This window comes from Trichosurus vulpecula, chromosome 3 (assembly GCF_011100635.1).
Source record: "Trichosurus vulpecula isolate mTriVul1 chromosome 3, mTriVul1.pri, whole genome shotgun sequence".
Taxonomy (NCBI): Eukaryota; Metazoa; Chordata; class Mammalia; order Diprotodontia; family Phalangeridae; genus Trichosurus; species Trichosurus vulpecula.
The window spans coordinates 54,630,892-54,702,980 of record NC_050575.1 but is presented as its reverse complement, the minus strand read 5'-3'; the positions used below and the strand labels follow the sequence as shown (position 1 = coordinate 54,702,980).

Below are 72,089 nucleotides of genomic sequence, written 5' to 3'. Positions count from 1 at the left end.
GAGATAGAGAGAATTACAAAATGCAAAATGGATAACTTTGATTATGTTAAATTGAAAAGTTTTTGTACAAACAAAACCAATGCAAAAAAGATTAGGAGGGAAGCAGAAGGTTGGGAAAAAATCTTTACAACCACTGTCTTTGATAAAGGCCTCATTTCTAAAATAACAAGGAACTGACCCAAATATATAGGAATACAAATCATTCTCAATTGAGAAATGGTCAAAGGATAGGATCAGGCAGTTTTCAGAGGAAGAAATTAAAGATATCTATAGTCATATGAGAAAATGTTCTAAATCCCTATTGATTAGAGAAATGCAAATCAAAACAACTCTTAGATACCATCTCTCTCCTGTCAGATTGGCTAAAATAACAAAACAGGAAAATGATAAATGCTGGAAACCTGCCACATTTGCAAAGGACTGTGTGTATATGAGGGGCATATCTTCTCATATTTCTACTTTGCAGTCAACCTTATTCTTTGTAACTTTGTAACATTCATTTTTGATTGTTTTATGATTGTTCTTCACATTTATATTGTTATAGTTACAGTGAAAATTGTTTTCTTAGCTCTGTTACTTCACTTTAATCATTTTCTTTTCTGATGTCATTCAACATCACTAATCTCTCCTGGGATGATTTTCCCTATGGCACTCTAGTGCATGACATCCAACCTATTTGAAACCTTTGAAGTCTGCTTTCCCAAGATCTAGAGTGAATGTGGTATTATATTGGATTTCATCTCCTCCTCTATCATAAAATCTAGGAGGCAGTGGTCACTTCATTCCAGGGTGAGATAATAGACTCTAAGACCTTGTAGTACATTTAGTCTAACACAGAGTCTATGTTGTATGTTTAATGGAGTACTGTACTTGGGTCAGGAGTATCTAAGTCCGCATATTGCTTCAGTAATTCCTAGCTCTATAATTCTGATACAAGATGTAAGCTCTCTGAGCCTTAATTTCCTTCTTTATGAAATGGGGAATCAAATCATATCTATCTGATAGGATTGTTGTGAAGCTTGGTTGTGAGAAAATATATTTAAGGTACTTTGTAAACTTTAAAGCTGTACATAAACATTAGTTAACACCGATATCCTACAGCTTATATTTACAACATCACTATTCGGTGGTCATCCATCCTCTTCTTGAAGACCTTTAGTTAGGTGATACCCACTACTTCTCATCCAAGCCTATTTCACTTTCAGACATCTCTTGTTGTTAGGAAGATTGTCCTCCTAAAGACTAAATATGTTGTGTTTTTTTTTCAAATTTCATTTCATTACTCCTCATTCAACTTTCTGTGACCAGGGAGAAAAGGTCTGATCACTCTTCCATGTGGTAACTATTCTAATAGTTATACATTACTGTATTCCCCACTACTCACCCTCAAATCTTCTCATCTAAGAAAATAATTTTTGTATTAAGTGCTTATTGTGTGCCTGTCATTGTGCTAAGTATGAGGCCAATTGGGGCAAGGGGAGGAAAGCAAAACACTGCCTTAGTCACATATGGATGAGAGAGAAATCATGTCACTAACTAGATACATGAAAAGCTATAAAGAATAGATGGAAGGGAATCTCAGAGGTGATAAGCTCTTGTGGCAGCAGGAACTGAGAAAGTACCCCTACAGAAGGGGAACTTCAGCTGACTATCAAAGGAAATTAAGGGAGCCAAGAGGTAAACAGGTGAAGGGAGTAAATCCCAGGCATGAGAGACAAGTAGTGCAAAGGCACATAGTTAAGAGACAAAATATAATGTATGAAACAAAACAGAATAAAACAAAACAAAAACCAGCAGGTAAGACAGTGAAGCTGGATTGCAGAGTATGTGGAGAAGTTAAAGTATAAGACTGCTGGACCATCACTAGTCATCTTGACTTTGTCTTTCCATTCCTCCTCCTCCTCCTCTTCCTCTTCCTCTTCCTCCTCCTCCTCCTTCTCCCCCTCCTCCTCCTCCTCCTCCTCCTCCTCCTCCTCCTCCTCCTCCTCCTCCTCCTCTTCCATCCCCTCTTTTTCCTTCTCCTTCTCCTTGTTCTTCTTCTTCTTCTTCTTCTTCTTCTTCTTCTTCTTCTTCTTCTTCTTCTTCTTCTTCTTCTTCTTCCACATGTGGTTCCACTGTTCAAAGGTGAAGTTGTATCCTTACATATAGCTGCTATGTTTAAAAGAATATATTCTTTGTTTGCTTATATTTTGTAAAATATCTTGGGATTTGGAGGTAGATTTTCAAAAATTCCCATTTATTTATTTATTTTTCTAAAACTGGGATAATTAACTTTATGAATTACAAAGTTTTTCATTTATGATTCTTTGAGATATAACTGAAAAAACAGGCTTAGAAAAAGGTCATAAGGATCCAAATGGAGCTACTAGACTATGCCTTTAACCCCAAACCACTCTGGCTTTTACTGAAAGGCAAATAATGGGTCTCAGTCCAAGCCTTTCTTGTCCATTGTTTAGTTTTCGATGGCTCGGAGTGAATGTAAATAGCAATGGTTTATTTCCTGTTCTGGCCAGAAACTCTTAGAGTCTTCTCCTCCAAGACTGATTCTTTTGTGATGGCAAACTAGGACATCTTTTGTCTTAATTCTTACCTAGCCCTTAATAATTGAATGGACATTGCCCCAGACAAACTGAGACCTGGAAAAGACCTTAGTTTAAAAAGGCCAAGGTTACCCATTGCATCCTAGGCCATAGTCAGTCATCTTTTATCTTGTCACTGGACTCTGATGACTCCAGAGAAGAGAGAGAGGTTGATAACTTTGCACATCTCTTCCTCACCTGAATCCAATTCACTCACAAGTCAAGACCTCACCTTCGGGATGTCAGCAGTCCTCTTTGAGAATGAAGGATGAACAACAACCACAAAGGTGTGAAAAGCTTTAAATCTCCAAATAAGCTCTTTATATTGGATTCTGGAGATCATAGGGAGCCAGTGGGGTTTATTGAATTGGTGTGTGTGTGTGTGTGTGTGTGTGTGTGTGTGTAAACTTGAGGAAAAATGATTTTGTCAGTTCAGTGGAGGATAATGTAGACTGCATAGACTTGAGGCAGGGAAACAATTAGGACACAGTTGTAATAATCCAGGTTAGAGGTGATGAGTACCTGTACTAGGTGTGGTGACTGTGTTAATGAAAGGAAAAGGGTATATTCAGATGTGAAAGTAGAAATGGCAAAATATTACAACTGTGTGAATATGTGGGATAAACAAGGAGCCAAGGAGAACACTGAGGTTGTGACCCTAAATAACAGAGAGGCTGATGGTACATTAAAAAGTAATTTGAAAGGTGGGAAGAAGGGAGAGTTTTAGGGGAAATAAATGCCTGCAGCAAAGCAATTTGAGATGTCCAAAAACCAGCTTGTTTTCTTTGCCTGGATCTAAAGAGAAAGACTTGGTTGGAAATAAAGATTTGGGAATCATCTACATAGAGATAATAATTAAACCTTTGAGAACTGATGAGATCGTGAAGTGAAATACTATAGAGAGAATAGAGGGCCCAAGGCAGATGTTTTATGTCTACCCATGATGAAATACCACAAATTCCTTTAATATACTTTGTGTGGTTTGATCTGTAAATGCTTTGCCACCTTTGCCCTCACCTGGATGTTCTCTTAATTAATGTAGTTCCTAAAATGTAGCACAGAGAAATGAACAGAATTCCAGATACGATCTGACAAGAGAAAAGTATGTCATACTTAAAGTACAGTATGCCTATTATTTCCTTAATCTCCTAAAATCAAATTAAGATTTTTTAGTTTGTTTTTGTGTATCTCATCACATTGTTCAAAGAATCAGAAAATCATATAACATCACTGAATCTCAAAATTGGATGGCACCTCAGTGAACATTCTTTTCAACCCATACCTTGAAAAGAATCCTATGATGTATATGACAATTGATTATTCATTCTTTGCTTAAACACCTCTAGAGAGGGAAAACTGACCATCCCACTGAAGCCCATTCTACTTTGGGCTAGTTTTAATTACTAGGAAGTATTTCTTCACATCAAGCTTAAACTTGCTTCTTCACAAATTCTCCCCAGCACTCCGAGTTACGTTTTCTGTAGTGAAGCTGAATGAGTTTATTCTTTCTGCCACATTATTCTCCTTCAAATGCTTAAGAACAGTTATAATTCTCTGTCCTTACATCTTTTCTTTTTTACCCATCTTTTACCCATTTCCTTCAACCATTCTGCAAATAGCATCATCTTGAGCTCATTCATCATCCTGGTTGCCCACTTCTAAATACTCCCTAGCTTATCAATTTCCTTCCTGAAATACAGTGCCCAGAAATGACCAATATGCTCCAGATACAATCTGAACAGGACAGAATACAGCAGGGCTATTACCTCCTGAGGGCTGGATTCTATGTCTCTTTCAAAGCAGCTCAAGATTCCATTAGCTATTTTGACTTTCTTGTCACACTTTTGCCTTATATAGAGCTTGCCATCCCCTAAGCTCCCAAATAGTTTTCAAGTAAATGACTGTAAAGTCACATATCCCTTATGTAGCATTTGAAAAGTTGATTTTTTGATGTTAAAATAAGCCTTTTACATTTATTACCCATTAATGTGTATTTTAGTAGTCTGCTAAGGTCTTTTTGGATCCTCACTCCGTTATCCAATGTGTTAACTATCTCTCTTAGCTTTGTGTTATCTGAAAATATGAGAAAATGCCATCTATGACTTTATTAAAGTCACTGATAAGAATCTTAATCAGAGCAGGGCCAGTTCCTGATATCTAAGGATGTGGAGCTGGAGACCATCTTCCAAGCTGGCATAGAATCATTAATGACTATATTTTGGGTCAGGCTGTTAAGGTAGCAATAAATGATCTGGAAACAGAATGTTGTGAGGTAGTGGGGCCACCTCTCCACTTCCTTAATCCTTGTGTCCTTGTATATAAACCTTGAACTGAGCTAATCATAAAACATCTGGTGGAATAATGTTGCACGGCAAAGAGAACTACTCCCCCTTAACTCTCCTTGAATATTCTTGAATATTATTTTAAAAATATTACTTACTTATTGCAAATAGTTTCTCATTTATAAGTCAGTGAAGGGGACCTAGGATTGTTCCTCCATTTGTGATGGATGAAGCAAGGTGAGGAAGATTAGTTTTCCATCTTTAAAAAAAGCCATGTGGTAGCATGGAGAAGTTGAAACACTGAACTAGGTTGGGGTGAGAAGTTCTGCATTCAAATCCTGTTTTGACACTGTCTTCAAATGTTACATAAGCTCAGCTGTGCTTTGAGAACATCAATGTAATCCTTTCACTCCTCCCTAATTAATTCTATATCTTATTTAATACAGTGGCTATTCCAAACTTTCTTTTCTCTCAAACATTACTCAGCAATTATTTCCCATACCCTCTCATCTAATAATCTCACTTCACACTTCAATAAGGAAGCAGAGGACATTCTCCATGAACTTTGTCTTCTCCTCTCTTCATCCCACATACTTCCAACATCACTTTCCCCTCACCCTATCTCCTTTTTTACTCCAATATCTGAGGAAGAGATAGCCTTTCTACTAGCAAAACTCTATCCCTACGTATTAACATTTGATACCACCTCTTCCATATTCTGTAACAGTTTTCCCCCATTATGGTGTCCCTCTCCCCATCTTTAATCTCTTCTTATTTACTGGTTCCTTCCCAGCTTCTTACATGCCCAAGTCCCCACCATTAACAAATAAACAAAAACATCAAATACTACCCTCACTGGATGCTGCTATTTCTTCTAGGTGTCATCTAATGGCTATTCTTGTCATTGCAGCTAAGTTGCTTGAAAAAAAAGTCTATTCTGAATGCCTTTACTTGCTCTCCTCTCACTTTATAACAAACCCTCTGCTCTCTGGCTTCCAAATCCATTATTCATTTGTAACCACTTTCTCCAAAGTACCTAGTAATGTCTCAATTACTAAATCTAATGGTGATATTTCAGTCCTTATCCTTCCTGATACCTATAGAACAATTCACACTGTCAGCCACCTTCTCCTAAGTTTTGGCAACATTACTTTTTCTTGGTTCTCCAACTACCTGTCAGATCACTCCTTCTTAGTCATCTTTTTGGACTCTTCATCTATGTCAAGCCCAGTAATTGTGACTATACTCCAAGGTTCTTTCTTGGTCCCTCTTCTCTTTTTTCTCTATATTTTTCTCACTTAGCAATCTTATTAGTTTCCATGCTTTCAAGTGCCATATCTATTCAGTTCTATATACTAACAGATCTATATATCCTGCTCCAGTTTCTCTTCTCAGCCCCAGATCCTCCACCATGAATATCGCATAGGCATCTTGAACAACACATTCAAATCAAAATTTGCTGTCTTCCCTATCAAATATTTCCCCCTTTTTAAACTTTCCCATTATTGTGTAGGGCACTTCCATCCTTGTATTTCCTCATCATTGGTATTATCTTCAGCTCCTCACTCTCAATCATCCCATATAGCCAATTAGTTGACAAATCTCTTATCATTCCTATCTCTATAATATCTCTTAATTATGTCTCTTCTCGACTAAAATACCCATCATCCTCATTGTTTCTCATCTGGAGTAGTGCAATAACATCCTTAGTGGTACCTCTGTATCAGGTCTCTACCCACTCTAATCTATTTTATCCACAAACAACCAAGGTGTCTGATTTCAAGCAAAACTCTGGCCATGTGACTGCCCTATTCAGCAAATTGCAATGCCTGTCAATGACTTCCACAATCAAATGCCATCTGCTCCTCTTGACATTCACCTGGTCCCTATCTATATTTCTAGACTCCTTTTATATTAGTGGGCTCCACAAATTACATATTAGCAGCCAGTCATACTGGCTGACTTGGTTCATCATGGGATTCCCAATTTCCCATCTCCACATTCCTTATACCTAGAATGCTCTCACTCTTCAATTCGACTTCTAAGTCTACCTAGCTTGCTTCAAGGATCATATGAGACTTCACCTTCTTGAGGAGTGTTTTCCTTTCTAAAGATTCCTTTCTTGTCTTTGTACATATATGTTGTCTCCACCATTAGAATGCAAGCTCCTGAGGGTGGGAACTGGTTTTGTTTTTTCTCAGTGCTTTGTATGGTTCCTGGAACATAGTCATTACTTCTTAAATGATTGCTGATTAATTATTTGCTTGACCAATGTGTCCTACTGATCTCCCTTCCCACTCTGTCTTTTTCCCTTCCTTAGCTTTCCTTGATTATGGATTATGTATAATAATCACTGACATTTAGTGTATACAATCATTGACGGTTGCAAATCATTAAACATACATTGTCTCATTTAAGTCTCATAACAGCCCTGGGAGATAGATACTGTAGATGTTCTTAGCCCTACCAATTGGTTCTTCTTTATTTGTAGAAACAGAAGTTTATTGCTGGAGGGGGCATTATTGAGTCCAACTTCCTCATTTTACTTATGATTAGTTTTTAAAAAGTGATTTTTTCAAAGTAATGCATGTAGTCTACAGCTTAGCCCAATTTGAATCCACGACCTCTGATTCTGAACTTATCATTCTTTCCTTCACCTTTCATCAAAATCAGCTGTTTTCATTGCTTCTCTTAACTTCTGAAGGACAAATTTATTATTAAACCAAGTCAAGAAATTCTTACCAACTCTCATTTTGAAAGAGCAAGTACAAATAGTAGTGGTTCAGGGTAATGGAAGATAGCCCAAAATGCCATAACATTTCTCTGTGCAAGAGTTCTTATTCATTTTCCAATCTCATTGATTTCCTCTTTGTTTCTGATTGGTCTGATTAAGTATTCTCTAATAGTCCATTTTTTTGTGTCTCCATCATCATCATCATCATCATCGTCAATGTCAAGATGCTAAAAGCACTTAATATTTATTGTCTTATCTGAGCCTCATAAGAGGATCAGAAGAAACTACTGTAAGTATTTTATGCCTATTTTTACAGATGGAAACACTGTTTCAGAGATGTTTATTGGTCAGACAGCCAGGAAATGGCAGCTTTCATAATCCAACTCGTATTTATTGACTTCAGTCAATCAACAAGCATTTATTGAAACTGTTCTATGTACCAGAGGAAACACAAAAACAGTCATTGACTTCAAGGAGCTTATATTCAAATGGGGAAACCATGTGTGTATCAATAAGTATATAAATGATATACACACAGTAAATAGAAGATAACTTTAAGAGTGGAAGATAGTAACAATAAAAACAAAACCTTTTCCTATTACATATTTGTTGAAATATTCTCTAATAAGCTTCCCTCTTGTAGTTCTGTTTCCTGGACATCCTCACATATAAAAATTTCTTAATGTGCAATGCTATTCCATCAGCACCGAAATTATCACCCCTTTATATATCCTTTACTGAGCCACATTTCATTCATGTATCTCATACCATTAAGGTTTAGGGTTACCTATACTGTTGATTTTTTCCTCTTTGCATCCAGATCTATAGGTTGGGTTAGTGATCCCTCATACTTTGTGCATTTATGTATAGATATCAAAGACTGTGAAGTTACATTGAGGATCCTTTCTTGGATTACTTTTCCTATCTAATTTATTTGATTTCTGATAGGCAGTATTCCATAGTGGATAGAAAGCTCTCCATGAAGGCAGGAATACCTGAGTTCAAGCCTCCACTATTGTGTATGTTGGCTGGGCAATTATGGACAATTTATTTAACCTTTCAGTGCCCCAGGCAACTCTCTAAGATGTTAAGTTACAGAGAAGATGCCAACCTGCATTGGCAGAGGGAATCTCCTATTTAATTGAAATCACTGGTCCAATCTCTAATGCCTCTCTTTAGCATTCTTCTTCTGCATTGTGGTAGCTATTGTCTATGGCAACTCATTTGGTTGATATACAAAGGTAATTTTCTCTCTCCCCTTTCCTTTCAATCTAAAGCTCTTTAGCAAAATGAAAAAAAAAGTTCAGCAAATACATCATTAGCCCGTAAGTGCACTCAATCTTATTCCAGGAGCCTGTTCTCCATGTATTTTAAGCTTTGATTCAGATATTCAAACCTTGTCCTTAGACACGGTCTTTTTAAATATCTGTTTACCCTTAAAATTTGCCTTTCTCTTCAGAAAGCCTTTCCTTCAACTGGCAATAGTAATGAAAACAACACCTGTGCTTTTATATTCTTCATTTTCTTGCCCAAGACTTCATAATCTTAAGTAATGCTTTCCTGTTTCTCTCAGGCAGGATCATCTGTACTCACATGAATCAACAGAAGTGCATCATAGTCATTAGATTATATCAGAGTGCTCTAGAGAGAATTCCTTTTTAGGTGCTGGTTAGGCTAGATGCCTTCTGAGGTCCCTTTTGATAAGGGTGACAAATACTTAATGATCTTTATGGATCTCTGGTGAGAAAAAAAATCAGCTGTCCTGATGAATGAAATGACCAGATTGTCCATTGTCAGGTGGTGACAAAACAGCAGTTAAATCTCAGTTGCAGATAATACATGTTGACATTTGTTTCATTCCCTCATGTCTGGCCAAAACTCATATATTGATTTCAGCTCTTTATGCACAAAAAGCAAACTGCTAAGTGTTGTTAGGGATGCAAAGATATACAAAGTACAGTCTTTCACCTCATGGAGCCTATGGTCAACACCCAAGGCCCCAGTTATGTTGCCTATAAACTAAAAATTAGCTAGTTAATGTAACAGGTTGTCACATTAGAATCAATCAATTTATTCAAGTAGGTTGGTAATAAAGCTTAGCTCACTTTTTTTTGAGATTACTGCCTATGTCTTGAAAATTTGAAGAGAGTTACCCAAAATGCTAACAGTCTAAAAGAATGTGAATGATAGTTATACATATATATATATATATATATATATATATATATATATATATATATATATATAAAATTGTTAATAATTATCTATAGCCAAGGTATTGTTTAGCAAAGTAGATGGAAAGCTGACTTTATTTGACTGGCATTCAAGTCAACTCTGGCACATATTGATTGTGTGACCCTGGGCAAGTCATTTAATCTCTCAGTGTCCTAGGAAACTCTTCAAAACTCTATGTCACAAAGAAGGTGTTGGCCTGCATTGATAGAATAAATGTGCTCCTCTAAAAAGAAATTTTCTCATCTGCTTGTGCCAGTGAAAATCAGAGGTCTGATCCTTATTCTTCATATACTTATACATATACACATACACATACATATAAATGCATACATACATACACATGTACACATAGGCATATACCAATATTGTATATCTATTATGAATATGCATGTGTCTATAACATATTGCATTAAGTATTTGCATGCATGTGTATGTATATTCATATAGGTTGCAAATATGTGTGTAGATGTATGTCAATATTGAACATCTTTCAACCTATCTACTTCTTATCTTGTGTTCTACCTAATGTATATGTAATCATATATTTACATATAAAATATACAAATATAATTATACATCTATGTGTGCACATATACATGCACTGTGCATGCATATTCATTCATGTATATGTGCCTATACAATCCATATTGCATGCATGTATTATATGTGTAAATATTTGTAGACATTTCATTATGCATATATACACAGACACATGTGTCTGTGTACATATGTATCTATATAGTATATGTGCATGTCTACATATATATCTTTCAGCCCATCCATTTCTCATATTGTGTTCTACCTATCTTATATATATATGCAAATATACATACACATATATATTTATCATATATAATTATATTCATATAACCACCGTACATAAATGTACATGTACTTACATGCATGTATATGTGTTCAAGGAAATTATGCATATATTTTACATGCTTTGTGTGTGCATGTGCATGTATACATACACATATCATATTCATGCATATGAATATACATGCACGCATGTATACACATATGTGTTGCAGACCTCTCAGTCCATCCATTTTTTTATTTTCTACCTATCTTACATGTATATATGTTTATATAATCACATATATATTATTGTCCTTCATAAAATTGTACACATACTTATTGTAGACATTTATATATTATGCAATATGCAAGTCATTTGGATAGGTAGAGTGATTACATAGATAGATCTATATAAAGATAATTACGCAACTCTATGTATCTATCTAGCTAACTTCTCAGTCCATCCACATTTTCTCATCTTATGTTCTTATGTTCTACCTACCTATGGTCACCCACACTGAAGACTATGCCATGGATTAATTTTCACTCTAGTACCCCACTCTTCTGACAGGTGACTGCCCCTTTTAAAACATCATGTCAGGAAAGTCTCAGACATGATTTAATTAATTTCTTCCTTTCTACCCATCTCATTCACAGTGTCCTCCCTCCTGACATTCAATTCTGTAATCATGAAGAATGCTTACAAATCAACTCTCTCACTATTCCTGGATAGGCTATATCAATCTACTCACTGATCACCTCACTCACTACGACGACTAAAATATTCCTTCTTGGCCACTATTCCCCTATTTGTATTGTTTTCTTGATTAGTAGGTAAAATCCTTCAGGGCAACAGTTGCCTTTTTTTTATTAAGTGGATATATTTTTTTTAATTCGGTCTCAGATGAGACTTTTATTGTTTCTATATCATATTGAGTAGGGCCCTTTAAACACCTGTATATAAAGATCTTGCTTCTCAAACAATTTCTTATTGATAGACAAGAATAAAACGTAACCACTTCCATTCTATTTCATTTCTAAATGGCACATTTGACATTTCACACATGAAAGTGAAAAATATACACTCAAGTTCAATTCAATAAACATTTTTCAAGGTGCAATACTTTGTGCTAGTCAGTGGGAATAGAAAGAGGAAAACTTACCCAGGACATGCTCTCAAGGAACTCACAATGTACTGAGGGGATTAAAGCAGGTACACAAATATGTCTAACGTAAAATGTGAGGAGTGTGAGAGAGGCAAAGAAGTTATTTAGTCAAAACGCTGTAGAACATTTGATGATAGAAGTGACTGCTTTCAGCTAAGAGACGACCAGAGAAGACTTCATGGAGGAGGTGGCACTTGAGTTGGGCCATGGAGGAAACCATTTCCATTAGGCTAAGATAAGGCCAGAGAGCAATACAGAATGGAAGAACAGTTAGTGTTATGGATGCCAAGATAGAAAGTACGGGAAAGGCAATAATGGATGTTAAAAATGCCTACCAGCGCTTGGAGGAGGGTGTACTTTCTCACACTCTGTCTACTTTTAAAGGAAGAAGAATTAATTCTTACAAGAAAGCAATAGGTAGAAAGCTGCAATGAAAGGAAAACAGAAGGGAGAAGTAGGAGAAAGATGGATGCAAAGCTTGGAGACTATCCTTTGCTACATGTAATTTCTGACATCACTAACTAGAAGGGTATCTTCTACCATGCAGGAAGTGCTTTTTGGATATTGAAGCCATAGTTATATTTGTTCTGGAAAGCAGTGACTAGAAGGGTTCATAAAGCTGGGGTAATCATCTTGAGAAATACTTTATCTCTGAATTCATTGCATATATCATTATGCCACAGTGACTCCTTTGTTTGTCTCTACCCCTCGTCTATACATCAGGGCAAGTAGGATTTCATAATTTCTATTTAAAGATGGACCCTCTTCATGGCAAAGCAACTTACTGATTATCTCATCCCATCATTCTCTACGTCACACCTATTTTCAAATCTTCCCATTTCTTCAAACATACCTACATGTTTGCATTCATCTCAGAGGATGAGATTGCATTTCTCCACACTAAAGTCAATCTTTCATTTGATGGTGTTGATCTCATCACCTCTACCCTTTTCTTTACTCCTTCCCCCACCTCTTATCAACATGCTCTTTCTGGAAAACAAAATAAGACAAACACCTGATACTCATTCAATTTAAAGCCACATGCAAGTTATATTATTAAGTTACTGTGAAGAATTTTTATTCAGGACTGCAACACACTCCTATCTAATACAACAAAGGGATTTTCAAGTGAAACAGCCCTGGCTGGAGATTCATTGGTAGAAAGTTCGAGAATTCCTATCAGATAAACTGCTAGAAAAGCAACTAGGAGTGAAAGGTCATAAATCTGCCTCTTATTCCCAGCCCTCTTCTCAGTTATCTAGTTATGTCCTTAAAAGAGCAAGGCAGTCATCTTCTTTTTTTATTTTAAAGCTTCATTTTTGTCTTTTTTCTAAATCCAAGTGGTAAAACTTTATTTTAATTTCCTGAAAAACTTCTATATAAGCATAAATAGTGTTTTATGGAAACAAGAAAGTCAGCATCTCAATATCTATGGTACTGAGATCCTGCAAGGGAGAAAGTAATTAATAATAAAATTGACTGTACAAAAAATACCCAAATAATAGTAAGAGCTGATATGGTATAACCCTGGAAAGTTTTCTAAGCACTTTATATTCATTACCCATTTGTTCCTCAAAGCAACCATGCAAGAAACAGATGCTATAGGTATTACAGATGAGCGAACTGAGGTTCAGAGAGGCTTATGGTTATACATCTAATAAGTTTGCATTAAAGAATTTGCACCAAACTCTGCCAGATTCCAGGTTCAGCATCGTACATGTTATATCCACTGTATAGACCTCTAAAATGGAAATAACTTCAGCCCATGTTCACTGGAAGGGGTGGAAAAGGGCTAAAGGCTGAGGAGAAGAAGCCATCCTAGCAAAGAAAAAAAATGAAGGATAAAAAGAGTCAAAAGGAATAAATGAGTGAACAGGAAGGGAAAAGATGAGACAAAGACATGGGGCAGGGCCCAGTTTTGAACAAAGTATATCAGTGAGTGATGGAGAGCTCAAGGAAGATAGAGTGTTTCTGCATAGGTAGGACAGGAGATTGGATTAGATATTCTCTATAGTTCCTTCCAGCTTGCACATGCTCTAACTCTTCACTGAAATTCCATCAAATCACTGTCTTCCCCATCTGAACTTCAGGGTCAGTTTTTTATAGTGAGAAAACATTAGTAAGGTGAAGCACATCAAGTCAACTCTGTGCTCACTTTTCAGAAAACGTATTCCACTTCATGTTTTTGCCTCAGTTATTTTCCTTTAACCCAACCAGAAAACCAAACCCATTAAAAAAGAAGCAAGTTAAGCAAAACAAATCTACAGACTGTGACTAGTAGTATATTCTATTGATAGGGTCATAGACTTAGAATTTAGTTCAACATCCTCAATTTACAAATGAGGAAACTGAGGCCCAAACAGATTAAGTGACTTGCCCAAATCAAAGGTCAAAGCTTAAAGATACAAGGTAATCAGTGGCATAGCCAGAGCCAGAATTTAGGCATAGGTCACCTGGCTCCAAATTTGACAACGTTCTAGTAGTTGGCTCTTCTGCACCCATAGCCATACCTCTCTACTGATGCAAAATCACATATTGACATAGAAACATAAAACAGCTCAAACAACTCCTTTTAGAAGTCCTTTGAGGGATTGCTAAATAGATATTTCTCAATCATCATTGACTGTCATTCCAGAGAGTTGCTTCAGAGAGCTGCTTTCAAGACCCAAATCTTATGACCATCCAGAGGATAACTTTCATTGGTACATCAGGTACAATACTATTCTAGAAAGGGTCATCTGCTCCAAAACACAATGGAAATCTTCCCTCTGCACTCCATTTTTTTGGTTTGAATGCCTAAATCAAGTATTCTCTTCCCTTAAGGTAAACATTAAGGTTGGAAACATCTATTTATCAATATTATTTGTCACTAGCGCATGCTTAGGGAAATAAATAGAAAAGCAAAAGATAGCCAGTGATGTGAAGCCAAGTCCTAGGTCTGTCTGGGCAAGCATATCTTCCATAGCAATGTCTTTGTGCTACAAATTACTCTTGCTACTGGGGGCAAAGAGAGAGAAATCCCAAATCTTTTCTCTTTTTCTAGAAGGCCAAGGGAGAGGAAGCACTGGAAAGGAGTACCAAAAGAGGGTACAGCTATTTTTTCTGTCTTCCCTCAGCTTATGGAAGTCAATATTTGCTAGTCATCTTTAGTACAGTCTCAGTTACTCAGAAACTTTCTCCAGGAACCTAGCCTTTGAGCAAGGAGCCAGAGCACAGCTGAACTGCATAGTGGGCTCTTAGGATCATAGCCATATATCCAGAAGTGACCTCAGAGGTTGCCTAATCTAAATCACTTATTTTAGAGAAGAAGGCATTGAGAATAAGGACCTCAAGTGACTTGCCTAAGGTCACAGAAGTAGTAATTATCTGGATTTGAACTCATATCTTCTGATTTTGTCTAAAGTGTGAGAATTCTTTTCAAATAAATTGCTAGAAAACCATCCAGACACTCTGATTTCCCCTTGCTACATTATGATTACATTGTAGTAAACATCCTTTCCTATGGAACAAACATATTTCATTACTTTCACACATCATATTTTGTCCAGATATTCCCAGTTGATTGGAATCCAGTTTTTATCTATTGCAAAGATGGTAGCATTCCTTTTCAGGGAAAAAAGAAATTCTATCCAATCAAAATGATGAACCTAGAAACTCAGTTCAATATATTTTACCAAGTGTTTATTAAATTTGTCATGCCAGGCTGGGGATATAAAGACAAAAAATAATGAGATCATCCTTACCATCAGAGAGATTATATTCTATCAGGGGAAGCAGTTTTGTATATGTATGTATGTATGTATGCATGCATGAATAGATGCATGCATATTTACACATACATGGATATAAACACATGCATATATGAATATATATATATATATATATATATATATATATATATATATATATATATATATATATATATACGTATATGTGTGTGTATGTATGTATGTATATGGAGTGATGGGATGTTTCAACAATCTGGCTAGCCCCTGCTATGGGGGGGTGTACAACAAGCAACAACCAGCTCATAGAACGCTGCAAGCCCAGGTTCTTTTGATCTGCTTTACTAAGGAAAGCAACGTTAAGGGGTTAACAATTTCAATTTAATCCAGCATACAAATATCATTCACTTAGTTCAGGGGGAAAAGCCAGCACCCTGAACTTCAGAGCAAATACAATCAAATTATAAACAGACCAAGACCAAATACAATTCATAGTTACCAAGAAAATCATCAACATCTGAGTTCAGCCAGAAGGCCCTTACAGCAGCTGCCCAGAGTCCCCCACCTCCAGGAGTGAGAACCTTAAGCAAATAGCTCTGTTCTTCCTGTTTATATAGCTTCAGACATCATCGAACATCATCTGAGTGAGCAGAACTTAGGCTCCTTCCATTGGCTCTGGTGTTAGCACCTCCCTTCATTGGCTTGACCTGGAGCACCACCTTAATTGTCAATTCATACCCAAATAGGCTTAGCACCTAATAGATAGGGGTTTGGGCCTGGGGCTTAGAATCTAGTAAGACTCAATCAAAGACACCCAACTTAATTAATATTACATGGGGAGAGGATTAGCAAAAGAAGCACAAGAAAATAAGGCCTCTGATAAAAGATGGCACTTCAGCTGAGTACTGAAATAAGCTATCGCTTTTAAAGAGTCAGAGGAGAAAAGAAAGAGAAAGGCCAGTTCTGGTCGGGAGGAAACATTTATGGAAGGCATAGAGACAGGAGTTAGAAAGCCAAATTAGAAAATAGCAAATAGGCCAATTTAGCTGGAATGAGTGGAGGAGAGCTTGGAGGAAATGTCAAATCAGTCTAGCAATAAGTTAGAGACGGATAATGAATGGCTCAAACAAAGAATTTGTATTTTATTGTTGAGGCTGTATCTTTGATGAGGACAGCGACACAATTAGACCCGTGCTTTTCAAATACCAAGTTAACAGTCATGTGCAGCATGGATTATAACAATCATTCTCAAAGTATAATCTAGAGACACCAAAACCCTTTCAGGTTATCCAGAAGGCAGCTTGGTGTTGAAGTGGTAGCATACTGGGCCTGGAATCAAGAAGACCTGAGCTCAAAGTCAATCTTAGATATTTAATAGCTGTGTGACTCTGGAAGCAAGTCACTCAACTTCTATTTGCTTCAGTTTCCTTAATTGTAAAATGGGGATAATTATACCACCTAAAACCTCACAATGTCATTTTTGTTGTTTTAATTTATTTTTCTCAATTGCATAAAAGAAAAAAAAATAACATTCATTTTTTTTTAAAATTTTGAGTTCCGAATTCTCTCCCTCTCTCCCACTCCTACTCCCTCCCTGAGAAGGCAAGCAGTTTGATATAGATTATACATGTGAAAACATTTCCATATTAGCCATGTTGTAGAAGTAGAGGCAGACTCCTACCAAAAAATAAGAATAAGAAAGTTTAAAAGGTAGAATACAATCTGAATTCAGATTACATCACTTCTTTTTCTGGACATAGCATTTTTTTATCATACATCCTTCGAAATTGTCTTAGATCATGGTTTTGCTGAGGATAGCTAAGGCATTCTCAGTTGATCAGTGTATAATATTGCTGCTATTGTGTACAATATTCTGCTTGTTTTGATCATTTCACTTTGCATCAGTTCATGTAAGTCTGAAGTATTTTTTTCTGAAGTATCCGGCTCATCATTTCTTATAGCACATCAAAAGAATGAACTACAATTTTTTCAGCTATTCCCAAGTCTTTGCTACCACCAAAGAGCCAATATAAATATTTTTGTAAATAGAGGCCATTTTCCTTTTTCTTTGATCTATTTGGGGTACAGACCTAGTAGTGATATTGCTGGCTCAAAGGATATGCACAGTTTTACAGCCCTTTGAGCACAGTTCCAAAGTAGATCAGTTCACAACACCAATTTTCCAATGTTCCAGTGTTCCAATTTTCCCACAGCCCCTCTAGTATTTGTCATTTTCCTTTTTTGTCAAACTAAATAATCTGATAAATGTGAGGTGGCATTTCAAGATGATTTGATTTGCACCTCTCTGATCAACAGCTATTTAGAGCATTTCTTTCATGTCTATAGATAGTTTTGATTTCTTCTGAAAACTGCCTGTTTATATCCTTTGACCATTTATCAACTGGGGAATGATTGATATTCTTCTAAATTTGACTCATCTCTATATATTTGAGAAATGAGGCCTTTATCAGTGAAACTTGCTGTAATGTTTTTCTCATTTTCCTGCTTTCCTTCTAATCTTGGCTACACTGGTTTTGTTTGTACAAAAACATTTTTAATTTGATGTAATCAAAATTATCTATTTTATTGATATGTATGTATGTATGTATGTATGTAATGTTCTTTCTCTCTTGTTTGGTCATAAATTCTTCCTTTATCCATAGATATTACAGGCAAAATTTTCCACATTCTTGTAATTTGCTTATGATATCACCCTTTATGCCTAAATTATGTGTCCATTGTGACTTTATCTTGGTATGTGGTGTGAGATGTTGGTCCATACTTAGTTTCTGTCAAACTGCAAGTTTCCCCAGCAATTATTTGTCAAATAGTGACTTACATACTTTTGCAAGGATCAAATGAAATAATATTTATAAAAAGAGCCTTCTACAGTGACACATAGTAGGTACTTAATAAATGCTTATTCTCCCTTTGATTCTCTCTAAGATGTTTTAATTTCTCATATAGTAAATTTTTTTAAATGCAATCTATTTATTTAACATATTTGGTTTTCAGCATTGATTTTCACAACATTTTGAATTACAAATTTTCTCCCCATTTCTACCCTCCCCCCCACTCCAAGATGGCTTATATTCTGGTTGCCCTGTTCCCCAGTCAGCCCTCCCCTCTATCACCCCCCTCCCCTCTCATCCCCTTTACCCTTCCTTTCTTGTAGGGCAAGATAAATTTCTACGCCCCATTGCCTGTGTATCTTATTTTTTAGTTGCATACAAAAACTTTTTTTGTTTTTGAACATCTGATTTTAAAACTTTGAGTTCCAAATTCTCTTCCCTCTTCCCTTCCCACCCACCCTCCCTAAGAAGTTGAGCAATTCAACCTAGGCCACACATGTATTATTATGTATAACCCTTCCACAATATTCATGTTGTGAAAGGCTAACTACATTTTGCTCCTTCCCAACCCATCCCGCTTTATTGAATTTTCTCCCTTGACCCTGTCCCCTTTCCAAAGTGTTTGTTTTGATTACTTCCACCCCCATCTGCCCTCCCCTCCATCATCCCCCCCCCCGCCTTTTATTTTTTTTTTATCTTCCTCCCTCTTCTTTCCTGTGGGGTAAGATACACAACTGAGTATGTATGGTATTTCCCCTCAGGCCAAATCTGAGGAGAGCAAGGTTCACTCATTCCCCCCTCACCTGCCCTCTCCCCTCCTCCCATAGAACTGCTTCCTCTTGCCACCTTTATGCGAGATAATCTACCCCATTCTATCTCTCCCTATCTCCCTCTCTCAGTATGTTACTCTCTCATCCCTTAATTTCATTTTATTTCTTTTAGATATCTTCCCTTCATCTTCAACTCACCCTGTGTCTGCTCTCTCTCTTTTACATATATATATATATATAAACACACACACACATATATATATATATATACACATACATACACATACATACATATACACATAGATATATACATACATACACATTCACTTATATATATACATGAACATACACACACACACACACACACACACACACATATATATATATATATATATATATATATATATATATGCATATTCCCTTCAACTACCCTAATACTGAGGTCTCATGAATCATACTCATCATCTTTCCATGTAGGAATGTAAACAAAACAGTTCAACTTTAGTAAGTCCCTTGCAATTTCCATTTCTTGATTACCTTTTCATGCTTCTCTTGATTCTTATGTTTGAAAGTCAAATTTTCTATTCAGTTCTGGTCTTTTCACTGAGAAAGCTTGAAAGTCCTCTATTTTATTGAAACTCCATATTTTGCCTTGGAACATGATACTCAGTTTTGCTGGGTAGGTGATTCTAGGTTTTAATCCTAGCTCCATTGACCTCCGGAATATCGCATTCCAAGCCCTTCGATCTCTTAATGTAGAAGCTGCCAGATCTTGGGTTATTCTGATTGGGTTTCCACAATACTCAAATTGTTTCTTTCTGGCTGCTTGCAGTATTTTCTCCTTGATCTGGGAGCTCTGGAACTTGGCAACAATATTCCTAGGAGATTTCTTTTTGGGATCTATTTGAGGAGGCGATCGATGGATTCTTTCAATTTCTATTTTGCCCTGTGGCTCTAGAATATCAGGGCAGTCCTCCTTGATAATTTCCTGAAAGATGGTATCTAGGCTCTTTTTTTGATCATGGCTTTCAGGTAGTCCAATAATTTTTAAATTATCTCTCCTGGATCTATTTTCCAGGTCAGTGGTTTTCCAAGGAGATATTTCACATTGTCTTCCATTTTTTCATTCCTTTGTTTCTGTTTTATAATATCCTGATTTCTCATAAAGTCACTAGCTTCCACTTGCTCCAATCTCATTTTTAAAGTAGTATTTTCTTCAGTGGTCTTTTGGACCTCCTTTTCCATTTGGCTAATTCTGCCTTTCAAGGCATTCTTGTCCTCATTGGCTTTTTGGAGCTCTTTTGCCATTTGAGTTAGTCTGTTTTTTAAGGTGTTGTTTTCTTCATTTTATTTTTCAGTATTTTTGGGGTCTCCTTTAGCAAGTCATTGACTTGTTTTTCATGGTTTTCTCGCATCCTTCTCATTTCTCTTCCCAATTTTTCCTCTACTTCTCTAACTTGCTTTTCCAAATCCTTTTTGAGTTCTTCTATGGCCTGGGGCCAGTTCGTGTTTTTCTTGGAGGCTTTGGTTGTAGGCTCTATGACTTTGTTGTCTTCTTTAGGCTTTATGTTTTGGTCTTCTTTGTTACCAAAGAAAGAATCCAAAGTCTGAGACTGAGTCTGGGCGCGTTTTCGCTGCCTGGCCATACTCCCAACCAACTAACTTGACGCTTGAGTTTTTCAATGGGGTATGACTGCTTGTAGGTTACAGAGTTCTATGTTCCACGTTTGGGGGGGAGGTGCCAGCTCTGTCAGAGCCGCACTCCTCCTTCCCCAAGGACCCCCAGTCCAGACTGGGCTCAGATCTTCAGCAGGGTGTTGCACTCCTGCTTTGATCCGCCACTTAATTCCTCCCACCAGGTGGGCCTGGAGCCAGAAGTAACAACAGCTGTAGCTGCCCCACCTCCGCTGCCCCTGGGGCTGGAAGCCGAACGGCAAACTCCTTCCACTCCCGCAGCTTTTCCCACTATCCTTCTCTGCTGTCTTTGGTGTTTGTGGGTTGAGAAGTCTCGTAACTGCCGCAGCTCACATATTCAGGGCGCTAGGGCCCCCTCCGCCCGGCTTCTGGTCTGGATCGTCCACGCCGCTCAGGCTGGGCTCTGCTCCACTCCGTTCCCAGCTCCCAGCTCCCAGCTCCCAGCTCCGTGTGGAATAGACCTCACCCAGAGACCATCCAGGCTGTCCTGGGCTGGAGCCCTGCTTCCCTCTGCTGTTCTGTGGGTTCTGCCGTTCTAGAATTGGTTCAGAGCCATTTTTATAGGTTTTTGGAGGGACTTGGGTACGGAGCTCACTCTAGTCCGTGCTTACCAGCCGCCATCTTGGCTCCTCCCCATATAGTAAATTTTAATGGACATAACCCATAGAAACCAAAACTCAATGATTTTAAGAGCATAAAAGTGTTCTAAGATTAAAAAAATTGAGAACCTCTGGCTTAGGGAATGGGAGAGAAAACGGACCAATATACCAATTAGGTGTCTATTTACATTTTTACATTGTACTTTGGGAATGCAACATGTAGCACAAATATATTATGTGCATTAAAATTTTAGGAGAGAGAGGGTTCAAATAAATCGGGTGAAAAGTAAAGACTTTCTAAAGGCATAGGAATTATCTATGAATGAATTTTTTTTTTTCCAAATGATAGCAGTTCTCACAAATACATGAATCCACATCTATGTCCAGTCATTTCAAAATTCTGGGTCTCAGTCAAGGTCTGCAACCAGAGAATCATTAGTAAATCTAGTATCATCTGGACAGATTGGATGATATGCTTTTTCCTTCACCTATATTGAGTAGAGTCATACATGGTATTGCAAACAGACCTGCCTATAGATTACCAAAAGTCCTAGCAGCTGACATTTTCCTCACCATAACCTTAGAAGGTAGGCAGTACAAACTTTATTATTGCCATTTTATGCAGGAAGAAACATGAGAATTAAAAAGTTTAAATATCTTGATAAGGGTCATACATTTAATAGCTATCAGAATTAGGATGTAAACCCAAAACTTCTATTTCTAAGATCATTTCCCCTCCACTCCACTAATACTTCTATGTGCCAAGCATCTAAGAGTTACTGCTTGTCCATGAGTAATACCTTGTAAGATACCTCGTCTGACAGTCTGTCAATGATAATTCATTAAAAGTCGACTATACCAGATAAAATATTGGTCACTGGATATAAAAATGTAAAAAGAAAACAGTCCCTGATTTGAAGGAGCTTATAGTATTCTGTCATTATGTGGATATGAATAGACGATAGAGCAAAACACCCTTTTTCTCCCTATCTCTCTGGAACCTCATTGACTAAAATAGAAACTGACACTACATGATTTTACTAAAATGAACTTGTTAGTACTACTTTTCAAAGACTCTACTGTGCTTCTCTTTCTAATCCTGGAAAGTCCTAGTACCTGGCACAGGGATTAGAACACATAATATAGTAGGCACTCACTCAATAAGTATTTGTTGAACAACTGAAACAAGACTGTGATCATAGGAAGAGGAAAGAATACTCTCATCACCATTGCCAAAGGTATCGATTAAGGGCATATTAGAGCATTGGGACTGTCTTTATTATGTTACACATAATGAGTTAATTAGTTTTTCCTTTGTTCTATTGGAACTTTAAATTTATCATTATCTTTAATAAGAAGTTTCTGACATCTCTCTACCTTTGATGTGAGGTCTTGCTTCTATTCCACAATTTTCCTGAAATACCTATCACATTGTGGTTTTTACCCATGGAAACATCTTAGTGGTGAAATCACCTTATTTTATGATGAAATGCTTTGGGTAATAAACCTCTGTTGATAGAGTCCTTCAACCAAATACTTCTATATAGAAAAGATATTACTGTACTGCAATACAAAAATAGTAAGTCTAGGAAGGAGGAAAACTGCATTCTACTCTCTACTCTGTCACTTGCTTTACATATCTTAGCTAGGTCACTTAAACTTTCAGTGAATCAATTTTCTGATATGAAAAATGGGGAAAACAACACGTATCTCATTGTATTGGAGTCAAGAAGATGTATCTAAAACATACTATCAGTTGCTTCATCTGAAAAAAAAATGAGTCGGACTAGGTGATCTCAAAGGCTATTTCCAGAGCTAAAAATATTAAATAATGACCATTATGGGATCAATTCTTTCTTGTTTGATTTCATCTTTGACTATATTTCAAGTGATTTATAATATTATTAAATAAAGCCCTTTGTAAAAAAGTGTTTTAGCCACTAGGAATATGAGTTTATTCTCTTATCAGTTTAGGACTATTTATAATATTGACATTTATGATGGGTTCTGAGTAAACAAACAGTTTCATAACAAGGTATGATCTACATGGTTTGGACAGGAGGCTATAGAACTCATTGTTTTTCATTCACTGTGATCCTAACTACATGTTCTAAATAATAGTGTTTCCAATAAATTGTTGCTATAAATGATCCAGGTTTGTCATCAAAGTAGTCACTCTTCCCTTTAAATATCTCCATTACCCCATTGTGTTTAATGTAAAAATCAGAAAATTGGCTTCTATTATGTATATTCAACTTTTCAACAAAATTGTCCATAACACCTGTGATGTATTCATTAAACACCATCACCACCACCACCACCAACAACAACAACAGCAACAACAAAGAATATGTCTGTGCAATTTAGCTTTCATCCATGGTGAACTTTTCACATAATATGTGTTCCTATAATTGATCATAGTGTTATATAACAGTGTGATAGAGCTAAATTATAAAGAACAAATAGAGGAAAAAATTAGAATGTAAGACACGTTTCTTTTTTCCCATTTTCCCTAGCATATTTTTCCAAAATGTCCCACTGTCATTATGTCTTACTGAGGCTAAAACATCTGATCAGTTCTGTGAATTCTATAGAAAAATGATGACAATCAACAAACTGCCTGTTTGTTGCCAGGTCAACTTCCTGAAGGATGTCAAGTGATTTTCCTCTTGGAGTCTCCATTTTGGTGAGCAGTTGAAGCTAAACTATCTTCATTCTCTTTCCAGGCCTTTTCCTCACTTCCACTGGACTGTATTTTTTAAATAATATTTCATTTCCCCCCAGTTATGTGGAAAGAAAGAATAAAAGAAAGAAAGAAGAGGAATGAAAGAAAGGAATATTATATTCTTCAGTCTGTACACATCACTTTTTTCTCTGGTAGTGGATAGCATTTTTCAACATGAGTCCTTTGGAATTGACTTGGGTTGTATTGTATTAGTGAGAATAGCTAAGATTAGCTAAGTCATTTACAATTCTTCATCATATAACACTGCTGTTGTTGTGTGCAATGTTCTCCTGGTTCAGCTCACCTCTTTTTGTATCATTTCATATAGCTCTTTCCACTTTTTTTCTGAAATCCTCATGCTCATTATTTCTTATAGCACAAAATGTTCCATTACAACTGTATGCCACAGCTTGTTCAGTCATTCGCCAGTCTATGCCCATCCCCTCAATTTCCGATTCTTATCCACCACAAAAAGAGCTGCTACAATTTTTTTGTATAAATAGGTCCTCCTCTCTTTTATGTCTTTGGGATACAGACCTAGCAAAAGTACTACTGGATCAAAGGGTATGCACAGTTTAGTTACCCTTTCAGCACCAGTTCTAAATTGCTCTCCAGCATCATTGGATTAGCTCACAACTCCATCAACAATGCATTAGTGTTCCAGTTTTCTCACATCCCTCCAACATTTATCATTTTCCTTTTTTATCATATTAGCCAATATACTACCTCAAACCTATTGATTTGGCATGCCACTCAATGTCTTTTGAGTTGTATATAAATTGTATTTAAATAAGGCATAGTTGTGAGAAATGATTGGCCTTAGTCTTTCTTCAAGAGTCATCAAAGTCCAGTGGCAAAACAAAAGTCAAGATAACTGCAATGGCTCAGGATTCAGTGGATGACCATGGCTTGATTTTATTTCTACCCTTGTAACTTCCCCATAATCACTCTGTTCTAGTGACAAAGTAAACATCAGACATAGTTTACCAAAATCAAATGATGAATTGATTCTATCTATTGCATATGTGGCATTCTACACTTACAGGCCATCAGCTGAGAGGTTAGAAGGTTATTTCAACATAAAAATTCATGATTATATTAGTCTGAATTCTGATATCTTTCAATTTTTTTCATTTTTCATACTATTATGGTTATCATATGTGCATTATCCTCTTTTATCTTGTTTCTTTTCTCTGAATATGTTCACATAAATATTCTTAAATTTCTCTGAATTTACTCATATTTTCCATTCTTTATGACACAATATTATTCTTCTACATGTATGTCAAATTTCCCCCTTTCCATTACTCAGTCAATGAATACTCATTTCATTTTTAATTTCTAGATTTCTTGTAATTACACAGCATCATAATGCTTCTTTTGCACATATGAGGTCCTTCTGCTTTCATCTCTTTAGAGATTATATATAGTAATAGCCTCAATGAATCAAAATATATGTATGTTGGTCACATTTCTTTTTTGCATAACTTCAACTTGTTTTCTAGAATGGTTGGACCAATCTACTGCTTAACCAATAGTTCATTAGTAGTCTTGTCTTTCTACAGACTCTCCAATATCTAATTCCCTTCAACAAGCATTTATTTAGCATCTACTCTGTGCCAGGTGCTGAACACACACATACACAAAATGGAAAAAGTGAAAACAGATTATATTGTTTATCATTTTTGCCAAATTGCTCAGCATTAAGTTAAAAATTCAAAAGCAATTTCATATTCATTTCTCTTGTTATATTTTATCACTTGTTACTGATTTGGATGATTTTTTTTTCATATGGTAGTTGATTATTTGCATTTCTTCTTCTGAAAATTCTTTATTCCTAACCTTTTCTTACTTGTCTATTAGTAACCATTACTTTTATCAGTTGGGAACCGGAGGGCCTAAAGACTGAAGTGAAACCTAAAATCCCACGTGCATGTTGAGATATAGCCTCCATATGCATGTGGGATTTCAGTCAAGAAATGGCCTCAACAGCCAAACTGTCAGATAGTTATTTCCCAAATGACAGCTGGAAGAATGAATCAGCTGTAGTCTCTCTACTGTGTTATAATCTGCAGAGTTGGAATATCAACAGATTAGAATGAATGGTTACTCTGAACACACCACTGTGTAATCACAGTAATCATAGCTAACATTTATACAGTGCTTTGCAGCTTGCAAAGTGCTTTACATACATTATCTTATTTGATCCTGGGCAGACAACAGTCACTGACTGCTTTGGTCCAACACAGAGATTAGAATGAGTCTATTCATGATTTAATAGCTCAGCTTGTAGACACAGCCTGTCTCACATTTATAAGGATGAAAACATGCATTAAAGGTATCTATATTATGTGCTAGAAAAATCTAGAAAACTTTACAATAATGGAATTGCATAGTTGAAGGGAACCTCAGAGGTCTGGTAGTCTAGCATAGTAGGAGTAGATAGAGATATATTTGGAGTCATCAATCCAAATTAGAATTGGAGGAAGACCTAGATACAAATCCTGCCTCTGTGTTCCCATTGACTGTGTTCCCATTGGCAAGTCACCTTATCTCTTTAAGTCTTCCGTAATTTCTACATTTGTAAAATGTAGATAATAATTTCTGCAATATTAGCCTCATAACGTTGTTGTAAAGCTTGAAGGAGATAATGTAGGTAAAATTTGTTGTAAGCTTCAAAGGGCCATGGTTATGTCAATTGACATTATTATTGGAACAAAGGAAATAATTTGGAAGACTAGGAACAAAGGGTTAACATTTTTATGTAAACCTTAAGGGAGTGTATAATTCAAAAGAAAAAATATATAGATATATAGATACACAGATACATATATATATATATACACATATGCATAGTTAATTTAGAGATTTCTGTATCATTCTATCACATCATGTGCTTTTCTTCCTTGTTCAATATTAAAAGAAAACCTTGTATGATTGAAATCCAAGTCTGACTATCTACCTAAAGGAGAGCTTTTATCAGCAATAATATTTGCAAAGAAGGGTCCTAAAGAGAGAATTTCAGGAGTGATTCCTTCTCTATGACAAAGATTTATGATTAGAATATCAGGCTGACAATAACAAGTCCTATACATATTGTCTCATGATGCCCAGCATGTGATTATTGTTATAGGATTGCCCTAAGTAATGGCTTTGAATTGTACCTAAAAAGGATGGAAGTCATTACATTCCTGTCAAATAAACTACCTGAATGTAATGGTTTAACTTGGGAAGAATCCGTATATTCACTGTGAAGCAGAGGGAGCACAATCATCCTGTATATCTGTAGCCTTCCATGTAATCAGTTAAGCTCAGTTAAGTCAAAGTAGACTCCTTAAGTATTCATCATATAGTGATATTCTTAAATTAGATTTGCATAGCACAAAATCTGAAGGAGATTATGACAAGCTATAATTTGAAACAACTGAGGATTCATGATCTTATTGATACTCTTCCTCCCAATAGTGGATTTCATAACCCATGTATACCTTCTCCATGTCTGTCCCTAAATCCTTTATCAAACATCAACCCAAAACACTGGTGCCTTTCCTCTGGGAATTTTATTATTTGATTTTTCTAAATTAATAGCCTAATTATATTTACAATAAGAAGTAGAATCTTAGCTCTGACACTTAATACTGGTATAACCTGGGACAAGTCACAGCATTTCTGAGCCTTAATTTCTTTATCTGAAAAATGAGAGAATTTGACTACCTGTAAGCTCTAAATCTGTGGTCTTTTGGTCAACCAGTGCTTAAGCTTAGATGTGAATTGACTTGAGACATATGTCCATTGAGTTGCATGGTATTTGGATGTCCACATTAATAAATTTAAGTAGACAATAGCCATGCCTCCACATTTTAGACAGTCTCAGGTTAGGGTAATATGGCTGGAAGAGGATGATGGCAGCTTGGTTTACCAGGTTGGACTGACCATAGTCAGTATATCCTACTGAGTCACAAGTACCACATGAGTTGATAAAACTGAAATTATTATGAATTGCAAGACCAGTGATGTGGTTGAGCCACTTGACTAATCATAACTGTGACTTCTGGCCACTTTACAAGTGCCTCTTCAAAATAAACCAAAAAAGGAGTAATTCAGAATTTAAAATTTTGATTTCTTTTTAGAATCATATGACAACATAATGGGATTTTAGTTCTGGAAGAGATTTCAAAGGTGATCTAATCCAACCCATACCTGAAACATTCCCCTCTTCAGGATATATAGTCAGCCGTCATCTGAACTCTGCTAAAAGACATCTTAAAAGGAGACCCACTCTTTATATTGTCTGATTTTGTGAATTCTCAGGATGACTATATGAAAGGACAAGTTAGATATGTGTTTTGAAAGGCAGAGTGAATTATTGGAGCAATATACTTTCATTAAAATATCAATATGGTATTATTCTAAGAGCAGTATGCAAACAGTAACTGTTTATATGGGAGTGTGTTGTTCAACCATGATTCTAGATGACCATTCATGAAGATTGTGATACTCCTTGTAACACCTTCTCTCTAGAGCTGGGCTAAATATTAAGAATAAAGGACATTGGCAGAGCCAAGATGGTGGCTGGAAAACAGGGACTTGTGTGAGCTCCCCTCCAGGTACCTCCAAACACCTATAAAAGTGTATCTGAACAAATTCTAGAGCTGCAGAACCCATGAGATAACAGAAGGAAGCAGGGTTCCAGCCCAGGTCATGGAGAAGGGTCTATTGCACAGAGCTGGGTGTGGAGAAGAGCAGAACCCAGCGTGTGCTGGGCCGGGACTACCCAGACTGGGAGCCAGGCAGAACAGGCCACAGAGCCCTGAATCATTGAGCTGTGGCAGTTACCACACTTCTCAACCCAAAAATGCCAAAGGCAACAGAGAAGGTTAGTGGGTAGAACTTCTAGAACAGAGTGAAAGCAGTGCTTGGTCAGCCCCAGCTGCAGGGGTATGGAAGTGGTGCAGCTCTGGGGCTGCTTCCAGCCCCAGTTACTTCCAGCCCCAGGCCCACCTGGTGGGAGGAATTAAGTGGCAGATCAGAGCAGGAGTGTAGAGCCTGCTTAGATCTGAGTAGCGGTCCTGATTGGTAGTTCTTGGGGGAGAAGGAATACTGGTGTGCAGAGTTTGCTGAGTACAAATATCTCTGAAAACAATAGCACAGCCCCTCAAGTTTGGGACAAAGTACTCTCTACTCTAGAAGTACCTGATGAAAAGCTCAAGGGTAAAGTAGTTGGCTGGGAACATGGCCAGGCAGCAAAAACAGACTCACATTCAGACTTAGACTTTGGAATCTTTTTTTGGTGACAAAAAGGAGTAAAACATATAGCCAGAAGAAGTCAATGAAGTCAAAGAGACTACATCAAAAGCCTCCAAAAAAAATATGAATTGGTCTCACTCCATGGAAGAGCTCAAAAAGGATTTGAAAAAGCAAGTAAGAGAAGAAGAGGAAAAACTGGGAAGAGAAATGAGAGTGATGCAAGAAAAACATGAAAAACAAGTCAATGACTTGCTAAAGGAGACCAAAAAATACTGAAGAAAATAACACTTTAAAGAATAGACTAATTGAAATGGCAAAAGAGCTCCAAAAAGCCAATGAGAAGAATCCCTTGAAAGGCAAAATTAGCCAAATGGAAAAGTAGGTCCAAAAGACAACTGAATAAATAGATCCAGCAGAGACAATTTAAAAATCATTGGACTAACTGAAAGCCATGATCAAAAAAGAGCCTAGATATCATCTTTCAAGAAATTATCAAGGAAAACTTTCCTGATATTCTAGTGCCAGAGGGTAAAATAGAAATTGAAAGAATCCATCGATTGCCTCCTGAAAAAGATCCCAAAAATAAAACTCCTAGGAATATTCTCACCAAATTCCAGAGCTCCCAGATCAAGGAGAAAATACTGCAAGCAGCCAGAAAGAAACAATTTGAGTACTGTGGAAACACAATCAGGATAACACAAGATGTAGCAGCTTCTGCATTAAGGGATCGAAGGGCTTGGACTATGATATTCCGGAGGTCAGTGGAGCTAGTATTAAAACCAAGAATCACCTACCCAGAAAAACTGAGTATAATGCTCCAAGGCAAAATATGGATTTTCAACAAAATAGAGGATTTTCAACTTTCCAAGTGAAAAGACCAGAGCTGAATAGAAAATTTGACTTTCAAACACTAGAATCAAGAGAAGTATGAGAAGGTAAACAAGAAAGAGAAATCATAAGGGACTTACTAAAGTTGGAGTGTTATGTTTACATTCCTATGTGGAAAGATGATATAATTCATGAGAACTCAGTATTAGGGGAGCTGTAGGGAATATATATGTATATATATATATATATATATATATATATATATATATGTATATATATATGTATATATATGTATACATATATATATATGTATATATATGTATATATATACAGAGAGAGAGAGAGAGAGAGAGAGAGAGAGAGAGAGAGAGAGAGAGAGAGAGAGACTATATAGACAGAGGGCACAGGGTGAGTTGAATGTGAAGGGATGGCATCTAAAAATAATAAAATCAAATTAAAGGATGAGAGAGGAATATATTGAGAGAAGGAGAAAGGGAGAGATAGAATGGGGTAAATTATGTCACACAAAAGTGGCAAGAAAAAGCAGTTCACTGGAAGGGAAGAGGGGGACACATGAGGGTGAATGAGTGAATCTTACTCTCATTGGATTTGACTTGATGAGGGAATACCATACACACTCAATTGGGTATTTTACCCCACATGAAAGTAGGGGGAAAGGGATAAAAAGGGGGGCAATAGAAGGGAGGGTAGATAGGGGGAGGAAGTAATCAAAAGAAAACACTTTTGGAAAGGGACAGGGTCAAGAGAAAACTGAATAAAGGGGTACAGGATAGGAGGGAGGGAAATATAGTTAGTCTTTCACAACATGACTATTTATGGGAGTGTTTGGCATAATGATACATGTGTGGCCTGTGTTGAATTGATTGCCTTCTTAGGGAGAGTGGGTGGAGAGGGAGGAGGGGAGAGAATTTGGAACTCAAAGTTTTAAAAGCAGATGCTGTAAAAAGGTTGTTTTTGCAAAGGTTGTTTTTGCATGCAACGGGAAAATAAGATATACAGGCAATGGGGCATAGAAATCTATCCTGCCCCTACAAGAGAGTAAGGGGAAAATGAGTGGGGGGAGAGGAAGGAGGGTGATAGAAGGGAGGGCTGACTGGGGAATGGGACAATCAGAATATATGCCATCTTGGAGTTGGGGGAGGGTAGAAATTGGGAGAAAAATTGTAACAAAATCTTGTGGAATTCAATGCTGAAAACTAAAAAATATCAAACAAAGAAAATCATCACAAAAAAGAGCAAAAGACATTTTTGGATGTGGTAAATGTTGGAATTTATTGGATAATCTCTATATGTAGCAAGCTTTCTCTCCCCCATCCCATGCTAGGAAAAAGAATAGGGTGGGGGGAAAGGAAAGGAATGGTTTTTTAAAATTAAAAATTGATTCAAAAATAATAATAAATACTGATGTTAGTTACTTTATGAGATGGTTCTGCTCCATGGCATCTGAGTTTGGACAGGGAACCTCAGAAATGGAAGGTTTATTTTTGTTATGTTGTGTTTTCTAGGAAAGAAGAACAATATTAGAGCATGCCTTAAGAGGGCATTCTTAATTGAAGTGCTATGGTAGCTCCTCTGTGTTTCACAAACATTCCAGGTTAAGAACCATGCTGAGCAAGGTTGTCATAAAAAGAGAAAGTATCAGACTTGAGAATAGGAGGCTATCAAACACAAACCTATCCTACTTCACAATTTTAAGGACTCTCAAATTTTGCATTCCTTAGCTCTTTAATAGGTAATACAATGGAGATAGAACTGACTAAAATACTGACAATTAAAAACAATTAAGTAACAACATCCACAAACATCTGAGTACCTTATACAACAAGAGTAGAGTTCCTCTTCATGTCAAAGGTTTTCAGAATTATGTTACTTCATAATGTTAAAACAGGACAAAACAATACTTGTACTTCACATCTCAGTGCAAAGAAAATGTGTAATCCCCTTCTCTTTTCTCTGGAATAGGTCTTATTTTGTTGAAGGGGAAAAGAAAAAAAAGAAAAAATGCCACTGACCAACTATTCACCCACTGTCAGGGTTTCTGTGTTTGGTGATGTCCTTAGTTTGTGAAGAATGATATTTGTTTCTCAAGGAGATACACTTCTTTTTGCTGTTACCTTTTGCACTGAATGTCATTGCAGCTTCCATGTTTTCTTTTCAGTGCCATATTTTATTGTTTTTATTTTAATTTTTGTATGCTTTTGAATAAACTCAACTTCCATCTACATTTATATATACAAATACACACACATCTATTGTTACATGTATATTATCCTTTCCTAACCATAGCGCCAAACCTTATAGCAAAGAATAAGAGAAAAATAATGTAGTCTAGCAAAATTAACCAATACTTCAGTGAAGTTTAACTGTATATCTAATGCTATGCACCAATAGCCCTTACACACAGCACTTTTATCTCTCGAATACTGTGACTTTTCACAGGTGAGCTCCCATTTCTGAGATACATTCCCTTTTACCTTTGCTTTGAGTTCCTTATTTCTTTCAAGACACAGAAATATGTCTCTCTACACAATACCTTTACTGATATGAACTGCTTGTGCCATTTCTCACTAATTGCTGTTGTTTAGTTGTTTCATTCATGTCCAATTCTTTATGAGCCCATTTGGGCTTTTCTTGGGAGAGATATTGGAGTGGTTTGCCATTTCCTTCCCCAGCTTATTTTACAGATAAAGAAACTTAAGCAAACAGGGTTAAGTGACTTGCCTAGGGTCATACAGCTAGTAAGTGTCTGAGACTGGATTTGAATTCAGATCTTCTTGACTCCAGGGCCTGCACTCCATCCACTGCTCCACCTAGCTCCCTCACCAATTAGCTTGTACATAATTCTCCTATATTTATTGTGTATTAGTTGTTCACATATTCATTTCATATATGCTCATAATCATATATTTTCTTGCTTCAGATAGAATGTATGCTCTTCAAGCACGGGATTGTTTAATTTTTGTCTTTCTATCTCAAACACTTAGTACAGTGTCTGGAATATGGGATGTACTGAATAAAGTCCTATCGTTTGCTTGACTGATAAAACTGCACAAAAAGGAAGACACCCTTTTTCTTATTTTCTCTTTGAGATTAAACATTGTCATTATAATTACAATGTACGTTATTGTAGACATGATATCTTTGTTTTCTTGGTTTTGCTTATTTTACTTTGCATCAGTTCATATTTTTCATACTTCTCTCAATTCTGTGCATTCATCTTTTCTACCAGTATAGTAATATTCCATTACATTAATGTATCACAATTTGCTTAGCCATTCCCAAATCAATGGACATTTAACATAGTTTTTATTTCCTTGATGGTACTAAAAATACTATTATTAAAATTTTGGTGTATATGGGGGTCTTTTGTTCTATTTTTGGCCACTTGGGGTACATGTTTAGTAGTAGAATCTCTGCTTCAACGTGTAGGACATTTCAATATTTTTCTTAGCACAATTATGAAGTTCTGTCCAATAATTAACAATATTGTAAATTATTTTACCGCTTCATCAATATCAATGTGACCATTTTCCATTGATACTTCCAATATTGATCATTCCCCATCTTTTTTATCTTTCTTTGCCAAACAGTTGGGTGTAAGGGGTACCTTTATACTTCTTTAGATTTAAATTTCTCTTATTTTTGATTTGCAGTTATTTTATCATATGACTATTAATAGTTTGCAATTCTTCTGACTCCTCTTTATTTATATACTTTGCTTATCAGTTGGGGAGTGGCTCTTGGTCTTATGATGAAATGCTATCTTTCTGAAGCATTCCATTAGCTTCTAACAAAGATGCCTAATAATTTAATATATGTTATTTAATGGTCAATTATTATGTAATTATAATACATTTGATGCCTATTATATGATAAGTACATAATTTATTTAATATCTTAGTATATTAAATCAAACTTTGTTGGAGGAAGGAAAATATGTATTCAAACCTGGACTATCAGTTCAGGGTTAGTTTTTGTCTTTGTATGCCTTTTGCCATGCACAGTACCTGGAACGTAACATAGTAGGTGCTTTTTGATTGACTAATAGGTTCAAATTTGCCCACAATACATATTGCCTATATGAACAAAGTCAAATGGTTTAAACTCACCATGCCCCAGAAAATTCTCTAAGCCTATAAATTTCATGAGGGTTTTCGATCTGCACTGGAGGGCATAGCTTTCACATTTGGAATTCTGCACACTAATGGCAGTAAAGTGAGGAGCTGTAGCCCATGTCTCCCAAAAAACTGCATTATAGTATCTGTGTATATGGATAACTGGCACAGCGGAGAGAGTGCAGGACCTGGAGTCAGGAAGACTCTTCTCTCTGAATTCAAATCCAACCTCAGACACTTACTAGCTGTGTGTGACCCTGGCCATGTCACTTAATCCTGTTTGCCTCTGTTTCCTCATCTGTGAAGTGATCTGGAGAAGGCAATGGCAAACCATTCCAGTACCTTTGCCAAGAAAACCCTAAATGGGGTCACAAAGAGTCAGATACAACTGAAAAGTAACTGAACATCAACATACATATATAGGAGATAGGGACGGAATAAGGACTGGACTTGTGATTTCATTCATACATGAACTTCCAGTGAATAAAATCTCTTCATAAATGCAAATTGACACCTTATCCACTTATATTCTGGATCAGCCATAGAGCTAGTACCTGTCATAAGCCTGCTGTTAGAAAGAAATCAAGCTAGTCACTACACCAAGCTTACTGTCATGCACACATAAACGTATATATTCACATGTGCACACATACACACATAAATATGTGGATTGTATATACTCATATTCACATATGCATAAACCTATTATTTCATTGATATACACTACTCCCAATGGGGGAACTCCCTCTACCAGTGCAGATACCAAGTGTTCTGAAAATTATGCACTAGAGAACTGAGAGTTTGTTTGATTTCATACTGAACAAAAGGTCAGCCAACCTATGGAGACTCAACAGGGAATTTTTCTTATCTCTCCTAAGTCTTCCAAAGGAACTAGCCCTCCTCTGAATAGACAACTGCAGGATAAGGACTCCTTTCATGAGAAACATAATATCCATTACTAAGTATACATATTTAAAATAGGAATGAGACAGGAACATTCAGCAGGCCTCGCTGCAGAATTATTAATGAAAGAACCCTATAGTGCCTGATTTCAAAATCTGACTTCTCCAATTGCTATCTGGATGAACTTGGACAAGTTCATTAGCTTCCCTGGACTCTAATTTCTTCATATATAAGATAAAGGGTCTGGGCTGGATGGTTTCTTGCTGTAATAAATTGATGAGCTAATAAACTACAACTTTGTTTCTTCTGGGAAAAGAGCACATTCTTTTACTCCAAATATTTGTCCAATTCACCTTTTTGTAAAAATTGAGATGGAGGTTTGATACTGTCAAGCAGCCCACATTTCTATTTGAGTTTGACACCATTGAGCTACACATAGTTTGATATCTGCATTAGTCATACCAGCTTTCATTAACTTTAAGTACATCTGCTCTGCTGTTTCTACTCCTTCTTCCCACAAATCAGCTTCCTATATCAGTCAGTATCTAAGTAATATTTGGTCTGAATACACATTCCATGTCAACACAATTCCAAATGGTTTTAAACCACAAAATTTTATTAGTCTCGAGCCCGGGGGGCGGAGCCAAGATGGCAGCTGGTAAGCACGAACTAGAGTGAGCTCCCTACCCGAGTCCCTCCAAAAACCTATAAAAATGGCTCTGAACCAATTCTAGAATGGCAGAACCCCCAGAACAGCAGAGGGAAGCAGGGCTCCAGCCCAGGACAGCCCGGATGGTCTCTGGGTGAGGTCTATTCCACACAGAGCTGGGAGCTGGGAACGGAGTGGAGCAGAGCCCAGCCTGAGCAGCGTGGACGATCCAGACCAGAAGCTGGGCGGAGGGGGCCCTGGCGCCCTGAATATGTGAGCTGCAGCACTTACCAGGCCCCTCAACCCACAAACACCAAAGACTGCGGAGAAGGTTAGTGGGAAAAGCTGCAGGAGTGTTAGGAGTTCGCGGTTCGGCTTCCAGCCCCGGGGGCAGCGGAGGTGGGGCAGCTACAGCTGTTGTTACTTCTGGCTCCAGGCCCACCTGGTGGGAGGAATTAAGTGGGGGATCAGAGCAGGAGTGCAACAACCTGCTGAAGATCTAAGCCCAGTCTGGACTGGGGGTCCTTGGGGAAGGAGGAGTGCGGCTCTGACAGAGCTGGCACCTCCCCCCCAAACATAGAACATAGAACTCGTTAGTCTACAAGCAGTCATACCCCACTGAAAAACTCAAGAGTCAAGTTAGTTGGTTGGGAATATGGCTAGGCAGTGAAAACGCGCCCAGATTCAGTCTCAGACTTTGGATTCTTTCTTTGGTGACAAAGAAGACCAAAACATACAGCCTAAAGAAGACAACAAAGTCATAGAGCCTACAACAAAAGCCTCCAAGAAAAACACGAACTGGCCCGAGGCCATAGAAGAACTCAAAAAGGATTTGGAAAAGCAAGTTAGAGAAGTAGAGGAAAAATTGGGAAGAGAAATAAGAAGGATGTGAGAAAACCATGAAAAACAAGTCAATGACTTGCTAAAGGAGACTCAAAAAAATACTGAAAAATACACTGAAGAAAACAACACCTTAAAAAACAGACTAACTCAAATGGCAAAAGAGCTCCAAAAAGCCAATGAGGAGAAGAATGCCTTGAAAGGCAGAATTACCCAAATGGAAAAGGAGGTCCAAAAGACCACTGAAGAAAATACTACTTTAAAAATGAGATTGGAGCAAGTGGAAGCTAGTGACTTTATGAGAAATCAGGATATTATAAAACAGAACCAGAGGAATGAAAAGATGGAAGACAATGTGAAATATCTCCTTGGAAAAACCACTGACCTGGAAAATAGATCCAGGAGAGATAATTTAAAAATTATTGGACTACCTGAAAGCCATGATCAAAAAAAGAGACTAGATACCATCTTTCAGGAAATTATCAAGGAGAACTGCCCTGATATTCTAGAGCCACAGGGCAAAATAGAAATTGAAAGAATCCATCGATCGCCTCCTCAAATAGATCCCAAAAAGAAATCTCCTAGGAATATTGTTGCCAAATTCCAGAGCTCCCAGATCAAGGAGAAAATATTGCAAGCAGCCAGAAAGAAACAATTTGAATATTGTGGAAACCCAATCAGAATAACCCAAGATCTGGCAGCTTCTACATTAAGAGATCGAAGGGCTTGGAATGCGATATTCCGGAGGTCAATGGAGCTAGGATTAAAACCTAGAATCACCTACCCAGCAAAACTGAGTATCATGTTCCAAGGCAAAATATGGAGTTTCAATAAAATAGAGGACTTTCAAGCTTTCTCAGTGAAAAGACCAGAACTGAATAGAAAATTTGACTTTCAAACATAAGAATCAAGAGAAGCATGAAAAGGTAATCAAGAAACGGAAATTGCAAGGGACTTACTAAAGTTGAACTGTTTTGTTTACATTCCTACCTGGAAAGATGATGAGTATGATTCATGAGACCTCAGTATTAGGGTAGTTGAAGGGAATATGCATGTATATATATATATATATATATATATATATATATATATATATATATATATATATATATATATATATATATACACACATATATATATGTTTATGTATATATACAAGTGAATGTGTATGTATATATCTATGTGTATATGTATGTATGTGTATGTGTGTGTGTATATATATATGTGTGTTTATATATATGTATGTATATGTGTATATATATATATATATATATATATATATATATATATATAAAAGAGAGAGAGCAGACACAGGGTGAGTTGAAGATGAAGGGAAGATATCTAAAAGAAATAAAATGAAATTAAGGGATGAGAGAGTAACATACTGAGAGAGGGAGATAGGGAGTGATAGAATGGGGTGGATTATCTTGCGTAAAGGTGGCAAGAGGAAGCAGTTCTATGGGAGGAGGGGAGAGGGCAGGTGAGGGGGGAATGAGTGAACCTTGCTCTCATCAGATTTGGCCTGAGGGGGAATACCATAAATACTCAGTTGGGTATCTTACCCCACAGGAAAGAAGAGGGAGAAAGATAAAAAAAAAAATAAAAGGCGGGGGGGGGGATGATGGAGGGGAGGGCAGATGGGGGTGGAGGTAAACAAAACAAACACTTTGGAAAGGGGACAGGGTCAAGGGAGAAAATTCAATAAAGCGGGATGGGTTGGGAAGGAGCAAAATGTAGTTAGCCTTTCACAACATGAGTATTGTGGAAGGGTTATACATAATAATACATGTGTGGCCTAGGTTGAATTGCTCAACTTCTTAGGGAGGGTGGGTGGGAAGGGAAGAGGGGAGAGAATTTGGAACTCAAAGTTTTAAAATCAGATGTTCAAAAACAAAAAAAGTTTTTGTATGCAACTAAAAAATAAGATACACAGGCAATGGGGCGTGGAAATTTATCTTGCCCTACAAGAAAGGAAGGGAAAAGGGGATGAGAGGGGAGGGGGGTGATAGAGGGGAGGGCTGACTGGGGAACAGGGCAACCAGAATATAAGCCATGTTGGAGTGGGGGGGAGGGTAGAAATGGGGAGAAAATTTGTAATTCAAAATGTTGTGAAAATCAATGCTGAAAACCAAATATGTTAAATAAATAAATTGCATTTAAAAAAAAATTTATTAGTCTCTAACTATCTAGTGTCAAAGTAAATTCAGTGAAAGTTAATTAACCCAATTATTTGGTATTGTACATAAAAATTAAAAGAGTAATTGACTAGACCTTTCACTTCTAAATCAGCTGCTTTATGTAGACAAAAATATTTTGTTATCTTTACTGTTCAGTTGTTTTCAGTAATTACTGAATTCAGTAAATTCTGAATCTTTCTGAATCTGAAACCCTAGTGAAGTTTACTTGGCAAAAAATACTGGAGGAGTTTACCCGTTCTTTCTCCTGCTCATTTTACAGATGAGGAAATTGAGGCAAATGGGGTTAAACAACTTGCTAAGGGCCACCCAGTTAGTCTCTGAGGCTAGATTTGAACTCAGGTCAGGTGTTCCTGACTCCAGAGCAGCACTCTATCTACTTTGCCACTTAGCAGCTGCAGAGAGAAATATACCTATCCACTCACCCATCCACCCCCATCCCCACCCATCTATATATAGATATGGATATATAGATATATACACACATGAATGAAATAATAATTTTATGAAACTTCTATGAAGGACTCATTCTCATTGATTACCTTGTTTGGTTAGAAAAGACATAAGGGTCTATAGCAGAACATTAAAATAATTGCCTTTAATAAAGTTGTCTCTGACATATACATTTGTATATACATATATGTGTGTATATATACATATATGTGTGTGTGCGCACACACATATATATATATACACACATACATGTATATGACATGCATATATGTGTATATACACATATAATAGATAAATGTATAATATGCATATATGTATACACAGATATACTGACACACATGTGTACATATGTATATTATGTGTATGTGTGGATTTTGCTTAAAACATGACTTACTGAAATAATTTATATAATTCTCTTCACTTTTGAAATGTGGAATACAACCATAGCGGATTTCATTATACAGTCAGTCCTAAGACTGGTACAACATATTTTTCACTTTATTTAAGATATCCTTTGCCCACAATGAACTACCTTACATTCCACTTAATTTCTCTAGGTTCTGGGCCTTTGGGCATATGCTATATAGATATTTTTGCCCTCAATATTACACTTAATTGTTTGGTAATTGGATGATTCATTCAATATTGCCTGGGAAAAGGGAATTGTAACAAGCAAAGCATTCAGTAAAACATCTAGTCTCTTGGTCTTAGGGCAAGTGGCATCAGAGTTTCCTCTCTATTACTTTTCAAAGACAGCTTTATTAAAGGTAATTATATTAATGTTGTGATAAAGCCCTCTAGGTCTCTTCTAACCAAGAAAAATAATCTATGAGAATGAGAGCTGTTCATAGAAGTTTCACTTTGAAAAAGTTCAATGACTTTAAGGAGATTTTAGGTATGTGATTCATTTTATTTTTTTTACATGCCTAGTATACAGAAAGATGAATCACTTTCTATACTACCCAAAGGTGCCAACTTTATTAGGATAATATCTGTGTGAGATGAAGATGTGAACCGAAGGTATATCCCCAGTTAAAAATTTTCAGGAGGTTTTATGTACAGCAAATGCAATTGCCTAGATCAGAAATAGTTTTAGTTCTGATTGCCAACAAGGGGTCTTTATGACAATCAGTACAATTTAGATCAGGTTGAGGGAAAGAAAAAGGAGTTATGGAAAGAGAGCTGGGGAGCAGAATTTGATGTAAAACATACTAACTGATTTCTCCATAAGAGATGAGATTTAGCAAAGAATAAAAGGGAAAGAAAAGTAGGACTAGGACAAAGGAATGCAATATATATAGAGAAAATAAAGAAGTGATCATGTTGGTAATTAAAATAAAATATTAACAAGCATCTCCTGTGTGAAGGACTCTTGGTCTTCATTAAGGAATAGTTAATAATGGTTATAGAATAGTTTCAGCCTTAATTTTTGGTTTAACTTCAGTAACGATCTATTTTCTTAGTATCAACAGAAATAAAATTATAATCCTGACAGAACATAGTCTATCAGCTTGAAAGTCAGAGTATAAATGTTTTGGTTGAATTTCTATCACCACTCAGAGCTTTAATCCCTTCCTTCCTCAGAAAATGCTGGTCCTATTTGTATGACTTTCAATAAATCATTAAACTCTCTAGACTTCATTTTCCTGTAAATTGAGGGGGTTTGACCATATTACCTCTGACCTTTGGGCCTTCTATTATAAATCCTGTAATCTTATGAAATAATGATTCTAAATAAGAAAACTCATCAATACTAAAACCAACCAAATTCCAGAACTGATTTAGTCTCAAACTTGGTCAGTGTCTTCATGGGGTTTTTGAATCAATTGCCATTGTGAAAGTATATTCCACCCATTAACCAAAAACCAGACATTAAGATGTTTCACATTTATCTTAATTTATTTTTTTCATATAACCTATGGTATCACCCTCAACATCAGTCCACTAAGGTAGCTAAGAGAAATAAAAAGTATAGATTCTTTCTCAAACCACTTTTTGTCATAAGTTAGAGGGAATTCAAACCAGTTTGAGTGGATACTTTGGCTATCACCAGGAAGTACTCTTCAGCAGTCTAAAATAAATATGCTGTCCAAAATTTCTGATGTATTATATTAATGTTACATTGGCTCTTTTGCCACAGAGCACATGTTAAACACCAATGGCGGAAAAAAAACAACATAAAAGCTAGGAAAAAATAAAAAGCACTGAAATGGAAACACCATAAGCCTCTATAGAAGTCTTTTATGTTCCAGAAAGAATATATATTTTGGAAGGAAGGACATTGAATCATGAAAGCAGAAAGAATGCTGCTTGATGCAGTCCATTTCTTTTAGCTGTCAGTGTTTTTTTTTTTCTTTTTTTGGTTTTGTTTTATAGGTTTCTTGGCTCTATAAAGTACATTGACGCAGTGCCTTAGACCTCTGGCTTGCTATCTATTCCATTTTTTTTCTGACTAAGTGAGATGCCACTTTGAAAAGCATTGAGGCATCACAGTTAAATCACACCCACTATAGGTGCAGACAGCCATGGAGTGAATTTACTCCTACTTACTGTTTCAGCAGTTAATTCATTTCAGGCTGAGAAGGCCTATGGTGATCACCACGATATGATAGACGAAAGAGACAGATTAGATAGGTGTGGGCATGGATAGCCATTCTTCCTTTCACCTCTTAAAAAAATCAATAAATGCCATGAGCTTTTAATAGATAGCTGTTTCGAGCAGTTGCAGGACCACAAGGTGGGAGGGAAGTAAGGGGAGGGACCGAGGGACCGGAGGAGTGGAGGTCCTGGGAGCCTAGAGAGGGAGACGCCACCAGCACCACTGCAGAGCAGCGGAGGAGCCCTGGAGGTCGCCCCTCAGACCCGGGTCCAGTCATCTTCTGTCCCCTCTCCTCCCCTCCTCGGTCCCGGGAGCCATGGCTAGCTTGAGGCAGTGCTTTCAGAGGTTCCTGGAGCAGAAAAACATTGTCACCAATTTGCTGGGGAAGCTGGAAGAGATCACTGGTGTCAAAAAGTACTACCTGGCTACAGGTTCCATTGCTTTTTTGGCTCTCCATCTCATATTTGGCAATGGTGCTTCCCTTCTCTGCAATCTCATTGATTCATCTACCCAGCATATTCCTCCATCAAGGCCATTGAAAGCCCCAACAAAGATGATGATACCATCTGGCTAACATACTGGGTGGTATACAGCATTTTTGGCCTGGCTAAATTCTTCTCTGACATCTTCCTTTTCTGGTTCCCCTTCTACTATGCAGGGAAGTGTGCCTTCTTGCTATGGTGCATGCTTCCAGTAGCCTGCAATGACTCCCAGATCCTGTACCATCACCTGATCTACCCCATCTTCCTGAGGCACCAGGCTTCCATGGACAGCCTGGTGACTGACCTGAGTGGATGAGCCCTGGACACAGCAGCCAATCTGACCCAGGAAGCAACCAAAGCAGGCATGACTCACCTCCAGAAGAATAAGTGAAGAGATCACTCCTGAGCCAGAGGCTTCGAATGACTGGACACCCTCCTCCCAGCCCCCTCAGCATCAAGGGACCATGGCCCCCAATCCTGGCCCATGTCTAAGCAGCTGACCCCTCCCAGCCGCATGGCTCCAACCAGCTCCATCCTCTTGGGCTTTAGGGCATTAGAGAAGTCTCCCCAGGCTGGGAGGTGGGATGGGCGTGGGGGGAACTCTGCCCACTTAGGATCCACCAGCACCTGCTAAAGGCCCTGCTGGCACTCAGACTGTTCTAAGGATGCCATTAACCATCCACCTCTGGCCCCTCCACCCTCCACTGGCTTCCCACAGAACTCTTGATGTGTCTTGGTCATTTCAGCTGCCCATGTATTAAAAAAAAAAGTCTTACATAGGCCAAAACAAACAAACAAACAAAAACAAAATGGACAGCTGTTTCATTCATGAGTCTTTCCTTCAAATGTAGCACCAAACCAAATAGAGCTTTGAGAAATGAGAGAGGCTTCACATTTACTCAACTCAATTTGAAATATATTTATCATATTCATGTATATATACTGAGCTAAACATATTTAAAGCTGAGTCTATACAATACCAAAACACCACTGGAACATGATAAGTCTACTTTTTCTGTTCTTTCTGCATGAAGATAAATGGGCAATTGTTCTTTTGAATGGATGATAATAGCTAATATTTATATGGGACTTTAAGGCTTATAAAGCACTTGAGCTATCTTATCTTATTTGATCATTACAGCAATCCTGGAAACCTGTGATACTCTTATCCCCATTTTATGTATGAAGACATTGAAACTAAAAGAGTTTAAGTGGTTTGCCCAAGGTCACACAACCAGTAAGTGTCTTGGGAGGATGTGAACTCATATCTTCCTGATAAAAGGTTATGCATCTTATCCACTGCATAACATACCTACCTCAAATTGAAGGAATAAGTGTTCTTAGAATCTGCTGGACACAGCTTAGAATAAACTTTGCCTCTTAGGACTGTGTTATAGGAATCTAGCTTAAGCAAAGGAGAAAATAACTCAAAAATTGCCACATGAAGCCTAATACCCTGTCAATCCACTGCGATGTTCTGTTTCTGACATAGTATGTCAGGAAAAGATGTGTTGGGTGACAATGAGAGGATTGCATTTCGAAGGAAAGTACAAGGCCAAACTCAAAAAATTGAAGATGTCTCCAAACCATCTTTGACTTGCCATTGTTATGGTAATTAAGGTCGGACTCTTTTTTACTGTTTTCTCTTTTATAATGCTAAAGTAAACAAGTGCCTTTGATAAAGTCTTGCTATGTGCAAAGCCCCAGGCCCATACTCTTTTGCTTACTAGATGTGAAGCCCCAGGCCCACACCCTTTTGCTGATGAGGTGTGAAGTCTTCAGGCCCTAAGAAGGGTACATATGCTGAGAGGTTAGCATTTTGCTTTGAGGCTCTCACTCACTGGAAGAGTGTCTTGTGATTTGACCAGAAGAGACTCTTGTAGCTGCTGGAGCCTCCTGGTTCTGAAAACCAGATGTTGGTGTCTATCTCTCTGGTAACTGTAATTTGTTGGTCAGACAGCAAGAGGCCAGTGTATGCAACATAGAGCATATGTATGCAACATAGAACCCGGAAAAGATAGTTTCCCTTGTTATAGAGGCTAGGTGAAGACAGTCAGTGTAGTATAATGAAATCATTGCTGGAATTGGGCTAAGGGACCTGAATTTTAATATTGGCTACCCATGTGACTTTGGGCAAGTAATTCAAACTCTTCTGGGTCCTCATTTCCTTTTCTATAAAATGAGGGAATTGGACTAGGTGAATTCTGTGAGACCTTCCAAATTTAATTGATAATCTTATGAAATCTGAAATAGATATATAGACTACTTAAAAGTGCCAACACCATAGAAGAAAAATGTCTGAGTCAAATCTGAATGGAATGAAAATAAATTATGGAAACAGGGTACAGATTAATTAAGAAAATCTTTTCCTAATTTTAATTTCTATTGTGTTAAGCCGTGAAACACTGATAAAGGGAACCATGCTACTTTTTTAAAAGGTCCTTTGCCCATTATAGGGGAAAACCCTAGAACTTGACTATGACTTCAGGATGGCTAGAATTACAGAGTAAAAGATTTTTAAAAATCACTAACCTTAGGCAATCATCTTCTTATTGTGTCTGTATGATTATGATCATTCAGATCATTCATGTATTTGGAGGTCAAACAACACTGGATTGGATTTTTGTTTTTACTTTTCCTTTGAACTTCATCACATCCCACAGATAAAACTTCAGCCTGTGTTACTTTAGTCAACTGGATGTTTGTTTACATGATTCCAAACATCTGATTTGGCTGATTATTTTTCACTGAATTGACAGGTTGTTTTGGCATCATCTGAATGCGGAGTTGGCCTCTAGAATGGCTTGTTTTAGCAGGTGGATAGATGAAATGATTAGCCGTGGTTTGGGCCTTTTCCACTTTTAATTTCAGTGATCATTACTGGCAGAAGGCAGGCAATATGCAGTCTCTACTTCAGGTGTGTTGACATATTGCAATTAAGGAAACTAACTTATTCTTTGTCATCCAAGAGGAAAGATGATTGATCATCAAAGTGGAAAGTGGGTTCCTACTTTCAGTACCAAGTATAATCCTTTTCAAAATTATCATTATTTTAAGGGGAAAATGGGAGTCACTAACAACCAAAAACATCTAATTCAGAAAATTTGGCCCAAAGCAGGGAAAAGAAAAAGACTAATTGGTTTGTAACAGAGAAATACATACTTCTGCTCTTACATATTAACCCTTGTTATAAATAATTGCTCCAATTAGTACTATGCAAACATAATGCAGAGGCCCGGATAAGTTTAACTTTAAAGTGATATTAACATGATTGTCTTTTAACAGCAAATTTGCATTCAAATCAGGCAGAAAGAAGATCCACGAATGAATAAGAAATACAATTCAAAAATGATTGCCATCAAAACCATATATTGAGCAACAAGAGATATTGTCACTGGACTACGGTGTTTGATGGCAAAAGGAATAAAAGCTCTACTCCTCCACCAGACCACCAAACCTGTTACCAGACTGGCCCCCACAATCATTATCCAGGATAGTGACCTTTATATAAATGAGATGTGGTATTGCTTCTATTGGTGCTATAATCCAGTTACCTCAGCAGCTATAGCAAGTGAAGATCTGGAAAAGGAAGGTTCTTGGGAGAATCAAATGGTTAATCATCAGAAACAGATAATGGTTTTATCAAAGGGAATGACATTAAGGAAGATAGATTACTATATACTTTGCTACTGCCTCTTAAGAACCACAGACTTTTCCATCTCCCTTGTACCTGAAACCTCCTGTATGTATATTCTCCCCCTGTTAGAATATGAGAAACCTGAAAGCAAGTATCGCCCTTGCTTTTCTGTTTTTATCTCCAGTGCTTTGCACATAGTAAGCAACTAACACATTTTTAATCATTCCTTCATTTATTCACACATACACATTCTAGCAGACTCTCCTGACAATTTTGACCAAGAAAACAATAATAATATTAAAATTATAATAATTATTACAACAATACCCGTGTTTTAACAGGGTGTTAAAGATCTCAAAATGATTTCACCTCTGTCATTTCTTCTTAACTTTCATAATAACTCCAGGAGGTTATCAAAATCACTTCTTGAAGGGGCCACTGTGATAGAGTAGGAAGGAAGGAAGGGAACAACCATTTATATACAGGCAGAAGTCATCTTATTGTGCTTCACTTTATTGCACTTGGCAGATATTGCTTGTTTTATTTTGTTTTACTAATTAAAGGTTTGTGGCAACCCTGCCTTAAAGCAAGTATACTGGTGCCATTTTTCCAACACCATGGGCTTACATTATATCTCTGTCACATTTTCGTAATTCTCACAATATTCCCAATTTTTCCACTATCATAATATTTGTTATGGTGATCTGTGATGTTTTCTTTGTTATGACTATTGTAGTTGTTTAAGGGCACTATGAACCATGACCATATAAAAAAGCACACTTAATTGATAAATGTTGTGTGTGTTCTGACTGCTCCATCAACATCATCCCCTCATCTCTCTCCCTCTACTCAGGCCTCTCTATTCCCTGAGATACAACAATATTGAAATCAGGTCAAGTGATAACCCTACAATGGCCTCTAAGTGTTCAAGCAAAAGAACAGTTGCTCTATGTGGATAACTTCATTGTTGTCTTATTTTAAGAAATTGCTGCAGTCACTCTAGCCTTTTTAAATTAAGGTATACACATTGGTTTTTTTGACATAATATTATTGCACACTTAATAGACTGCTGTACAGTGTAAATGGAACTTTAATATGCCCTGGGAAACCAAAAAAATGTGTGACTCATTTTATTTTGATATTTGCTTTATTGCAGTCATCTGGAACTGAATATACAATATCTCTGACGTATGACTGTAATCTCCATAATTTTTTAAGCACCATATTAAGTGCTTTTTACAAGTGTTATTTCATTTGATCCTCAAATCCACCCTATGGTAGATGCTATTATAATTCCCATTTTGTAGGTGAGAGACTAAGGTAAACATAAGTTGTGATGTTCCTAGGGTTATACAAATAGTAAATGTCTGAGGCCAGATTAGAATTCAGGTTTCCCTGACTTTAAGATCAGCACTCTACTCCCTGCATCTGTTGCCTCAAAAAAATGAAAAAAAGTGTAGATGGGGAAAACTTACAGTTAGTAGTATTTTTGAGTTAGAAGACATAGGGGTAAAATTTGGCTTGTCCCCTTGATAGCTCTGTGACCTTAGATAAGTTATTTCAAGTCTATCAGCCTTGGTTTCCTCTGGTTTAAAATGGGAATAATAAGATTTGTCTGTCTACCTTATATAACCATCAAATCAAATGTGATCATGTAAGTAGAATGATCATAAGGTGCTATACAAATTTGGTGGCAGTGGTTGTAATTCTATCTGGTGAAGCCGAAAATCCAATTACTTATTTCGTAATTTATGATCGTATTATGATCATATTATGATCGTATTATGATCATCTTTGGTTTCCCAATAAGAGTTGTTGACTATCATGGAAGAATAACAGTATTATGAGTAAAAAATAGCTCACAGTTATGTTAGAGTTTAAGACTACAGATTACTTTCCTTATAACAACTCTGAGAGTAGCATAGGCATTATTAGCCTTATTTATGGATGAAGAGGTTGAGGTTCAAAGATATTATATGATTTTATGGAATCACTACATTTGTGAGCTAAAAGGATATCAGATATTGTAGAATCTAACTTACAAGTAAATGAGCATCTAAGAATCCTTGCAACAAATGCCCAATACATGGGCATTCACCAGTGCCTTCTGAGGGAGCCAAATCCAGATTTAGGAAGTTTTGGGAAAGTGAGGAATGTTTTCCTTATATTAAGTGTAAATCTCATTTCTGCACCTTCTACTCATTGTTCTTAGTTTTGTCCCCTGGGGGCAAGGATAACCAGCTTACATATCTCTTACACAGCACAGTCTTTCAATCACTTGAAGAAGCCTCTCATAGCCTAAGTAATATCTTTTTTCTATCAAAGTATCTCAGTTCCATCACTCAATATTAATATGGCACACCCCCCAGTCCACTCACGAAAAATGCATACATGGTCCTGGTCAAGTTTCATTTTATCAAATCCTTTCATGAAATTTGCCACACAGAATTGAAAACAATATTTTAGTGTACCACAGTGCCTAGCACATAGTAGCTGCTTAATTTATAATTATTGATTGATATGACCTGAACAGATTATAACATATGATCCCACCTCATTCTTATTTTTTTAATATCTGTTTTTTTGTTATTTATTTATTTGATATTTTTAGTTTTCATCATTGATTTCCACAAGAGTTTGAATTACAAATTTTCTCCCCATTTCTATCCATCCCTGGCACTCCAAGATGGCACATATTCTGATTGCCCCATTCCCCAGTCAGGCTTCCCTTCTGTCACTGCACTCCCCCCTTATTCCCTTTTCCCTTACTTTCTTGTAGGGCAAGATAGATTTCTACGCCCCATTGCCTGTATATATTATTTCCTAGTTGCATGTAAACACTCTTTTTTTAACATCTGCTTCTAAAACTTTGAGTTCCAAATTCTGTCCCTTCTTGCCTCCCCACCCACCCTCCCTAAGAAGGCAAGCAATTCAACTTAGGCCACATGTGTATCATTATGGAAAATCCTTCCACAATACTCATGTTGTGAAAGTCTACCTATACTTTGCTCCATCCTTTCCTATTCCCCTTTATTCAGTTTTCTCCCTTGACCCTGACCCTGACCCTGACCCTTTTCAAAAGTGTTTGTTTTTGATTACCTCCTCTGCCTATCTGCCCTCCCTTCTATCATCCTCCCTTTTTTATCTCCTTCCTCCTCCTTTCCTGTGGGGTAAGATACCCAATTTAGTGTGTATGTTATTCCCTTCTCAAATCAAATCCAATGAGAGCAAGATTCACTGTTTCCCCCTCACCTGCTGCCTGTTCCCTTCCAACAAACTGCTTTTTCTTGCCACTTTTATGTGAGATAGTTTACCCCATTATATCTAGAATATCAAGGCAGTTCTCTTTGATAATTTCTTGAAAATGCTATCTAGGCTCTTTTTTTGATCATGGCTTTCAGGTAGTCCAATAATTTTTAAATTATCTCTCCTGGATCAATTTTCCTGGTCAGTGGTTTTCCCAATAAGATATTTCACATTGTCTTCCATTTTTTTTATTCCTTTGGTTCTGTTTTATAATATCTTGCATTATCATAAAGTCACTAGCTTCTACTTGCTTCAATCTAATTTTAAGGTAGTATTTTCTTTGTTGTCTTTTGGACCTCCTTTTCCATTTGGCTAATTATGCCTTTCAAGGCATTCTTCTCCTCATTGGATTTTGGGAGCTCTTTTGCCATTTCAGTTAGTCTATTTTTTAAGGTGTTATTTTCTTCAGGATCTTTTTGGGTCTCCTTTAGCAAATCATTGACTTGTTTTTCATGGTTTTCTCGCATTACTCTCACTTCTCGTCCCAATTTTTCCTCTACTTCTCTAACTTGTTTTTCCAAATCGTTTTTGAGCTCTTCCATGGTCTGAGACCAGTTCATGTTTTTCTTGGAGGCTTTTGATGTAGGCTCTTTGACTTTGTTGACTTCTTCTGTCTATATGTTTTGGTCTTCTTTGCCACCACAGAAAGATTCCAAAGTCTGAGTCTGAATCTGGGTCCTTTTTTGCTGTCTGGCCATGTTCCCAGCCAACTCCTTGACCCTTGAGTTTTTCGTGGGGGTATGACTGCTTGTAGATTAGAGAGTACTTTGTCCCAAGCTTGGGGTGTTGTACTGTTGTTTTCAGAGCTATTTCTACACAGCAAGCTCTGCCACACCAGTGCTCCTCCTCCTCCAAGAACCGCCAACCAGGAGTTTGACTGAGATCTAAGCAGGCTCTGAACTCTTGCTCTGATCTGCCACTTAATTCCTCTCACCAGTGGGCCTGGGGCTGGAAGCAACTGCAGCTGTAGCTCTGTAAGCAGCCTCCCAGCTGCACCACATCTGCGGTCCCCAGGGTGGTGGCCGACAGTGAACTCTTTCACTCAATCCCTGCAGTTTTTCCCAGTAAACTTCTCTGTTGTCTCTGGTGTTTGTCGGTTGAGAAGTCTGGTAACTGAAACAGCTCACTGATTTAGGGCACTAGAGCCTATTCCACCCGGCTCCCATTCTGGTTGGTTTGGGCATGGCCCACGCTGGGCTCTGCTCTGTTCCACTCCCATGAGAGACTAGATAATTTTTCAAGTCCCTTCCAGCTCCAGATGTATGGTCCTATAATTCATTGTTCTTGTGATCATTAGTAGATCACCTCTGTCTTGGTGACAGCTATTGATCCAAATTAAATTTCGTTGGAATGGGAAAAAAAAAAAAAAAACTTTTCTCCTAAGAGAGTCAAACTTCCCCTTCAAAAGCCCTAGTGCATATTTGTAGTTTTAATAGTTTAAGAATACATTGACTTTTGGAAAACCATGAATGTTGAATCAATTGAATTTTCTCTTCAGATTTTTCCCCATATCTTTGCTTTATTCTTAAAGCATTTTTTCCTTTTTTTCAAACAATATTACATTCTCTCCAAAAGTAAGTGGTGTAAGTTAAAAAGAAACACATTCTTAGAACCAGAAAATCAAAGATAAAGAAGTGAAAGGGACCTCAAAGGCAATCCAGTACAACCTCCTACATTGTAGGGTAAAGGAAACTGAAGCACAGGAAAGGAATATAGAAAGAGTAGGAACTCAGAGCTAGGTAAAGGACTATTATCTCTACTGGTACTTAGTTTCCATGAAACATGTCCATGACTTTGTGTCAATGCCAATTTTCCACAATTACATCAGCATTTATTAGTTGTGATGATGAGTTGCTCCAGAAGCTCTGCATATGACTATATGGTTCAGTTCCTTAGCTCCATATGAGAAATGAGAGGGAACCTGGGAGACATCAGGGTACCTAGACCTTAAAAAATATGTGACTGAGCTTTGCGTTCCTATCAGAAATTCCTGTGATTCATGTTCATTCCCTCGATTTTTTTTATCAATGTATAATTTATCTGGGCTTCACTATTTTTTCTCAGAAATACATGTGTTTTCTCTGATGCTTTTTACTGGCAATTATCAGGCTTATGCCTTCAGCTGTACCCTGTGACAGGGTATTAAGTGAAAAAAAATACAATTAGCATTGAGGACAATGAAATTATGTTCATTTGCCTGTCTCTTTTTCCTTTTACCTATTCGAAACTTCAGATGCCACCTTGTTGCCTCCCTTAGGGCAGCAGTCTCTCCTTGATACTTTTCTAAGAAATCAGTTAGTGTAGAGGAGCAGCAAGGTCCCAGGCTTTAGTTTTGGTCTCATTCTTCTTTCTCCAATTTCTCCCTAATGAAGTACTTTGTGAATTTTATATGTCTATGTGACTTCCAATCTTCTTAGCATCACTAAGGGTAAAGATCAATTGAACTCAGTTCTCCTGGATCCAATTCTATCACTCTTCCCATCATTTCCTTTCAGCATCCTTTGGCTTAATATATACCAAGTGATGGTGTGGCACCATAAAATCTACACATAACAATGTGTATTGTCACTGCAATGTTTCTTTTAACAGATGTAGTGAGATAAAATCTAACCAAAGAGATTAACATACAATCTATTTCTCTAGGATCATGCCTTGAGTTGACAGGAATGCTAAGATTTCATCTACATTGCCAAATTCAATCCACTATTGTTTTGGAGTATGTATGTAGAGTAGGAGTCCTAGTAATCCAAATGTTGTCCAATTTAATCAATTAACTTGTGTGACTGGCAAAAAATCATTTATTCACCCAGGACCTAGATTTACTCATTCTCCAAATGAGAAATTTGGATTTTCACCCCAAAAATTTACTTTCAAAAAACATAATTTTGGAATAAGCCTTTGATTTCATTGGCATGGAACTCCCCATATGAAAATTCCTTAAAGGATACAGATCATCAATTATTCTACTACTAATGAAAACTCTTTAAGCACAGCATATTTTTATTTTTCCTTGTAGAGCAAAAAAAAAAACTGTAGGAGCACAAGTTCTGTTTAGATAAACCACACTTATGTCTAAGAAATTATAAAAATATGACACTTTTTTTTAAAGAGTGAAGCTATCTTAAATTTGGTAACAGACTATGTTGTATCTTTATCAAATATATTTGCTAAAAGTACAAGAACATGTAATGATTACACAGTGCATTGCTGAAAACTGCTGCATCAGATAAATCACTAACACAGTCAGACAAAGGTTTGGTGCAGCTAACGCTGATAAAACAAAAAGGATGTTTGATAGTGAAGAACCAGGGGGCAGAGCCAAGATGGAAGCTGGAAAGCAGGGACTAGCATGACCTCCCTGCTGAGTCCCTCCAAAAACCTATAAAAAATGGCTCTGAACCAATTCTAGAATGGCAGAACCCACAAAACAGCAGAGGGGAGCAGGGCTCCAGCCCAGGGCAGCCTTGATAGTCTCTGGGTGAGGTCTATCCCACACAGAGCTGGGAGCAGAGGGGAGCCATGGAGAGCCGAGCCCAGCCAAGCCCAGCATGAGCTGCGCGGATCAACCAGACCAGAAACTGGGCGGAAAGTGCCCTAGCACACTGAATCAGTGAGCTGCAGCAGTTACCAGACTTCTCAACCCACAAACACAAAAGACAGTGGAGAAGGTTAGTGGGAAAAAGGTCAAGTTACTTGCCTGGGACTATGGCCAGGCAGCAAAAACGCACCGAGATTCAGTCTCAGACTTTGCATTCTTTCTTTGCTGACAAAGAAGACCAAAACATACAGCCTAAAGAAGTCAATAAAGTGCAAGAGCCTACACCAACAGACTCCAAGAAAAACATGAACTGGTCCCAGGCCATGGAAGAGCTCAAAAAGGATTTGGAAAAGCAAGTTAGAGAAGTAGAGGAAAAATTGGGAAGAGAAATGAGAAGGATGCGAGAAAACCATGAAAAACAAGTCAATGACTTGCTAAAGGAGATCCAAAAAAATACTGAAAAATACACTGAAGAAAACAACACCTTAAAAAACAGACTAACTCAAATGGCAAAAGAGCTCCAAAAAGCCAATGAGGAGAAGAATGCCTTGAAAGGCAGAATTAGCCAAATGGAAAAGGAGGTCCAAAAGACCACTGAAGAAAATACTACCTTAAAAATGAGATTGGAGCAAGTGGAAGCTAGCGACTTTATGAGAAATCAAGATATTATAAAATAGATCCAAAGGAATGAAAAAATGGAAGACAATGTGAAATAATTCCTTGGAAAAACCACTGACCTGGAAAATAGATTGCGGAGAGATAATTTAAAAATTATTGGACTACCTGAAAGCCATGATCAAAAAAAGAGCCTAGATACCATCTTTCAAGAAATTATCAAGGAGAACTGCCCTGATATTCTAGAGCCACAGGGCAAAATAGAAATTGAAAGAATCCATCGATCGCCTCCTCAAATAGATCCCAAAAAGAAATCTCCCAGGAATATTGTCACCAAATTCCAGAGCTCCCAGATCAAGGAGAAAATACTGCAAGCAGCCAGAAAGAAACAATTTGAGTATTGTGGAAACCCAATCAGAATAACCCAAGATCTGGCAGCTTCTACATTAAGAGATCGAAGGGCTTGGAATGCGATATTCCGGAGGTCAATGGAGCTAGGATTAAAACCTAGAATCACCTACCCAGCAAAACTGAGTATCATGTTCCAAGGCAAAATATGGATTTTCAATAAAATAGAGGACTTTCAAGCTTTCTCAGTGAAAAGACCAGAACTGAATAGAAAATTTGACTTTCAAACACAAGAAACAACAGAAGCATGAAAAGGTAATCAAGAAATGGAAATTGCAAGGGACTTACTAAAGTGGAACTGTTTTGTTTACATTCCTACATGGAAAGATGATGTGTATGATTCATGAGACCTCAGTATTAGGGTAGATGAAGAGAATATGCATATATATATATATATATATATATATATATATATATATATATATATATATATATATGTGTGTGTGTGTGTGTGTGTGTGTGTGTGTGTGTGTGTGTGTGTGTTTATGTATATATAGAAGAGAATGTGTATGTATGTATATATCTATGTGTATATGTATATATGTGTATGTATGTATATATATGTGTGTGTGTATATATATATATATATGTATATATGTAAAAGAGAGAGAGCAGACACAGGGTGAGTTGAAGATGAAGGGAAGATATCTAAAAGAAATAAAAAAGAAATTAAGGGATAAGAGCAACATACTGAGAGAGGGAGATAGGGAGAGATAGAATGGGGTGGATTATCTCGCATAAAGGTGGCAAGAGGAAGCAGTTCTGTGGGAGGAGGGAAGAGGGCAGGTGAGGGGAGAATGAGTGAATCTTGCTCTCATCAGAGTGGGCCTGAGGAGAGAATACCCTACATACCCAATTGGGTATCTTACCCCACAGGAAAGAAGAGGGAAGAAGATAAAAAAGGGGCAGATGATGAAGGGGAGGGCAGATGGGGTGGAGGTAATCAAAAACAAACACTTTCAAAAGGGGACAGGGTCAAGGGAGAAAATTCACAACATGAGTATTGTGGAAGGGTTACATAATGATACACATGTGGCCTATGTTGAATTGCTTGACTTCATGGGGAGGGTGGGTGGGAAGGGTGGAGGGGGGAGATTTTGGAACTCAAAGTTTTTAAAAACAGATGTTCAAAAACAAAAAAAAAGTTTTTTGCATGCAACTAGAAAATAAGATACACAGGAAATGGGGAGTAGAAATTTAGCTTGCCCTACAAGAGGGGAAGGGAAAAGGGGATGGGAGGGGAATGGGGTGACAGAAGGGAGGGCTGACTGGGGAACAGGGCAACCAGAATATACGCCATCTTGGAGTGGGCGGAGGGTAGAAATGGGGAGAAAATTTGTAATTCAAACTCTTGTGAAAATCAATACTGAAAACTAAATATGTTAAATAAATAAATTAAATTAAAAAAATGAATATCTAAAGAATCCAAAAAAATAAAAAAAGATCATAGAATCTTTGATCTAGACCTGGAAGGCACCTCAGAGGTCATCTAGTTCATCTCCCTCACAAGTGGGAGGTGGCAGACAGAGAAAATAGATTTCTGTTTATATATATATATATATATATATATATATATATATATATATATATATATATATATATATATATACATACATACATACATACATATACATATATATATTATAAAAAGATTGGGGATGTGGAATGGCCTCATGTACTTTCAGATGAATTACAATATTATTATTTTTGCTTATTTGTTTTACTTTGTTCAAGAGACTTCTCATTGGGGTGGAGGTGGTGTAATCAAATTGTTTGTAATGTAAAGACACATCAATAAAACTTTTCTTTAAAAAAGAAAAAAATATAGTGAAGAACCAAATGAAGTGTGGAAGATAGATATTTCGTGTTTCAGCTGAAGTAACTTGAGAAGGCAAAATATGGGAACAAATGATTTTCATTCAATCAAAGTACATATTCTGAACAAACATGTCCATGTGATACTTTTCCGGGCCTTTAAGACTCTACCATGCCAGACCCTTTGCTGCTTTTGCCGCCTTTACTTTATTTTTCCCTTTTCCCTGTTTTGCCTTTAGTTTTTTCCTTTGCCTTGGGTGCATGCACACTGGGTACTGTCCATGTTCATCTAAAAGACTCTTTTTGTTTCTTTTAAGATCTTTTAAGATCCATTTTTGATTCACCCTCTTGATCTTTCCCCGCAGAATCTGTTTTCTCTTTGATTTTTCCAGGTGCTACCACAGTTGCTATGTCTTTTACCTCTTCCATTAAAACATCATCATCTATTTTAAGTATACTTTTTAGGTGACTAATTTCCTTCGGTGCATTCTTCTTTCTCTTTTCTGCCTGCATCTTCCTTTTCCACTTGCTCCATAAGCTTTTTGCCATTTTTACCTGCAACTCACAGTTCTTGGAGCCCACGGGGAGCTAATGAAGACTCTTAAAGAAATATTTGAGGTCCTGAAAAATATGATTTGCTCAGGGTCACACAACCTATATGGGTCAGAGTTGGAACTTGAACCTATGTCTCCCTGATTCTGAGGCCTGCTCTCTCTCCACCAGGCCATAAGAAGTACAAACTTGTACAAGGATGATATCAAATATCACCCCTGCCCTATTTAACCCTGGTACATTTATCAAGAGACAACATATCTTATATGGCATATGACAATAGGTTTCAATCAATTAATCAAAGACTTTAGACAAGTGCAAAAGTTCCTTGATAGAAATTGAGCAAACTATAATGTGTTAAGAAAGACGTATGTTTGGTTTTAGTAAGGGACTTTATGATGTCCTTTGAGTCCAGTGTAAAACTGATGTTCTAGTTTAGAACCAAAGAAATTTAAGAAAGTGGAGAGGACAGAATGCTTCATTTCCCTCTGAGAAGAAATCGATTGGGAGAATGGAGGAGCAGAGTCCCAGTTCTCTTTCTTATCTTTTAAATTCTAATTGAATGACTGATGAACTTGTTAACTTTAGAACTCCAGAAGACTTCATATCTTCCCATTAGCATCCCAGAAATATGCCTATAAGAGTTTTCAGCAATGCTTGTATTGAGAGCCAAGGACAGATTGTATGTAGATTCAAGGCTTTAGAAAGAAAACAATAGAAAACCTGTACTAGTGGGTGGAGCAAAGATGGCCATGTGAAAGCAGCATCTTACCAGAGCTTTCTCACAAATTCTGTCAGATACCTCTAAAACGTGAATCTGAGCAGATCTGAGAGAGTTAGAAGCCCCTAGTAAACTGAGTGGGGCAAATTTCCAAGCCAGAAGAGTCCACAGGGTCTATAGGCTGGGAGACCACCCAGCTCACGAAACTGTACAAGACCACACCAAGGTGGAACAGCTGCGGAACTCAACCTGGGAGAACACAGGGCACGCAAAACTGGTGATGATCATCAGGCATCTCAGCCCAGGACTGGAGTTTGTCAGAGCTACAAGAGGCAGCAGCACAGTGCCTGAGGCCATGAGAGCAATTACTCCTGAGTCTTCCAGCCCACAGTCTAAAGGTCTGAAACTTGCCTTCTTGAACATCCAGGAGCCATGATAACTAGGTAAAATGGCTCTCATCCCTCCCTTCCTCAACCAGATAATACTTCCTTGGGAGAAATCCTGAAATAGAGAAGCCAGAAGTGGGGCTTCAGTAGCCGAACAGTAGGAGTTCCTGAGAACCAGGAGGTTGGAGCCAACAAGGGTCAACACCAGGAACCCAGAGGTGCCTTTGAACAGCCAGGAGAAGTGGCAGACACCAGCACATACTGCTGAGACCACCCATGCTGTAGCACAGCCCTAGGGGAAACAACCAGACCACCCCTCCCCCACACTTCATGAAACCAGAAGCTATAACACATAAAGAGAGTAACTAGGCCCACAGTTTCCAGCACAAGAAGCTCAGGACAGAGGCCCCTGAGCCCCAGAAGCAGAAATACACTTTAAAGCCAGGAAAAAGATAACCAATACAAAGAAACAGTCCCGAAACCTGAGGACTATTGATGTGTTTTATGGAGACAGGGAAGATCAAAATACAGACAACATTGACCCTATACCCACATCTGAAACCCCAAAAGGGAATGTGAACTTGTCTCAAGCTCAAAAAACATCCCTGAAAGAGACCAAGGAGGATTTTAAAAACAAATTAGAGAGGTAAAAGAAAAAATGAAAAAAGAAATCACTGATGAAAACAAATCTTTAGAAAGTAAAATTGGTGAAATGGCTAAGGAGATTCAGAATCTAATTAGAGAGAATGATGCCCTGAAAAGTAAAATCTCCCAAATGGAAAAGAAGGCTCAGAAGTTAAATGAAGATGACAATTCATTAAAAATTAGAATTGGGTAAGGAGAAGCTAATGATTTTATGAGGCATAAAGAGTCAGTCAAACAAAATCTAAAGAATGAAAAAACAAAGGAAAGGTAAAATATCTGATTGGAAAAACAACTGACCTGGAAAATAGATTCAGGAGAGACAATCTAAGAATAATTGGACTTACAGAAAACCATGAAGAAAATAAGAGCCTGGACGGTATCTTCCAAGAAATCACCAAGGATGATTGCTCCAAAGTCCTACACATAGAGGGTAAAATCGTAATCGAAAGAAGCCACCAATCAATCCCTGAAAGAGACCCCAAATTGAAAACTCCAAGGAATATGGCAGCCAGATTCCAGAATTATCAGGTAAAGGAGAAAATACTGCAAGCAGCCCGAAAGAAACATTTCAAACTTAGCGGAATTTCAGTCAGGATCACGCAGGATGTTGCAGCTTCTACATTAAAAGACAGCAGAAACTGGAATATGATATTCAAAAAGGCAAAAGAGCTTGGAGTACAACCAAGGATCAACTACCAAGCAAAACTGAGCATAATTTTCCAGTCAAGGAGTTGGACATTCAACGAAATAAGGGAATTCCAGACCTTGATGAAAAAGCCATAGCTCAATGGAAAATTTGATCTTCAAATACAAAACTCAAGAGAGACATAAAAAGGTAAACAGGGGAAAAAAACCTTGTTAATCAATAATGGCAAATTGTTTACATCCTTATACAGGATTATATTTTTATATATGATATATACATATATGTATGTATACATATACATATATGTTAACCTCGAGAATAGTACAGTAGCTACAACAATTGAAAAAGATATACATAGATTGAGGGTGTCAGTATAAAACAACTGACATACTGACAAAAACATAAGGGATATAAAGGGATGGTTCTGGGAAAAGAGGTAAGGAGGTAGTAGAAAAGGGTAAATTACATCACATCAAGAGGCACAAAAACATATTATGGAAGAGGGAAAAAAAAGGAGGGAGAAGAGCAGTATTTGGGCATTACTTTCATCAGATTTGTATCAAGAAGGGAATAACATACCCTGTAAGTATAGGAATCTAACTTGTCCTGCAGGCAGTAGGAGGTAAAAAGGGAAAGGAAAGGGGGAGTGGTCAGAAGGGGGGGAAGAAGTAGCAAGGGAAAAAGCCTAAGATAATGGAGGGGAATCAACTGGGAGGTGGCAGGTTGAAGGTGGCAGTCAAAAGCAAAACACTTTTTAGGAGTGGAAGGGGAAAAGGAGAAACAAAAGCATAAATGGGGGGAAATAGGATGGAAAAAAGAAACAGATAGTAAGCATAACTGTAAATGTGAACGGGATGAACTCTCCCATTAAATGAAAGTGGATAGCAGAATGGATTAAAAACCATAATCCTACAAAGGGCTATTTACAAGAAACACATTCGAAACAGGGGGGTACATGGAGGGTAAACAAGCTACATACCAAAACATATGGTATGCAGCAAAAGTAGTTCTTAGGGAAGTTTTATATCACTATATGCTTACATGAATAAAATAGAGAAAAAAGAGATCAATGGATTGGGCACACAACTGAAAAAGCTAGAAAAAAAAACAAATTGAAAATCCTCAATTAAATACCAAATTAGAAATATTGAAAATCAAAGGAGAGATTAATAAAATTGAAATCAAGAAAACAATTAAATTTATAAATAAAATCAAGAGATGGTTTTATGAAATAACCAATAAAATTGATAAACCTTTGGTCAATTTGATTTAAAAAAAGAAAGAAGAAAATCAAATTACCAAGAAGGCTGGAAGCTGCTACAGGAGCTAGTGATTCAGTGCCCTGAGGCCTGCTCTGCCCAGTCTTCTGTGGCTTGGTCTGTCCCAGTGTGACTCAGGCTGGGCTGTGCACTACTCCCAGCAAGGTGCGATAGACCCTTCCTCACCATCATCCAGGCCATCTTGGGCTGGACACTTGCTTCACTCTGTCATTTCATGGGTTCTGTAGCTCTAGAATTTGTTTACAATCATATTTTACAGGTGTTTGTAGTGATTTGGGGGAGAGTTCAAGAGAGTCCACGTTGTCACGCAGCCATGTTGGCTCTGCCCCGCTATAATTGCTCTTTTTTATCTTTTCCTACCCAATTTTTCTTTTTAGAATCACTACATTATACTCAGCTAAACCCCATTCTTTCTTTCACACTTCCCAATTAATAATCACAGTCTTAAGAATATAGTTTAGATTTTCACATATAAAAAGTAAACATTTTGTCCTTATTGAATCCCTTGGTCTTTGATGTTTACCTTATATTTCTCTTGGATCTTATATGTCAAATTTTCTATTATTTCTAATCTATTTTTTTTACAAAAATCTGAAAGTTTGTCAGTTCATTGAATGTTCATTTTTTACTGTTGTTGTTCAGGATTGTTTCTTGTAATACTGTATAAAGATTCTTTATTTTTAATGGTAACTGCCAGCTAGTCCAATAATTCTTGTGTTTACTTTTCTTGATCTGTTCTCTAGATCAGATGATTTTCCTATGAGATGTTTCACATTCTCTTCTATTTTTCATTCTTTTTACTTTGTTTTGTTATTTCTTGGTATCATTTAACATCATTCATTTTCCCTCGCCCAGTTCTAGTTTTCAAGGTGTTGTTTCCTTCCTTGAGATTTTGGATCTCTTTTTCCAGTTGGTTGATTTTCTTTTCATAATTTTCTTGGTTTTCTTGGGTTGTTCCTATTCTTTTTTAACAATTTTTCCTCAAAATCTCTTCTTTAACTTTTCAAGTGCTTTTTAAATTCTTCCAAGGATTCTTTTTTTGACTTGTAATCATTTGGCATTACTCTTTGGGGGTAGGAGTAGCTTTTTTGCATCAGGATTCTCCTCTGAAAGCAAACTCAGGTCTTCTTTGTCCCCATGGTAGCCATCTACAATTGGGTTCTTTCTCCTTTGATTGCTCATTTTTACTAAGTGCCCACAGCCAGCAACATCCCCAACCCACTTCTTCTGCACTCATTGGACATGTGCTTGTTCCTTCTCACCTTCAGTCTCAGATTGGGACCACATCTCAGCAGCATAGCTGGGCCTTGCTTACCTCAGCAGCAGAGGATCCTTCAATCTTCCCAACTAAGATGTCTGACCCCCACACTGTCTGTGAAGTGAGAATTCCTGTGGCTCAGGCTCAGGCTACCTCCCAACCTACCTGCACCCAGGACTTGTTATTTGTTGTTTCAGTGGAGATAGCTTGGAAGTGTTTGCATTTGACCCAGGCCAAATCTCTGTCCCTGGGGTCTTTCCTAGGGTCTCTTTAAGATGTCTGAAGAGGACCCCTGCCCTGTCCCAACTCTTGTTTATTTTTGTCATTCTACATTCACCCCGAAGTGCTATTTTGCCTTATTTGTGGAGGAAATTTGGAGAGCTTGGAATTTTCTGATCCATTCCACTAACTTCCCAGAATCCCCCTCAATTATAATTTTTAAGGAATTATTTTCATTGGTGAGTTTTTATATCTCTTTTTCCATTTGACATATTCTGATTTGTAAGGAGTTCCATTCATCTGAATTTTTGTTCTTTTTTAACCAAGCTACTAATTTTCTTTTCATAAATTTCTTGCATCATTTTCATTTATTTCCCCATTTTTTCCTGTACCACTCATCTCTTAATTCTTCCAAAAATTCTTATTGAATTTTTAACAACTAGATTTTTTCCTTGAGGCTCTACTTGTAGTTGTTTTCACATTTTTTCTTTTGACTTTATATCTTGGTATTTCCTGCCACTGTAGAAGCTTTCAATGTTTATTTTTTTTGGTTGTTTTTGCTCATTTTTCAATTCATTGGCCTTAGATTTTATGTTACAATTGAGCTAAGAACTCCCAAAGCTGTTGCTACTGAAGCTCTTGTGGATGTGGCCACCTTCCTAACCCATAGCTGGTGCTGTTTCTGCTTGTGTTTTGGGCTGCCCTCATCCCAGAGTCATAGATCTCTCTTACTAATTTCTTAGGTTGTTCGAGGCTGGAAAATTGTCTCAAAGACCTTATGTTGACTCTGCCACTCCAATATTTGATTTGAGGCAATATTTTAAAGTTGTTTAGAAGAAAATATTGGGAGAATTCAGATGGGTATGTTGCCCTCTGCCATCTTGACTCTGCTTTCTAAACATCATCTCCTCAATTTTCAACTCTGAGGCCAGATTTGGGCCAGTAGAGTATATCACTGTAAATTAGGAACAATGAATTATATTCATGAAATGACTCAAAAATTGAAATATAGGATGAGGAAAGTAAGTTATTCTTGACACACATTGGTAGTGAAGAGATAACAAGAAAATTAAGAAGAAGTTGCAGAGCCCTGGTAGACAATTTATGGTGAGGAAGTTAGGGAGGGGAATAAGCAGGAGATATGCAGCATGAGGAGTAATGGATAGAATGTCACATAAGCCATTGGAGGGAGTCTAGGTTCTCTTGAAGAATAATTCATCAACATCAGGTTAAATGGTGCTGTAACAGTAATTAAGGTGGGACTTTTCGTTGTTGACCTTTAATGATTTTGGCCTTTGTTTAAGCGGGGCAGATAAAGTGGTATGTTTTTGTATTTCTCAGCACTGAGACAATTGGGAGTCATTGATTTGTATCTGATGGGATATTGGGGGTGGGGAACTTTTTCCACAACTAGCCTGGGTGAGGCCGGGCCCCTTGGGGCCCTGAACAGGATATATAAGCACAGAGGTTAGCATTCTCTCTTGGAGCTCTTAGCCACAGCAACAGTGGCACATGACTCTGGGCCAGCCATTGTAGTGAGCTTTCTGGCTGAACACTCAGATGTTAACTACAAATTGTATTTGGTCTGTAATTCAGGGTGCTGGCTGTTTCCACTGAACTAGGTGGATGTTATTTGTATGCTGGATTAAAGTAAGATTGTTAACACCTTAATGTTGCTTTCCTTAAGTAAAGCAGATCAAAAGGACTTATGTTGGCAGCTTTCTGAGTGCTGGTTGTTGGTGGATCTTATACGCCCAAAGAAGTTGCTAGCTGGATTGTTGATACAGGTGCCTAAAGTTTCTAGATACTTACAGTATCCATAGATACATAACTAGTTTGGGAAGAAAAAAAAATATTTTGTACAAATATGTCTCAAGAAAGCACTAAATACAAACAGATTCCAATATAAAGATACATAGCATATTAAGCCAAATTTTAACATTGGGTAAATGACTTCCTAGGAGTAATTTAAGTAGTATTCTCTCCCTAGTACTTAAAATCTTTGATGAAAGTACTATAGATTTCTAGTCTCCTTAGATTATACAGTAGAAATTTACTGTATTTTACAATTGTGATTGAGAATGGTAAAGATAACAAGAGTATCACACTATTATCTCTAATAAACTGTTATCAATCATCCTAAGAACTAGAATTTTCTAGAATTGTCACTAAAAGGAACAACTTAAGGGTATTTCATCAATGCATATCAATTGATTCAGTGTTTATTTTTAATCCATAATACTAAAAATAGGGATAAAATAAAAATTTTCATTTCAAAGTAAAGTTATAATTTTTTTTGCAGAAATTGGTATACTTAGTCCTTCTATTTTAATGGGCTTTTCTATATGGCTTCAGTAAATAAAAATTAACATACATTATGATTTCTCCAAAGAAAAGAACCTGATGATCTAAATTTGTACTCACATCTATAGTAACCTTGTTCTGAGGACATAGTTGGCAACAGTCAACATTTATTAAGTATTTACCTTGAAAAGCATAAGGCTAGTCTGAAGGGAGATATAATGTATGTATAGGATATGATTCATGTCTTCTTAGTGTGTATTAACTGTAAGAGGAATAAGATTTTAGCACAAGCATGTTTCATAAACAATATTGCATAATAAGTGAAATACACGTGTGTACATACACACACACACATGAATAAACTGGGTAAATTGTTACAGTGAGAGAAACACAAACATACAAACAAACACACCATACAACCTAAAGTCTGAGGGGGATATTGGTCTCTATCAGGTGCATCAGGCAAAATGGATTTTGAGTTGGGTTTTAAAAGATAACAAAGAATTCAATGTATGAAGCAAGGGCATTACAGGCACGTGGAGAAGTAAGCCAGATAGGCAGGATACCTCAGAATATGTTCATTGGGATAATTGTATGAGTTCATTTTGGTTAGAGTATAGAACAAATGCATTGAAGTAATATAGGATAAGCTCAGAATGGTAAGATGATACCAGTTCATGAGGAGCTTCGAATAGCAAAGGAGCTTAAACTTCACTCTGGAAGGAAGAGGAAGTCACTTAATGTTTTTGAGCCAATAAACAATATGACCAGATTCTGATATTCAGTAACTACTTGCTGAATTAAATTAAATATGTAGCAAATTATAATGTAAAGCACATATAATTCTTTTGATAATCCAATTGCAGCATAGATGATCAGTCTTTATGAGTTGTACCTTGAAGAAATGTAGCCTGGGTTTGAGCTCAGGAACATCCTACTGTGCATGTGTTAGAGAATTGTTGATCCTATCAGTAGGAAGCCATGACTTGAAATATAGCTTAGCCAAGAGAAGAAGGAATAAGTAGGTTGTAACCTAAAAGAACAAAAGAGTCAGAAGAGATCAGGAAGAGATTAAAAAAAAGTTGAGAAAAGAATGTCTTAGTACAAAGAGCACTGATTTTGGAATGAGAAGACCTGGGTTCAAATTTAGGTTATAATACTTGTGAATTGTGTTATCCTGGGCAATACATTAAACTTGGAGCCTACATTTTTTTCACTTGTAAAATAGAGATAAAAATATCTGTAATACATCTCTCAGAGGGCTTTTGTGAGGAAACACCCATACAAACACAGTAATGCTTGGGAAACAAAATGGCGTAGAAATGTGTGATTGAAGTGGAGGGAATATTAGGAGGATGATAAGGTAAGGGTCACTGAAATTTACCTCAGGGACCACATTGAAACAGGTTGCCTACTCCTGTCTCAGAGAATATTTTAAAATATTTAAATTATTTTGGAATTTTGAGATCTCCCTTTATATTTTCTTATTCAATAAATTCAATTCCATACACATTTATTAAGAGTCTCTTCTGTGTGTGAGACATTGTTCTAGGTTCTAACCAAGGCTACAAAAAGCACTGTGATCTTATTCTCAAAGAGCTTATAATCTAATTGGGAGAAATGACAAGTAAACTAAAAAGTTCCCAATGTGAGAAAAGTATCAGTCAAATGGTAGAAAAAAATTAAAGCAGGGAAAATCACTTTTTTCTGGGAAGGTGGTGGTCAAAGAAAACATCAGGAGAGTGGAAAACAAGGATGTGACTAGACCTTTCCCTGGTGCAACTAGAAGAGAGTTTAGGAATTATTTACTCCAACTTCCATATTTTATAGGTGAAAAATTGAGGCAAAGATAAGAGATGAGGATTGCCCAAGGTATTACATCTAATAAGTAGCAGCATTACTGCTGTTTAGGGTAACAGTTAGATGTTGATTTGGGAATTACCTCCACAGAGGTGATACCTCAAGCTCCCAGAGATCATGATGAAAGATTGTAGAAAGGGAAAAATGAATAGGACAGAAATTTGGGTATCACCCACAATTTAGAGGAAAGAGCCGGGGGATTTTTCAGCAAAGGAGATATAAAAAAGAGATGTCACAAATAGGAGAAAAATCAAGAATGTCAAGTCAAAGAAGCCTCTACATCAGCGAGGTGAAGATATAAACTGGGAGAATTGCTACACAGAGAGAAAGGAAATAAAAAGCAGAAAAAAACAAGATATTTGGTGTTTCTGAGAAGGAAATTATTACTGACCTTGGAGAAGAGTGGTTTCAGTCAAGTGGCAAAAACCAAAGATGAATTGCAAGGGGTTGAGGCAGAAGTGGCAACAAATGCATGTGGCACGTACTGATTATTTTCTCTAGGATTTGGGGAATAAACATGAGTAGAGAGATGGAAATTAAATGTTTCTGAAGGGTGATTTTTATTTCAGTTAGGTCTAGGAAAGGTCTTATCTGTGAGAATCTGTTAGATTCATGCCATGATTTAAAATAAAAGAAATCCTTCATTTTGCTTTTTGGAGACAAGTTGTCATTCATTTCCTGCTATCTTTCCTGTGGTTTGACTATATTCATGTGCCTGATCCTTGTTTTGGAGTTTATTGGAAGAAGAGAGATGATGACACATTGAATAATAATAAAGGTGCCAGTACTTCCCAGATGGTTTAAATGAAATAATTACTTCTCTCTGCTCATCTGACTGTCACTTAATAGCTAGTGATCTAATCGATTGAGTTGGTTTGCAATCATCGCAATCTCTATCCTTCCTCCCAGGTACACATCCAGGAGACTACTTGACCAGACAGCAATCATAATAGGTCACATATCTTTTGATTAGAACAACCCTTTATTTCTAGAGAGGGCTATATCTCATTGATGTGCAAGATTTGAAATGCTGTGCCTAGTTTTAATAAACATTGTCTGGCCCCTTTGACTTTCACACCACTGCTATTTCATTGTTTTGCCCCTCCTATTTATCTCTGAAATACTTCTCCAACTTTTTACTCCCACAATCATCACCCTAGTTCAGGCCCACATTTACCTTAAACCTATACTATTGCAGTAATTTGAGATCTCAGCTTTTAGTGTCTATACAATCCGTCTTTTAAACAGATAACTGCATAATCTTCCTAGTTCACAGATCTAAACATGTCACTCTTCTTCTTTGCCTTTTTATGAGCTTATACATTAATTTTTGAAAAGCATTTTAATCAGACTCTAATCCACCTTTATAATATGATTTCATACCACTTCATTTCTTATATGCTATATTTAAGCCAGACTGAACTACTAGCTATTCTTCAGTCTCATCTTCTCCAAACTCCATACTTTCAAGTAGCTTATTCTCCATTCTCAGAACATACTTATTGGGGGTGGGGGAATTTATTTTGAATTTTATTTTTTCCCAGTTATATGTAAAATTCCATTTTATCATTTGTTTTTAAAACCCTGAGTTCCAAATTCAATTCCTTCTTCCCTTCCCCCCACCTCCCATTGAGAAGGCAAGCAATTGAATATTGGTTATGCATGTGTAGTCATCCAAAACATAACCATAATAGTCATGTTGTGAAAGAAAACATAGACCAAAAAAACTCAAGAAAAATAAATAAAGTTTTCTTAAAAAGTATGCTTCAATTTGTAGTCATATACCATCAGTTCTTTCTCTGGGGTTGGACAGTATTTCTCATCATAAGTCCTTCAGAGCTGTCTTGGATCTTTGTGCTGCTAAGAATAGCTCAATCATTAACAGGTGATCATCTTACAATATTACTGTTAGTTTGTACCCAGTACATTTCACTTTGCAGCAGCCCATGCAAGTCTGTCCAAGGTTTTCTGAGAACATTCTACTCATCATTTCTTATAGTACAATAGTATTCCATCATAATCACATATCACAACTTGTTCAGCCATTCCCTAATTGATGGGCATCCCCTCAATTTCTAATTGTTTACCCCCAGAAAACAGCTGCTACATAATTTTTGCACATATAGGTCTTTTTGTTTTTGTTTTATCTCTTTTGAGATACAGACATAACAGTAGTATTGCTAGATCAAAGGGTATGCATGGTTTTATAGCCCTTGGGCACAGTTGCAAATTGCTCTAAAGAATCAGTTCACAGCTCCACCAACAATGCATTAATGTCTCATTTTTCCCATATAACCTCCAGCATGTGTCATTTACCTTATCTGTCCTATTAGACAATCTGATAGGCATGAGGTAGCACCTCAGAATTGTTTTAATTAGCACTTCTCCATTCAATAGTGAGTTAAAGCATTTTTTCATATGGCTATATATAGCTTTGATTACTTTATCTGAAAACTGTTCATATCTTTTGATCATTTATCAGTTGAGAAATGGCTCTTATTTTTAAAAATTTGACAAATTCTCCTATATGTTAGAGAAATGAAGCCTCTATGAGAGAAACTTGTTTCAAATTTTTTTCCCAGTTACTATTGCTAACTGTATTTCCCTCCATCATATTCCCCCCACTCCAGTTAATTCTATTCTCTCTCCTTTCACCCTGTCCCTCCTCAAAAGTGTTTTTCTTCAAACTACTCCTTCCCCCAAGTTGTACCCCACTTTTACCATCTCCTATTTTCTCTTATCCCCTTTACCTCCTGCTTTCCCATAGTGTAAGATAGGTTGCTATACCCAATTGAGTATGTATGTTATTCCATCTCTGAGTCAATATTGATGAGAGTAAGGTTCACTCACTCTCCCTCTTGTCCTCCTCCTTTCCCTCCACCGTAAGAGATTTTCTTTCCCCTTTTACGTGAGATAATTTACTCCATTCTACATCTCTCTTTCACTTTCTCCCAGCATATTCCTCTCTCACTACTTAATTTTATTTTTTAGGTATAATCCCTTCATATAGACTTGTGCCCCCTATCTATAGATACTCCATCTAACTACCCTAATAATAAGAAAGGGCTTATGAGTTACAAATATCATCTTCCCATGTATGAATTTAAATGGTTAAATCTTATTAAGGCTTTTATGTTTTTCTGTTGCTGTTTAATCTTTCTATTCTTTTCTTGAGTCTTGTATGCAAAAGTCAAACTTTCTATTCAGCTCTGGTCTTTTCATCAACAATGCTTGAAAGTCCTCTATCTCATTGAAAATCCATTTTCCCCCCTAAGGATTATATTCTGTTTTGCTGGGTAGGTGATTCTTGATTGTAATCCTAGCTCCTTTGCCCTCTGGAATATGATATTCCAAGCCTTTGCTCCTTTAATATGGAAGCTGCTAAGTCTTATGTTATCCTGACCATGGCACTACCATACTGGAATTGTTTCTTTCTATCTGTTTACAATTTTTTCTCCCTGACTTGGGAATTTGGAATTTGGCTATTACGTTATATTCCTGGGAGTTTTCATGTTCAGATCTCTTTCAGGAGATGATTTGTGGATTCTTTCAATTTCTATTTTACCCTCTGTTTCTAGAATATTGGAGCAGCTTTCCTTCATAATTTCTTGAAAGATGATGTCTACATTCTTTTTTTGATCATGGCTTTCAGGTGATCTAAAAATTTAAAAATTATCTTTGCTGGATCAATTGTCCAGGTTAGTTGTTTTTCCAATGAGTGTATTTCACGTTGTCTTCTATGTTTTCATTCTTTTGGTTTTGTTTTATTGTTTAATGATTTCCCGTAAAGTCATTATATTCTATTTGAGTTTTTTTTAAGGAATCATTTTCTTCAATGAGCTTTTGAACTTACTTTTCCATTTGGACAGTTCTGCTTTTTAAGGGATTCTTCTCCTCATTGGTTTTTGGACCTTTTTTTACCATTTGAGTAGTCTGGTTTTTAAGGTGTTGTTTTTTTTTTCAGTAGTGTGTGTGTGTGTGTGTGTGTGTATGTGTGTTTCTCTTTTAACAAGCTGTTTGTGTGTGTGTGTGTGTGTGTGTGTGTGTGTGTGTGTTTGTGTGTGTGTTTCTCTTTCACCAAGCTGTTGAATCTTTTCTCATGGCTTTCTTGCATCATTCTCATTTCTCTTCCCAATTTTTCCTCTACTTCACTTACCTGATTTTCAAAATCCTTTTTGAGCTCTTCCATGGGCTGAGACCAATTCATATTTTTTTTTTTCTTGAGGCTTTGGATGTAGGAGCTATGACTTTGTTGTCTTCTTCTAAGTGTGTGTTTTGATCTTCCTTGTCAACATAGTAACTTTCTAAAGCCAGTCTTTTTCTGTTGTTTGCTCTTTTCCCCAGCCCATTGCCTAACTTTAAACGGTTAGTTAAAGTAGGGCTCTTCTTCCAGTGTGGAGGGTGTACTGTCCCAAGCTTCAGGTGTTTTTTGCAGCTGTTTTCAGAGATACTTTTAGGGAACAGTAAGTTTTAAGTTCTTCCAAGGTGGTATGATAAGGAGAAGTGATTACTTCTCTCCTGGCCTGTGCTCTGGTCCATGAGCAATCACGAGCACTCTTTTCTGCCCTGGAACTGTGAAGAGTGGCCCCCTTCCACTGTGGCTGCAAGCTCTGCTATGCTCATTTTCCTCCTTGCCCTCAGACTGCCACCCAGGACTGGGACCCAGACCTGAGTATGGGCAAAGCAACAGAGTCCTGCCTCAGTGCTAGCAAAAAGACCCTGTAATGTTCTTCAGACAAGTTGTTCAACTCCCTTATCTTCTATGAACTGAGAGCTCCAGAAGCAGCTGCTGCTGATGGTGATGATTCAGTCACTCCCAGGGCTACTCCTAATTTGGTCGGCCCAGTGTTGTGCTGGGGTGGCCTGCACTGAACTGTGCTCTACTCTCACCTAGATGAGACAGACCCTCTGGCTGACCCTTCCAAGTTGGCTTTGGTGGCTGTGGGCTAAGAGATTTGGAAACCACCACTGCTGCCACTGATTCAGTCCTCCTGAGGTCTGCTCTCAATTTGCTGAGGCCCAGTCTACGTTGATTTGGCCTGTGCTGGACTGTGTTCCTCTCTCACTCTGATTTCCTGCCAACTTTCTGTAATAGTAGCTACACCAGCATATGCAGGATGGCTGCTAGTACAGGTTCTTAGATCTACCTTACTTGGATAGATAGCTGCTTAAAGGGTCAACAATCTTCTTTAATTACATTCACCAGTTCAGAGGAAAGTCAGCACCAGAACTTCAGAGAAAATACGAATGGAGAAAATACAAGCAGAGAGATAAAGACCAACAGACAGGACTCTACTATGAATCAAAGCAATATTGCTATGCCCTTTATGTACCTCCCTGGATCAATTAAGCATTTACTTCTGAGCAGTCACTGAGTTCTGAACATATGGCCACTCAGAGTCTTGACAGGGAATCACAAGATCCTTCCGATAAGCAAGCCCCCAAAACAAAATACCGACTCAGTATAGATATACTTCTCAGAGCCAGAAGGCATCACAACCCTTGTGACTCAGTGCCTAATTAGAAATTAGCAAAAGGTGTGAAAGCCTTCCTACAAGTAAGCTTCTCCTAAGCAAGCTTCCCTTAATGGGCTCTATGTGAGGCCTATCAATGAGCCAGGAAGATCTTACATCCCATTAACATTATACCTTAAAAGTTGCCGTGGGTTGGAGATTTATTTCCCTTCACCTTTTTGTAGGTTCTGCTGCTCTAGAATGTGTTTATAATCATTTTTAAATGCATTTGGAATGGTTGGGGAAGACCTCAGGCAAGAACCTGCCTTTACTCCACCATCTTAACTCTTCCTCCAGAAGAAACTTCTTCCACAACTCTACTTGTTGAAGGCATTCTCTTCTTCCTTGGCCCAACTCAGGTGCTCCTTTCTCCATAAAACCTTTCTTAATATATCAGCTGAAAGTGATCTATAAAATTTTACCAGAGCATTTTGTCAGGATCTCTGCTTCGTCCCTATAACATCTATATAACACCATTATGATAATTCCTTCATTTAAATGAATAGTGTGTGTGTATGTAGTACAGGCATACACATACATACATATGTATGTGTGTGTAGATAGATAGATAGACAGGTCCTTGAGGTCCAAGTAGTTCCTTCTTCTTTGGCTTTAGGGAGTTTATTTTGTATGAAAAGTTTTAAGTGCTAATAAAATAACTCTTAGCCTACCACTTAAGTAAAATTACTTACATTTTGGCAGAAATGGGCTTTCTGTCAAATTTTATTTTTGTGTCTACATCTAGTTTATCTCTGGCTTCATTGTGATTGGGGCAAAATTCATTTTACTACATACATTTAGATAATGTAGCATCAGATTATATAATTTTGTCTGTGGACAGAAAGCCACCAGGAAACAAAATTGTAAAATAAACCAAAAAAAAAATAACAG

General features: G+C 37.2%; 2 pseudogenes; one reads left to right on the top strand and one right to left on the bottom strand.

The window, feature by feature from the left end:
• Positions 1-42,329: 42,329 nt before the first annotated feature.
• LOC118844548 lies at positions 42,330-43,000 on the top strand (annotated as a pseudogene).
• A 12,981-nt stretch (positions 43,001-55,981) lies between these two features.
• On the bottom strand, positions 55,982-56,363 carry LOC118841084 (annotated as a pseudogene).
• Between the last annotated feature and the right edge of the window lie 15,726 nt (positions 56,364-72,089).